This window comes from Leptopilina heterotoma, unplaced genomic scaffold, assembly GCF_015476425.1.
Source record: "Leptopilina heterotoma isolate Lh14 unplaced genomic scaffold, ASM1547642v1 Lhet_113, whole genome shotgun sequence".
Classification (NCBI taxonomy): domain Eukaryota; kingdom Metazoa; phylum Arthropoda; class Insecta; order Hymenoptera; family Figitidae; genus Leptopilina; species Leptopilina heterotoma.
In genome coordinates, this window is record NW_025110832.1 from 873,164 (window position 1) to 945,252 (window position 72,089).

Here is a 72,089-nt window from a genome sequence, read left to right on the forward strand (position 1 = left end):
TAGTTAATGATGTGAAGCGCCATATTGGAATCAAAACAGTATTTATTTTATGAAATATTGTTCTTTTAAGTATTACATTCGTAAATATGGCCTCAAAATTTTTTGTATTACTGCATTGAATGGCTAATTGCAAATAATCCGATTTAGTGTATTTGTAAGTTCTTTCGATGTGCTCAATTGTTAATTATAAATAGGTATGAATACGTTGCGTTAGGAGAATATGTTAATTAATAAATTACGTAGATTGATATAATAAAGTGGAAAATTCTTCTTTCTAAACATTCATTTATCTTATGTGAAATAAATTCAATACGAAATTTTTGTTCACCTTTTATAAATTGTTTCGAAATTGTCATCCTGCACACAAAACCGCCACCACTTTGTATATTTTGATAATTATTAGATTATGTACTCAAATAATACTATATGTAAAATCTGCAAAGTACATAATGGTTTCTTATTGATTGAGATGATGCGCGCTTTGTACGAAATAATATTATAATGATATGCTTGTAAGTTTTGTTGTAAGTTATAAACTATACCAGTGAGATTTTATTAATCTATATAAGTATTTTACCCTCTCGTGACTTAGAACTGTAAATCGGAGGCAATTACAAAAACTGACTAAAAAAAATCATGGCATAAATAACTTGTACGTATATATATTTGTGACGTTCAACTGTCGAGTGTCACATTTATAGTCACCGAAAAGTTGTTTGGTGTTATCTGATGTTCTAATAGTGGGTCTTAACAATTAGATAATCGTCGATATGATTTAGAAAAAGTAGTTACAGTTATGTTGAAGTAATTTTATAATTTTTACTCGAAAGGACAGAATGAATTTATCCAAGCGCGGATAGTATAGACAGTTGTGATAAAGGCACATTATCAATGCAATCTTGCCAGAGTATTTAAATACAATGAATCGACAAAAAATTGATTTTTAAAGTCAAGAAATGCACAATATAAGTAAAAACTATTAACGATCAGTTTGTTTAATAAAATTGTTTACAAAACATATATATTGTTGTTAAAATTCTGATTGCAGTATTGTAGAACAATATATTTTTTATTCTTTTGTATGGACGGATCTGGTGGATCGCGGTGAAAGGAAAAATATCATTTACTATTTTAATGACATCAACGTTACTCACGATCGCTCCAGAGTTCATCCCTCAACAAAAACGAATTATTTCCAAAGGATATAGAATATCATAATTTATAAAATATCAAAGAAAGTTTCAAGATCTTGATACTTTCTATGATATTCCGTTAAATGACATTTGGTAAATATTCATGCACCTCAATAACGATCTAGACCATCGAAAATTCGTCCTTGACTAGATACAACATTTTCGGATTGCAGTGATCACTGACGATCCTCACGATATCCAAATTAGTAAAAGCGAGATTTTACAAAGAATTTATAGTTCGATAGTCAATTTTCCTAACTTGGCATAATTATAATTATATTCTTTACGGCCATTTAGAATGAATGATACTATTCGTACACTTGTTAGTTCGCAGATTATTCCAAGCAGATAACTTTCATTCAAGTTTTGGATTATGATACTTGGATAATAGTACCTAAATGTAGAAATAGTTTTATTTCGTATAGAATACGCATTTTTAGGCAGCATTGACTGATGATGCAAAGTTTAAGAAAAGTCAGTCATTTTCTCTCTACACAAACAAAATATTACCCACCTGCGAACATTATTAACGGGAAAAATAGAAGTAAATAGTAAAATAAAAGACTGCTTTTTAAAAATTTATAAAAAAATAAAACGATTTATTGAAATTATAAAAAACAAAGAATACATAAAAGAGTCGAAATCTATTAAAATTATTTTAAATATTTTGTAAATTATAAAATTGATATATTAACTTTGTAAATCGGGAGGAACTGTTGAAGGTGATTGTAATTGTAAGTGCATAAACTTTCGAATTGGACCACCAATTATGTTTCCTGTTGGACCAGAACCGCCTGCTTCTCTTGATAAGCTCTCCAGTAAGTTTGATTCAATTTTATCAGGACTTTTTGGTGTTTCACATAATTTTTCATTTTGCACAAGTCCTAAATTCTTTTCCATTCTTAGTTCATTGTCTAATTGACGCATATAATCGTCCATTTCACCACATTTATCTTCATCATCTCCACCTAAAGATTCTTCGGAACTGTCTTCAAATTCACCATCACCTCCAGGTACAGCCAAATCCAAAATATCTCGCAAAGCAATATCGAATGCATCAGTGTCGAACTCAATTTTACCAGAGTCATCCACGTCCAACTTAAGGTCATTATCACTGTAAGAAAATTTATTGACTTTTATGTGAGATCCAAAAGACCCAGTATAATCCCGTGAGAAATTATCGATTCACATTTTGTATCATCATGTTAGTGTCAGCTGGACAATGTAATGAGATTGACATATGTTCCCTATTTCATAACTTTAAAAAAATTTAACTTAAAATTAATATTTTTCAGGTTAAATAAATAACAATTTAATATCTAATATATATATATATAGGTACTTTTCAAGTTATTTTAAGAGAAACGAGAGAAATAGTTATATTTATATTTTTATAACCACTGTTTGAAATTTCGCATCACCGTTAACATAAATTTCACATAATATGAACATTCTTTGTCATGAATTTCATTGCTCGTTTAACATATAATATTCACTTGACATAATTTAATTTGATATGAAACTCATTTAACATAAAAGTCATTTAACGTACTTCTCTTTTTTAACATAAATTTTATGTAACGGAAAAGTCATTTATCATGATTCTCATTTGACCTAAAAATTACTTGACATAAAATTCAATTGACATAGACATAGTTTTCATTTGACATGAAAATATAGGCGCAAATTTCAAAATTGGCTGATCACAATGTTCTTGATAATATCTAATTGGTTATTTTTAAAATTCGCGCCGATATTTTTATGTCAAATGTAATTTATGTAAAATGAATTTTATGTCAAATGAGAATTTTGTTGAATGACTTTTATGTCAAATGAAAAGGTCAAATATTATTATCCTTGTTTTTTATTAGATTGGGCAATTATTGAAACTAATTGAATAAAAGTTAATTGAATATGGTTCTTTTAAAATTAAGAAAATGTAACTATTTGTTAAAAACAATAAATGGAATGTACTTACCTAAATAATTGTACTCCTTCTACACCACTTGTCTCTTTCAAAAAATTTTGTATTTTTCGTCTGAGAGTTTGAGAAGTTAGTTTGTCTGTTTTAGAGCTTTTATCTCCCCAACGCTCACCCAAAAGATTCTCAAGCTCTACTGGATTGACGTTGAGCCAGTCATCATTATCTGAAGGACTTAAAGTAGTTTCCTCATGGCCTAAAAATAAAAAAGTAACTAAAATTTAACAAAAACGTATTTAACTTTGAAGACGGCGGAACTGTTTCACTGTAATTTACTACTAATCTAATATTTTTATAAAATATGACTTGGAAGTTTCTTCCTGGAAAATAAAAGAAATATCAAAATAGCATTTTCTACCTGTGAAATCCACATCATTTGTCTGTATGTTTCCCCATACTTTAAGAACTCGTTCCTTATCATGTTCAGGCTCCATATGTAGTAACTTATTAGAATCGGATTTATTGGAAAAATAATCTTTAGCAACTTGCAAAAGTCTTTCTCGTTCTTGGCTGCCTTCCAAGAGATCCTTAAAGTAACCACTAAGTTCCAAACGACTAACGAAGGCATTTAACGTTCTTTCCCGCATTTTCAAGCGATCGTTGGTTGATTCAGCAGAAGCATCATTTGCTTTTTTTCTCTGCTCTTCATACGCACTTGAAATTAACATCTCCAAGCCGCATGCAATTTTAACTCCAAGAAGATGTGCGCTGTATGCTGTGCTATTAACAGGCGGTAAATTCCAGCCTGTCATTGGATCACCCGTGTATCGACAGTGCATTATCATGGCGTACAAACACTTTGTCATTCTAATATTAACCATTGTTCTCTGCTCGGGTGGAAAGAATTTCATTCCTCGACAAACCTGAATGAATATATTGTTAATGTTTAAGAGTAAACAAAAGTTTTCAATGTATGAAAATTATGTACAAAAATTAGGTTCTCTTCCTTATCATGCAACCAAATACAACCTGTATTTTTCAGAATTTTCACTCTAACTTTGTTTTTCTTTATTGATTTTATATACATTTTATTTTAATTTGTGTTGCATTGCAAATTCTGCTTTCAACCATTGATGCAGGACATTAGGTTACATTATAAAAAACTAATTTCTAAATAAGATCGTGATACTTTGAAATATGATAACACCGAAAAGTTGATCAGTAAAATCAATCGACGTAGCAGACTTTGCACTCGATAATTAATTTTAAAAAAGTAGAAAAAAGTAGCTATCGAAAAATTAAACTCGACGACCAAAAAAATTCATTTTAGACACTTGACAAAACTGACAAAAATTCCATTCCATATTTTTTATTTTCTTGATTTTTTCCTAATTTTTATCAAAAATATATACTTCTTTCTCATCCTGCTAATAAATTCAATTCCTGCAACGAATTCATTAAAGAATTTAAATATTTATAAAAATAATTTAATTCCTGCGAAGGATTTTATAATAATTTTTAAATAATTCATTTCTTTAGACTACTTTTAAGCAAATTCTTATTTAAATAATTTAATTCTAAGAAATTTTTATTATTCCTGAAAACAATTCAATTATTACGAAGATTTTTTACAAAAAAATCTTTAAATAGGTAATTGATTTCTGTTTGAAAATTTTATGAAAATAGAAGATATTGAAAATCAGTGAATAGCGAAAAGTTTTTAAAAATAATTAAATTTTACAAAGAATTCTATTAAATTTTTTGGAAAATAATTGAATTTCTAAAAAGCATTTCATTATTTCTGAAAACAATTGAATTCTTGAGAACGATTACATTAGAATTTTTTTAAATAATTGAATTTCCAATAAGAAATTTATTACTTTTAAAAATAATTCAATTCTTGTGATGAATATTGTTATTTATGAAAATAATTGAATTTTTCAAAGAATTTTACTAAAATGCCTCAAAATAATTGAATTTTCGGGAATAATTTTATTATTTATCGACATAATTGAATTCTTTCGAAAATATCTATTTATAAATATTTATTTATGTAAATAATTGAATTCTTGTGAAGAATTATTTTATTAAAATCTAAAAGAATAATATTGAATTAGGTACCTATTTCAAAAATATTTAATTAAAATTGTATTTAAAATAATTGATTTCTTTCAAACAATTTTATTAAAATATTTTTTTAATAATTTTTAAATAATTGATTTTTCCAAGGAAATTGAAATTAAATTTTTAAGAATAATTACATTTTTTGAGCAATTCATGTGAAATTATATTAAAAATAATTAAATTATTGCGCAAAATTTTACTAAAATATGTTTAAAAAGAATTGAATTTCTGTGACAAATTTTGTTATTTTTGAAATTAATTGAATTCTTCATAAGAATTTAATAATTATAAATAAATAATTAATTTATTAATTAAATAAATTAAAAATTAAATAATTAATTAATTATTAATTAATTAATAATAAATTTAATATTATTTTTATAATTTTATTTTTTAATAATTAATTTTTTCGAAATAGAATAAATATTATGAAAATTTTATTTATGAAAATAATTGAATTTAATCAATTTTTTTAAAAATAATTGAATTCTTTTGCGAAATTTTGTGGAAATACGAGATATTGAAAATGGCATGCCATTGAAAATAAATGAATTTCGAATAGTAGTATAACGTAAAAAAAGTAGTAAATAGTAGGTTTTAGTAGATGAGTGCAAAGCCTGACATAGGCATATTAATTAAAGAATAATTAAGATAGTTTTTGTCACATTTTGAAGAATATCAAGAAACTACAAAAGAAGTAACAGTAAATAATTATTGTACAAAAGAAGAATTTGATTAAAAATATTTTCAAATCTACAATTACCTTACGTTCAAATGGATCCGAGTGAAAAAGCCTTCTTATGGCTGGCGCTATCAGTCCAGGATCTTCTTGCAGCATAAAAGCAGCCTTTTCGGGTAAATACGCTCTTGCTTTATGTGTTCGCTCTTTAATTTCATCGGGATAAATACTTATTCTCTTTTGAATTATAGACTGCACCGCCTCGGATAATTTAAACAAATTAGCATTTTTGTTAATACTATTTAAATTGTCCAATAAAGATTTGTCCTTATCGGGAATTACATGAATTGAGCCATTTGAAATAAATACACGTTTTTCACAAACTTCTGGATTTGCCCATGATGGAAGTGCATTCGCTGATTCAATCAGCAAAAATTCACCATCAGAATCTGTAACTCTAGCAATTAATCCATCGAAAACTTTTGTAAGATAATTTATTAAGTACACTGTAAACCACTCGTCTCCAACATCTTCATCAAAATGCAATTTTACATAAATATGAGGAACTAATTCATTATCTGAAACATGAGAAAATTATAATTATGAACGTATTGAAATTAAATTTAATTCACTATTTTTTTATATCTCTTTAAATAAATTTTTTGTACTCAAAACTCTTTAAGAGATTAGTAACATCCCACCTTACCCTACTCATATACAACATAACGAAAATATATACGTAAAAAAATTAGTATTTATAAAATTATTTTTTTTTTTAAACCGGTTTTGTAATCAGCAACCCTAAAAACCACCGAGTAACAAGTCATACGTTGGTCCATTGTAACTTTATGTCAATCGTGGGTCGTATGAAATTTAAATATTTTTTACAGTGTAGTCATGGGTCAGGTCAATAGCGCTACCTTTTTGAGTTAAAATTTATAATAAAGTACATTAAATGATTAAAATGTACAATTATTTCTTGTGAGATTTTTACAAAAAGTAATAAACTAATGAAATATGCATTGTCCATTTCATTATTATACATTTTTAGAAAGACATCAGGACATGCAAGAGTAATGTTCAGAGAGAATCACCCATATCCAAATTAAGAATTATTAAAAACTATAAAACAAAAGCATACAAAAAGCTAATTTCAACTGTGGACATACCGAGAAAGTAAAGAAATGTGAAAATTACCTATTGTGGTAAAATATAAAATACTCTAACTCTATTAATTATAACAATAGTAAATGTTCTATTTCTTTATTATAACAAAATAGTTATTTAACCACGAAAGATATATTTATTTCATCGAGTTTATATTAGAATAAAAATCATTATTCACATTCATAATATAAATAGAAAATCACGTGCTCCAGCGCGCATTTTATTTACTACTCTAGAATAATTACCTTCATATTTGGATCCCTCAATAAGTGTTTCGAGTAGAAGTGATCGTTTTGTTCTTGGAAAAAATGTTAACGACTCTTTGTGCCATATATAATCTTTTGTGATATGTTTCGTTGCCTCGTAATATTTATTAATTTCTTCAATAAGTTTCTCTTCTGTTACTTGCTCGAAATTTTTTGTTAAACAAAATTTTGGATAAAGAAAACACTCAACGGCATCATCACTTTTTATAACAACATTAGCCATTATAAATTATTAACAAATCGCGTTTTCTTAAAATTTTATTTCAATTTTTTAACACATTCCTTTTATTTTTTAACCTATAAAGTGGAAGAACATCTAAAATATCTAAAATATTAAAATTTTAGGAAGACTTATTTGGGTTGGTGTTTACAAATTGATGTTTTCTCAGGGTTGTGAACGAATGGAACGAAATATGTACTTCAGGGAATGCTAGCAAAACATAAGGGTGCCACAGATCTATTCTGCGTTGGCCTTAAAGCTGCGCGCCCGAAATTTTTTCCGTGCATGTGAGCAGAATATTCTGCTCACATGGGTGGAGTCCCATGTTGGCGTAAAACTTCAAAGCGCAAATGCATGAGAGTGAAAGAAACAACCTCATATTACTATCTCGTTCTATCTCTCGTACAGTAGGATTCAGGAATGCCTTCTTAGTTTGAACGTGTCGCACTCATATGTTTCCATGGGAACATAGCATTCTTGAATCCTACTGTACTATCTCGGATAAAGTTTCGAGCACAGTGATGGGAAGTGACGCGTCACTTTAGGTTTTCTACGTAAAATACTTCAAACGAGGTATTTTACGTAATAAACTGTAAAATACTGTAAATTACACGTTCAATATGGCGGACTTATTATTATTTTTAATTTGACCGTTTGACGTCCTATTTTTTTTATGTTTTTAAATAACACTGTAATTATTTAAGATTTAAAAACCTTTTATTACAAAAAAGTGTTTTATTACACAATGTCTAAGGCAAGAAAAAACGATATTTTTGAGAAAAACCGGCTTTCTTCAACTCCATTGAAATTACCTGGTTCAAATGAAATCGTTTATAACCTCACATTTTCTTGTCAACAATGTTGCAGAGACATAAAATTAAACAAAATCACGAATCACCTTACATTAAGGAAGAATCTGATGTACAGTTAAAATAAAAGTTATTCCAATGTCATAATTTCGTAATTTAAAATAAGAAGACAAATTTTTCAGATCTCAATAAGAAACATTTGTTAAATTTTAAGTTATGTTACTTAAATCGTTTATTATTGACAAAAAATTATATTATATCCGATTGTTTGTCGGATTCTTCCTTAATTTGCAAGAAAATATTAAAGAATGTTGGGTATAATGATATATAACGATGCCTGCCACCTTTGCTCATCGGTTTATTTAAATTTTAAATAATTAGTTTGACAGTTTGGAGGTTATGTTCCAGTAATTTACCTCGTGTCAAAAACTAGTGAAGTAATTTACCTTGTATTTTACCGTAAAAAACCACGTAATTTACCTGAGGTATTTTACGCGCCCAACCCTGTTCGAGCATTTTATGGCTGTTTCGGCCCTTCTTGGTTTCGGCACTCGCCCCGAGTTAAATCCATGTTAATGGTGATTGGTTAGACCAACAGAATGTTTTTGATGATTGGATAATATTTAACTCGGGGTTAACCCAGGGTGAGTGCCGAAAACAGCCTTTGCATACAAAATGCACAGTGCTAATAGTGAAAAGTAATTAAAAAATATTATTAGTAAATATTTTATTTTGCTGAATTCTCTCTTTTTTAAAATGAGAAACCGAAATCTACAATATATTACCACATGAGGAGTATTGAGAGAGGATAATAAAGTGTTTCTCTTTATCAGAATCCTCACTTCTTTGCCAACTAAATTCCAAGTACAGCATTGCACTGTCAGTTAAAAAGTGATATTTTAGAAATCTTGTTCTTTTTCCTCACTCGAGGTATTTTTATACCTAATTTTTCTGTATTTGTCTGGAATTAAGAATTCTCTAAAGTTTCTGTAACATTTCAGTACTTTTTTTCTTAATTCAGCAGTTTTTTAGCCACGAAAAACATTTGGGATGATTGGACCTAATTCATCGGATAATTGAGGAACCAGTCCAATTGTCCAAATTCCGTTTGGACAATTGAGCAGACGGCTTGCTCAATCGTCCAAAATGCTATATTAAAAAATCCTTTTTTACTGGGACCCCTGAGTGTCCACTGGTCCTTGAAGTCCTGGGATTCCTGGAAATGTCCTGAAATATCCTTAAATGGGGGGGTCTCTACTAAACGTGACACAATGTATTTTTACATGTGAAATTGCGTGACAGAGGGGAGGGGGGGGTCTAAAATCCCAAAAAATTGCGTGACATCATTTATGAACTCTCCCATGTCCTGGATTTTGAACTTTTGTCCTTGAATTTTCCACATTTTACTTTTAAATATTCAATAATTTAAAAATTTCACTCAAATTTAAAAAAATAATTTTTTTGATCCATCAAAAAATAATTTTAATTTGTTATTTGATTAAAGAAACTGTTTTCTACAATATACCTAGATTTTTAACTCTTTCTATAATAAATAATAAAATGAATATTTTTGTTCAAATAAGTTAATTGAAATTATGTTAATCTTAATATGAAATAATATTACACATATAAATGTCCTGGAAAAATAAGAAATCTGGCCTGGAATGTCCTAAAAATGTCCTAGAATTTTAAGTCATGTTTGCAGTAGACACCCTGAACCCCAAGGTATTAAATTTGTAAAATAAGTATTTTTAACTACTGTCGAAAGAGTACTACCGCATTGGAGTGGCTTTCTTTCAATTATATATTGCGACCCCTCATTTTAACAATAGATCTTTTGTTATGGAGATTTATTTTTTATGACTTGAAAATTTTTTAATTTAAACATTGAAAGTTTAAAATAATAAAATTTAGAATCTAGAATATTTCATGATAATAAATATCTAAAATTTATTGTAGAATAATTATATTTGAAAAAGTTATAAACTATATCTTGAAAAACGTGTCTGTTACGTAAAAATGGATATCAATTTGGAATTTAGATTAACAAATTTATATGGTATATGTGTGATAAAAAATTATTAAGTTAACGAAAAATAAGTATAATGTTTAAATAAATGTATAATATTATTTTAAAAATTTCTAAACTTGTCCCTGAATTTTATGAGAGTTGATCATAAATTATAACTGAAAAAAGATCGGAGATCCTAAAAAAAGAACTTACACCAGTCTTATAGAAATTAAACATTTTGTGCTGAATTTATGTTAAAGAAAAGTAACTCTTTTCCATAAGAGTATATTCAAACTATTTATCTCATTGCTCCTTAGAATAAAAAATTATATTATTCATAGATATAACCTTTTCTCCAGACATTATTTTGATATAAGTTAGAATAATTTAGAGAAAAATATAAAGGAATAAGAAGGTTGAAATGCATGTCATGAAAATTGTAATGAAAGACGATTTGAGTAGAACTTTATATAGAGTTTATTTAACTTATTATTTTTCCAATATTATAAACATATGATTAGATGTTATACTCTTATTTTATGTTAATTTATCTCAATTAAATTACCATAGTTTCTTATTATGTCTAAAATTTCCATTTTTAAATAAAATATACGAAAATATATGTTTACAACTATTTTATAAGAATATAAATCAAAAAATTTAATTCATGGTTGTCATAGAGCCTGGAAAACCTGGAAAAGGTATGGAATTTAGAAAAAGGTATGAAAAACCTGGAAATAATATAAAATTTTTAAAAATTTCTGAAATTTTGACTGATATTAATTAAAGATTTTTAACGTTTTAATTTAAAATTGAGAAATGTTTTTATCTCATCGCCATATTAAGATCTTTATGCTGGAAGAAAAAAATGTTGGCTCGTAAAAAACTTTTAAAAAAATTCATGAGCCAAAGCTGTGTTATCAGGAGAGAATTTTTTTAAAGACAGTATCTTTCTATGTTATTCATCCCCAATAAAAAAAAAAAATAATTAAGAGTCTATGAACAGAAGTATTTTATGATTAAAAAATAACCTTCTTTCAATTCTTTATATTATTTTCTGTTTAATAGCTGAAAAAATTATTTTATTATTTAATTTTATAAAAAAGAATCTTTTGTTAGGTTCACCCATCATAAGCAACACTCATACAGTTAGTTCTTTTGAAGGAACATTTGCAAGATAATAAATAGGATCTTTCTAAGGATCTTATTCTACAAGTGATTACTTAGGAAACTGACGGATATCGAACAAGTTCTTGAAAGGAGGTTCTTAAAAGGGATCCTACAGAGGATCATGAAACAGGATTCATAGTGACATAAAAATTTCGGTCACTGTAATGTTTCTAACATTGTAATGTTACTTACATTACATGTAACATTACAATAACGTTACGTGCATACTTTGGGTATTATTTAAAGAATTTGTTATAAAGATTACTAAACACATTTCCAATCTTGTTAAAAATACTACGCCAAAAACCGACTTCAATTGTCGGCATCGAATCCATCTGACCAGTTAAGTTGGCATTTGCTGAATTCGACGCGATTTCATTTCTTTCCATAGTATTCATATATACGTCAGGAGAAATATTTCCCAAAACTACTTCAACATAGGCAATCGTTGAATTTAATTGATGAATGAATTTGGTTTTGAGATAATTAACCGTAATCTTTAATGCTTTACTTATAATTATGTGTAATACGTTTTCAACAGATTGTATTAGTTCAAGATTTATCATCAATGTCCGCTTATCAAATGTTGACCAAATTGTAGGATGTGTTGAGAAAATGGTTTCCATAGTTTGGTATAAATTAGACTTATTACTCAATGAGGAAAGTCTTTGTTCCATTTCAATTAATTTAAATTTGGTGTTGTTTAATTCAATTTTATCGCTGTTATTCTGCAAAAATTTTATCTTCTCTGTTTCGTTAGATAATGCTTGTGTCAAAACGTCTACTAACATTGGAATCATTTCCTCCAACTCTTTTATCTCTTTTGCTTGTGACAGTCGTAACATAGAAGAAGCTGAAATACTAGGATGTACATCCTGCAGAAGATTACTTTGTATGCGTTCAGAGTTTTTAAGAACTGAAATAATATCAGCATCGATATCAGCAGTAACATTACTTATAAATGATATGCCTTTGAAGAGGGCAAACCTATCATTATTACTTAATAGAAACACTGTAAAGTTTTTAAAAACTTCGGACCATTCCAATCCAGCGTCAAGTAATAAGTAAGTTTTCAAATGATGATTTACATATTCTTTATCAATTAATACACCATTATTAGTAGTTGCAGGTACTTTTGTGAAAATTACTGATATACTTTTAAAACTGTCTTTAAATTGATTTCCAAAAAGATTTTTAATTGTTGTTAAAAGTGATAAAAACTGTTGTGTATTATCTTGTGTAATGTCTTTAATGAAGACAACTAAAATTATTTTTAAAGATTTAACACTTTTCACCAATCGATATAAATAAAAAGAATTAGTGACATCTTGTACTGTTCCTCTATTGTCGTCAAACCCAGGAACATCCCAAAGAGTCAAATTAGGGAATGTTTTCGAAGTCCACCCTTTGGGGGTTGCTGTTGTTGATAATGATCCAATACTGATTTCTGGTCCTATGGATTCATTATCTGCTTTCATTATTACTTTTGGGCCAAATTTAGAATAGCTTTTAACTTCTAATTTATTGCCCATTAAGTAATTAATTAGGGTACTTCTTCCAGATCTTGTGTTACCGAAGAAAATTGCCGAATCTTCATTCATTGATTGGTTCTCCATATATTCTTCCGCTTTGGAAAGAGAAGAATTCAATTCCTTTAAACTCACTTTACCATCTATACTGTTTTCACCTTTGACTAGTAAATTTAGTAGGCAGATTATTGCAAGTCGAATCATGATTGATCAGTGATTATCTTTTTCTAAAGAAAGATTTTCTACTGTTGTTGGAAATTATTACTGAAAAATATAATTAATTATTTAAACTTAAAAAACTTTTTAATGTTATTTACGTTGTCATTATAAGTAGTTAATCACTCTTCATTTTAAATTACTGGATTTTTTATTTAATAATGTAAAGGAGCAACACTTTCTTTGTTATTTATTGTCGGGCAGAAAAAGCTTGGAAAAATATATAGAGTAGAAGGGGGTAATGTAGTGCACTTTTCTTTCGAAGACTCCTGTGCTGTGGTCGCAATTTTCAACCAATTTTAATCAATAAGGACTCGTTGGAAAGACAATGCTTCTAGCTACATTTATGGTGTACATTATTTTTTTGTAGATGTAGATGGAGCTTTTCTATATCCAAAAAACTAAAGGCACTTTTTTTCGACATTCTAAAACCCCCACAGCACCGAAACTTTCCTAAAAATTTATTAAATATTTACTTGCAATATTCGGAATATTTAATTGCAATGTTTATTGAAAGTTGTGTACAGATTTAAATGTCTCGATTAAATAAATGTTCAGCGCGAAGCTTTCCTGAATATTTCAATGAAATCTTCGCATAATTATAATTATAATTATGCGAAGATGTAATTTCATGTTCAGGAAATGTTTAGGAAAGCTTCGCGCTAAACATTTATTTAATCGGGACATTTAAATCTTTACACAATTTTCACTAAACTTTGCAGTTAAATATGACGAATATTGCAAGTAAATATTTAATAAATTTTTAGGAAAGTTTCGGTGCTGTGGGGGAATTTGTGGGGCAATGTAGTGGACCACTTTATTAGTGAAATAAAAAGCAGAGAATATATTATAAACGATTTTATTTTATTAGGTATAATATTAGGAACATAAGAAACTTAAAAAACTATAAATTAGTAGTGATGCCCACGAGACGAGACTTTGCATGTAAAAACCGAGACGAGATCGAGACTTTGCATGGTATCATCTCGTCTCATAGACAGCTCTATAAACTAGAGATTTCTTTGGTCCTGTGTTAGATAAAACTGAAAGAAAACTGCAAAAATTTGCAAAAAGCAAACATGGTTAAATAATATATATTTACGGTACTCTGTATAATTGCACTACATTGCCCCCAAGCACTTTCTTCACGTTGACTTCAATATTTCAATAAAAACAAAATTAAACGTCAAAACAATACTAAATTTGTGTTCAGAAGTAAATTTTACATGGAAAAAGCACTTACCTGATACTTTTTTAACGATGAGCCTTACATTTTCTTCAAGTAACTAAAAAACGGAAATATGGTTTCGAAATCTAGTGTTTTTGAAGTGACGCCACAACTTCTTTTAGAAGAAGCACAATAAAGCCAAAATGATATACATTATATTAATATGCTTTTTAAACCTCCCAGTAAGAAACGAAAAATTGAAAAGTATTAAAAAGATTCTATTCTTTTGAATGCCATTTCTGTCCAATACTTTTCTATCCGGTGAGAGCAATATAAATAGTAACGATATCAATCCTCTTGAATACCCAGTAAGAAAGCAAAGATTAAGAAGCATTAAAAAAATTCTATCCTTTTGAATGACATTTCTGCCCTATGCTTCTGAATTCCGCGACAGTAGTATAATAATATAATACTAATATTGTTGACATATAGAATGTTCAATTACTTTCAAATAACTGCACTCATGACTTTATTTGCTATTTTAAAAAGGAATAATTATTAAATTATCAGTTAAGAGGGTTAAAAGTGTTTAAAAGTCTCTGAAATTTTTAGGTTATGATTTATTGTCTAACAGAATAACGGCCCTGACTCGTTTAAATGACGTAAAATTGGTAAACAATCAATTTTTCAGCAAGTTTTTCTTTGAACACAAACACTTTTTACAAAATCTGCCAATGTATGTATCTTATAAATTACAAAAATCCAGAAGATTATGCTTGAATGCATGCAGAAACGCGGTTCCAATGAAAAATTGAAAAGTGATATAATGACAGGCTGTAATAATTTCGGATGAGATTGGAAAGCATTCAGAAAAAAATTTTGTCTTTGTTAAAAATTACAAAAAGAATTGAATAGCATTCATTTTTAGACGAAACGTGGTCCTATCATGGTATAGAAAAGTATTGGACAGAAATGGCATTCAAAAGTATTGGATAATTTCTACTACACCATACAGAGTTTGAATTATTTCAATCCTTTTCAATTTTTCGTTTCTTAAGACGCTCTCACAGCTCTGCATGCATGCCAATGCATGCATAGTTGTCATGGTAACACATGAGAGTAAGTAAGTCAGAAAATTCAAATTTCATGTTTTTTCTCTCTTACTCTCATGCTGGCAGTAGAGCTGTGCGAGCGCCTTTATTCAATTCATTCGTTTAGTCGGTAAAGCCAGTGCACTACATTACCCTCCTCTACTCTACCCATGTTGGGCGCAATATTAGGGAAGAACCGGGTAACCTCGGACACACTTATTAAAGCCAACGCACAACTGCTTCGCGAACCACGTTCGCGAATATAAAGCATGAGTTAGAAAAGGACACAAATATATATCTCTGTCCTTTTCTAAAACATGCATTGCGTTCGCGAACGACATTCGCGAACCTATTGTGCGTTGGCCTTTAGAGATATCATATTAGCTAGGTATATAATTTAGTGATGCATTTGAGCAAGATATACGAGAAATGAGCAGGAATGAGTTTTATTATCCATTGTTTTGCTTTAAATATCCTCTCATACAAACGACATTCTCAAAAGATCGTAATTTGCGATCATCTTTTTAATATTATGTCAGTGTCAAAATTTACGAATTGACAAAAAATGTTGCAGTTAACCACCACATAACAACAGAAATGATAAAAACTAAGTTATATATAAGATTGACTAAATAATCATAATAATGCTACAGTATTAGTATTGCTAGCCACAATAATATTTTGCTTGAAATATAATAAATACTAGAACTGTGCAAAATTCGAACCGAACCGAGTTTAGTTCGGTTTTGGGGCGCTGAAATGTCGAATTTTAGAATTTGACATTTGAGCGTACTAAAACCGAACACAACTCGGTTCGGTTCGAATTTTGTAGTAAATCGAATGTCGAATATTCGACATCCGAACTGGGCTAGTTCGAATGTCGGTTTTTCGACATCCGAACTGGGCTTAGTTCGAATGTCGGTTTTTCGACATTCGAACTAGGCTAACTCGAATGTCGGTTTTTCGACATTCGAACTAGGCGAAAAAATTCGAACAGTTCGGTTCGAATTATTTTGCACAGCTCTAATAAATACTGTAATTTCTATCTAAATTAAAATATATCTTTTTAATTATCTGTCAGTTGTATCAAATTTTTTTAACGCGATTGGTCATAGGTGACCAAATTCCTCACCATCATAAATTAGTCTAAAATTGTTGTAAAATAGCAAATTTTTTATTTTAAATGTTAAACATAATTTATAAACAGCCCTGGTTAAAGAACCGGACAGATTTATATCGCCCAAAAATTAATAAAATTTCCATAAAATTTTTAAAAATTCTTAACCCGTCAGCAGTCGCGCCTTTTTTAGTGTCTCACTTGCACTCTAAAGGCGCTCTCTCACCTCTACTGCCTGCCTGCCTGCGCAGGCAGGCGCAATGAGAGTAAGGGAGAAAAAACATTTAATTTGAATTTTCTGACTCTCTTACTCTTATGTGTTACCATGACGACCTGCAGGCAGGCAGGCAGGCAGTAGAGCTGTGCGAGCGCCTTAAAGAGCACCCTATAGGTCGAGTAGTGTTGCGTGAGACTTTTTCTCACGGCGCGACCGCTGACGGGTTAATTTAGGCCGCAGTCCCATGGCAGCGTTTTGCGTTGCGTTGTAATGAGAGAGAATGCAGCAAACGTATATTTGCGTCTTTTTCTCTCCCATTACGACGCAACGCAAAACGCTGTCATGGGACTCCACCCTTACTTGATATGATATTTAATTAATTTGATATTATTGCTATTGAAACAAAATTGCTTGCTTGTTTCAGAAGTATTGCTATAAAGTTAACTACAGTAATAATTTCCTAATACCTAAGTAGTAAATAAATTTTTTTTATAAAGAATATTTAGAATATACATTCCGAATTCTGTTGAAAATATTTCTAATTGTTTTAGAAAATCATTATTTCCAAAAAGATTGGAATTTATTTTGTAAACTTGGATAAATTTCTTAATATAATGGTTTTTTTATCAAAATGTTAGAAAATAAATCCCAAATTTTGTTGAAAAAATTTTCGAATTTTTGAAGAAAATCATTATTTCTACTCTAAAACGACTGTAAAATAAATATACAAGAGATATATGTAATTATATAATAATATAGAGAATAAATTTACCTGTAAATTCGGACTAGACAATTCTATAATTCAATTTTTTTCTTATGTTTACTATGATTATGACTGAATTATTTCTACTTAAACTGCGCTACAACTTTAAAACCTGTGTCATATTTCTTTTATTTCAAAAATTTATCGTGAAAAAATTTTTGCTTTTATAAAGAGTTTAGAAAATGATAAAGTTTAATATTATCATCGGGACACGTGGAATATATTACAGTTTTTCGTGAAAATGACATAAAAGTAAAGTTTGTAATATTTAGAATATAGCTATCACGTTTCTACGGATAGACATAAAATAAAAAAATATTACAAATTGAAATAGTTTGTTACTTCGTTGGCCTTGAAATTTTTTCACATTTTAATAATCCGGTTTTTGTTAAATATTTTTCACTAGATTTAATAATTAATCTATCTTCAAATTTTGAATATTTTTACTTTCTTTTGAGCTAAATGGTGTTCCGCAGTGATCGCCTTTTAAAAATGGCTGCTCAAATGTATACTTGATTTGAAAATGATTTTTCTCCCAATTTCGGGCAGTTATTGCAAAATCGGAGAAAATACAAGATATCCTGAATATTCTATTTTTCATTTGCGCGCAAGAAGTAAAAGATTTATTTAGATTTACAACGACAGGAAGTAAAATAGGAAAAAGTTAAACAAATGCGCGATACATAAAATTGACACCAGAGGGCACCACCTAATGGGCCCATCTAATTTTCTCATTTTACTTCCTGACGTCGTGTATTATATTGGATTTTCAATTTCTTGTGCACAAATGAAAGAACAGAATTTCAGGATAACTGGTATTTTTCCCTATTTTGCAATAATTGTCCAAATTGGTAGCAAAATCCTTTTGAAATTATGTTTACGTTCAAGCAGCCATTTTTAAAAGGCGACCACTGTTTGAAATTGCGCAACACCTACTACCGCTACTACCTTTATGTTCCCAGTTTGCTGTGTACTAGCCTTAACTTAAGCATGAAATGAATTCATATTGTGGGTCCACCCTAACTTTGTTCTGTTTATAGATGTGCTCTTTTATGTTCATTTATGTTTTGAAGTGCAGAAATTCGTCTCCATCATCTTTCATATCTGATATTATTATTAGTATATAAAAGTTTTTACTTAAAATACAGTGCAATGTCGGACATTGACGCAAAAGTCAATATGTCTCTTGGTAAGTGACAAAATTTTAATCCCTTAAAGTGTTGAAAATTAAACACAGAATAATAGAACTCCAAAGTATATTGAATGCATACCAATATGGCGATAATATGGCATTTTTTATTTTTCAAACAAAAATATTATTCTTCGCATAACAAAATTTTCTCCAAAATAACGCTGTTCCAGCAATTAAAACTGAATTCAGTATATTAATAATATAGATTAATAATATTATAATTGGAAAAGAAAATCATTTAGAAATTAGTTTTAAAAAACTACATTTATTATGATTTTTTTGAGAAAATGTAGCTCTGTGAAAATCTACATTTACATGAATAGAATGAAGTTTACAGTTTAAATTGAAGTAAATTCTTTTATTCGTCAACCTGATCACATCTTCGTCACTAACGCCTGACTTTATAAATCAAGGACATTCTCATCTCGGGTTTAGAAAACTCCTCTTTTTCATTACAGTGTAATTTTTAAATGGCATGCACGTCAATTACTGATACAGTTGAGGTTATAAGACTATTGTCTTTATAATTGTTACAATCGTGTTTATTATCAATAAAATGCAGCCAAACGGAATTCTCGACATTTGCTGCACTAATAATGATAAATAATATTATGAGTGCAAGTACTGAGACGCATGGCTTATACAATTTTATTTCAATGAACTAACATTTAATCAAAACAAGGGCAAAAAATATTTCTTTCTCGCCGTCTTGTTGGATGAAATCTTTTGCGGTTCTAACGGGTAAAAATTCCCTTTATTAAAGAGGTATCAAAACATCTTTAAAACTGGAATTATATGTTCATCTCAAGGACATTTTTTGCTTTTCTTATCTAATACACATCGTAACTGTCCAAGTTTTTATATACAAATTAGATTTTTGACACAGTTCACACTATTTTATCTTTTTTAACACATTTTTTAAAAAAGGAAAAAAACTTCTTTCATCTTCAAAAATAAATTTCTCAGAAAAAGAGTTTTTTTTAAATTTAAACGATTTATAATTTTTTATAATTTTAAACATAACGATTAATTAATTTTAAAAAATTCAAGTAAATTGTGACTTTTATATAAGATATAAAATGTTTTATTTTAATAAAAAAAAGTAGAAATTAAAATTTGTTTAAATTTAGAAACAGATTTTATATATAGATTTAGGGTACGATTTAAGCTTTCTACAGATTTATTAATAGGTTTCAATGCAAGGAATACAGGCCTCGGATATTACAACTTTTTTTACTTATTTTAAAAAATTGTGACTTTTTTTACTTTTCTTCCAAATATTGCAACAAAATATTTTTAGTATAAAATGCAACTTACTTTTATTTTTACAAACTAAAAAGTAACTTGAATCTTTCAAAAGTTATTTTTGAAAAATTTTTTTACGGTAATTGAATTTTTTAAATACACCTCTAATTACAAAATTTTTAAATAATTCAATTTTGTAAAATTTAATAGAAAATAATTTATTTTTTTATTCCAGTACTTTATTAACATTTTTGAAAATCAACTTTGAATATTAATTGCAAATTTTGAAAATAATTAACTTCTCAAAAATTTTAATAAAAAATCTTCAAATGCAAAATTTAATAATTGAAAATTAGTTTCTAAAAATTATATAAGAAATATTTTTGAAAAAAGTAATTCTTCGAATTTTTTCATTCAAATTTTCGTAAACTCAATTATTTTCAATATTTTCAATTAGGCACATTTCCGAAAATTCAAATACCTATATACAAAAAATAATATTAAAATTTTTTAGAATAATTATTTACATTTTTGAGAAAACGATCATGTTGGAAATTTTTAATTAAGATTCTCTAAAGGGTCAATTTTTCTTAAAAATATTATACCTTAATAACTTTAAAGAAAAACATAGACGGTAACAATTATTATAAAAAATTGTAATTGAATTTTGAAAGGGTTATAGTTGTAATTTTATTAGAAGTTATTAAATTTCAGAAGGTTTTAAGTTAAAATTTCTTAAATTTTATTTGCCGTTGAAAAGTAAATAAAAAGTATTTAAATATTTAATATATAGTTATTTATTTAATATATATAGCCGAAACGTTGTACATCTAATGAAATAGTGTTTCATTTATTACTCTTCTGATAATCGATTAAAAGAATATCAACAATATTTAAATATTTATTTAACAAAATTATTCAAGTTTTGAATAATTGAAGTACACCGATATTTTGAATTATATCAAAAAAATAATTTAAATATTCTACAAAATTATTTTTAAGGTACTTTTTGTGGGGAATTCAATAGTCATAAAATAAAATCGGTCAGAAAATATTTTGACCCTTTTTGAATTTTTATTTTTCTTAAAAATTGGTAGATTTTAAAGTCCATGCGTAATTTTGTAGAAAAGATGTTTTTGAATCTATAAAAAAATTGCCAAATGAAAACATTGATTTTTACAACTTTGGAAGGATTTTTAAAAAAAAATTATTTTTTAACTGAAAATGCTAGAAAATACAATTATTATCCAATTTTTTTATTTGAAAATTTATTTCTTTATTTTTCTTGAACTAATTTCAGATCATAATTTTTATAATATATAAAAAAAATACAAAAAAATGTTAATAAAATTATGATCAGAAATTAGAAAAATAAACAAATGAATTTCCAAATAAAAAAATTATATATAATAATAATCGAGATAATCTATAAGTGAAGTAAGAAAATTTAACCCAAATTTCAAAAACTCAATAAAGAGGTATACAGTTGCAATTTTTAAAAATAATTAATTATTTTTGTATTTAAATAATTGAATTCTCGTAGTTTAATTCTGATAATTGATTTAAAAAAGAATTGTATAGTTAAAACGTTAGAAAATAAATAGAAATGTTAAAGTAGGTAGGATTTTTTAGAAATAATTAAATTTCAAAAAGTTTTTAAATTGAAATCTTTGAAATTCTAATTGCTGTAAAAGTATAATAATATTTAAATATAAAAATTATTAATTTGTTGGCTTTCTTAAAAATTTTGAATAATTTTGTTAAAAAATTCCAAAATATAAATAAATTTTGGAAGACTTGCAATTTAAACTTTCATAAAAAATTTTTTAAATAGTTTTACATTGAAAGTATTTTGAAATTTTAAGAAAATAAAGAAAAATAAGTATTTAAATATTTATTTTACAAAAATGAATGAAATTTGAAAGATTTAATTTAATTTGGAAATTCTGAATAGAATTAAGTTTTTGAAAAATAGTAATTAAAATTTTGTGAAGATATACTTGAATTGCCGAAAATAATTTTACAAAAATTGAAACAATTGGAAATTTTGTAAACTTTTAAAATCAGTTTTAAATTTTAAAGAATTTTATTTTTTTTATCTTTAAAAATTATCTATAAATGTAATTGTATTTTTGAAAATACAATTAAAAAAAATAACGGTCAATTATTTTTTAAAATTTTGACTGAAATTTTTTTAAAATCAATTCCTCTCAGAATTCAACTATGAAAATTGAATTATTTAAATAGAATAATTAAATTCTGATAGGAATTGATATAAAAACATTTCAGTTAAAATTTTAGAAAATAATGGGCCGTTATTTTTTTTTTTTTTTGCTTGTGTATAAAAACCTCACTTGTACCTTAAAAATGATATGCAACTATGTTCAAGTTGTATTGTAATAGTTGATGAAATTGAAATTCTAGATTATTTGTTTGCTATAAAAATTCACGTTTCTTCTTTTCAGATGAGATCATAAAGTTGGACAAGAAGAAAAAAAAGAGTGGCGTAGCCAGTGTAAAAGGAGGAGTGAAGAAATCTCGCGGTTTGAAACCAGGAATCCAGGGCGGCAATCAAAGACCGAAAAAACAAAATCAATCTCAATTTAAAAAAATCATGTCGTGGAGACAGGGAACCACGAAGCTTCGTGGAGGTTTTGTGAGAAAAAGATACAACAAAAAAGGTGGAATCGTTAGAAGTCGCAGTAGCTTAAATTTGAATCGGAATTTCAAAACATATACCAGAGAAGCATTTTCTGTGAACCGAGGATTTGGGCCCAAGAGAAGAGCTGTAGGCAACAGACTTGCATTGAATCGCAACAAGAGTCAAATAAATCCATCTTTTGGACACGGCGGATTTTTCATCAATCGAAGTACTCTTAAAGGCAATTCCAATAGTATGTCTAATTTAAGAGATCCTAATTCGGTTTACAATAGATTGGGATATCAAAGTCCAGCACAAATTGCTTATCGCAACAGAGTCAAAAGGGCTAAACAACTTCTACTGCAGCGACAAAATCAGAGAATGAATTTACAAAACGCAATCGGGGTATGTTTACTAAAATTTTCAGTATCATTTTTTCATATTTATGATATGATACTGAGAGGCAACGAAAAGTAAAGAGAACAGTTTTTCTAAAACGTATTTTCTAATTTTTCATTTTTCAAAATTTTTTTTTTCTAATGAAGATGATTTTCTTATTTTCTTTCTTCTAATAAAGGTAGTTTTCAAAAAAAAAATTTCCTAACAATATTCAGTTTCTGTAATGACGATCACAATAAGTATATGATTAAAAAATAAAATTTACGAAAATTTAATTCTTTAAAAAAAATACTTGAGATTTCATTAAAAATTATAATAAGAAATAGAATTTATGCAAATTTTTTAACAAAATTTAAAAATAATTTAGTTAAAAATCGTAATTAATAAATGGAAATTATAGAGATTTTACAAATTAGAACAAAAGTGATACGAAATTTCTAAAAATTAATTTTTAAATTCTAAATAGAACGTGACATTAAAATAAGTAAAATTCTGTTTCTCATAGAAAATAAATTTAAAAAAACCGTATTTTACATTAATATCAATTCGTTGAATTTAAAAAAATTTCAATTAAAAATTCTGAATGAGTTAGTTTTTTGAAACATTTTTATTCACATTTTTTTGAAAATCCTTTTTTTTATGAAGGTATATTTTAATGAACAATTTTCAAATTATTCGAAATTTCATGAAATTGTCTTGCAAACTTTCTAAAAACTAATTGAATTTAAAATAGTTTAGGACAACTGATAAATTATTTAATGAATAATTTTACTTAAATATTTAAAAATTAATTGAAATTTAAAAGAGTTGCGTTTACAATTTTCATAAATAGATGAACTTCAAAATGTTTAAATTTTAAATTTTAGAAAATTTCAATTTTTAATGAATTTAATTAGAAATTTTAAAGAACTCAGTTTTTTGAAAAATTTTAATAATTCAAATTCTTGTGAAATTAGTTACATTTTTTAATATATACATATATTTAATTAATTATTAACAATAATTAAGTTATAGAAGAATTTTAATTAAAAACTCTAAATTTCAATTATTTAAAGAACATTTTGATAAAATTCTACGCAAACATTCAATTGAGGACTCGGATCGAAGAACCGACGCTTCGCAATGTTCTGTGCGTTTACAAGCGTCGGTTCTTCGATCCGAGCCCTCAATTATTTTCATGAATAATACAATTTTTGACAGGGATTCAATTATTTTCATAAATAATAAAAATTTCACAAGAATTCAATATTATTTAAAAAAGAATTGGCATAAACTTTTTCGAAGAAATTCAATTATTTAAAATTTTTTAATAAAATTCTTCGCAACAATTCAATTACTTTCATAAATAATAAAACTCATCGCAGAATTCCAATTATTTTTTATATACAAATTTAATTGAATTTCTCGTAAAATGTCATTATTCTTAAAGATTTTATTACAATTCGTCGAAAGAATTCAATTATTTAAAAATCTGTTGCTAAAATTCTTTATAAGAATTCAATTTCTAAAAATATTAAATTTTTCAATAAATTATTTATTTTTGTATTTAAATAATTTAATTCTCGTAGAATTTTCTAATAAACATTGATTTAAAAATGAACTTTAGTAAAAATATTGTAGATAATAATTAAATATTAAAAGCTTTATAGTGTAGATTTTTAGAAATAATTGAATTTTGAAATGGTTTCAAATTCAAATCTTTAAAAATTTGAATTTTTTATACTTTTAACTAACAATTCTGTAGAATTAATTTGTTTTGAAAAAGTTGAATTTGATTTTTTTTTTGAAATTATTTAAAGTTTTTATTTTCTAATATTAAATTGATGAATTTCGGAATAATTGAAATTTTGTAAAATTGAATTCTTATGAAATATGGATTTGATAATTCTCATAGTACTTTTTAAAAAATTATGAACAATAATTGATGTAAAGAAAAATTTTAGTTAAAAATTCTAGAAATTAATAATTGAATTGAAACGATGAAAATAATTTTGAAAATATACTATTCTTACGACAAAATTAATTCTCAAGACATAAAATTTTAGAAATTACAAATGTTCTGATTAAAATTCTTGTTTAATATTTGAAATTGAATTAAACTACATAAGCAACTGTATGTTCTAGATGGCAGGAGGTGTGAAATCTTTGAGATCTCTTCAACAAAGAGCGTTAGAGCGCCGACAACAAATTTTAACGTCCCAAAATCGATTTAACATTGGTGGACTAAGATCAGATCAGATAGTACGAGCACAAAGGCGACAGCAGTATGAACAAAAACTGTTAAGACTTAAGTATGCTAAGTATTCATTTCTTCGTTCATTTTTATTTAAGGGGACTTTCTGGTCAAGGATTTAAAAAAAATCGATTTTGTTGTCCTTTATATTTGTTATTTTTTCGAAAGTACAAATTTTTTTAAGAAGATTTTGTAATTTTCCAGTTCTACTCAGATGAACGCCAATTCAAACGTGAATTTCACTTGTACGTTGGGTTCTCCATTTTCTCATGAAATCGGACAGCAACCTTTAAGTCTATCTCAAAGACAAAACAGTGAAAATATTGGTAACCCTCATCAATTATCAAGAGGAAGATCAACTTTTCGGCAGAGTATGCAAAATCTGAATGTGGTGAGTTGAAAATATTTGCAAATTTTTGAAACATTATCAGGGTTGCCACAGGTCAAGCAAGCAAGGAAATTTAGGAAAAAGTCAGGAATTTTTATTAAAAGTACTGAAAAAAATTAAATTTTCAGAATTCATAAGAAAATTCTGAATTTTGGTGTTTTTTTTGTTTGCCTATTTTCTAATAAACTAGGTATTTTCAAATAAGTAATAAAATTTTTCCTAGAAATTCAATTATGTTAAAAAATGTTTAAGAATTCTCGTCAAAATTTAAATTATCTTCATAAATAATAAAATTCTTTACCAAAATCCAATTATTTTCAAAAACTTTAATGAAATTCTTTGCAAAATTTCAATTATTTCTAAAATTTTCCTCAATTTAATGATTTTTCATATCTACTATTTTAAGGGTTCATACCACTTTACACGCTTGAAAATGAAGCTATTTTCTAGAATTTTTTTTACGATTCCTATGGATTATATTAATCTGCATTTTTTTAGTTCAATAAATACACTCTTTAACTTTATAAAAAACCTTATTTTATGTAAAAAATATTATTTGTTTATTTAAAATTTAACAATAATTTTAGACCTGCTAAAAATACCGATGCCAGCTGCGGGATTGATTTCTTAGGTTAGAAAAATCTAAAACACAAAATTCAAATTGATTTATCTTCAGTAGAACTGTGCCTATCGCCCGAACTAGAGTTTTTAATTTTTATGCAAAAATAACAAAATGTCGGCAATTAAAAATTTTTTTTTCGAAAATTAAGGTTTTTTTGGCAGTTTTTCGGTTTAAAAAAATAGTAAAAATTAATATTTTTAAATAATTCTAGTTCCGGCGATACCCACCCATGTGACGAAGATTTTCGTAAAAAAATTTTGAGAATCGGTTCAGTAGTTTCCGAGAAAAACATCACGCAGCATGAAAAAATGTGGTTTTGAGAAAAACGCATTTAAAGTTGGTGTTGTATACTTACATAGCCGTGTACGCGCTCAAATAGTATTGAAAAAAATATATTTTGACTGCTGGGATCTTTCTAAAAATTTTACACCACATTTTTGACATATTTTACTTTCGAAATCCATAATAAAAAAATTTTTGCTTTTTTGAAGATGACAAAGTGGTATGAACCCTTAATCAAATTTTCCAAAAGAATTCAATTATTTAAACGAAAATTTTGATAAAATTCTAGGCAAACATTTAACTATTTTCATAAATAATAAAATTTTTTACAGGGATTCAATTATTTTCATAAATTATAAAACTCATCGCAGAATTTTAATTATTTTTAATACAATTTTTAAATCGAATTCCTCGTGAAATGGAATTATTCTTAAAAATTTTATTCAGGGTTGACACAAAAATTTGATTTTGTTTTCCCTGACTTTTCCCTGATTTCTAGACAGAACTTTGATTTTTTCCCTGACCCTAAAAAATATTTTAATCGAATCTAAAAATAATCAGATACACAAAAAAATGTTTGTAATACATTTATTTTTTAATATTTTTAATTGTAAAATTATTCGGAGCATTAAAAGTTTTTTTTAATAAATATTTAATCATTAATATTATTTTTCCACATAAATTAAGATTTTAAAAAATTTCAATTTTCAAATTCTTTGTAATTTAATAATTTATAAGAATTGTTACTGTAATTTCCCCAAAATTATTTTCAAAATTTCAATTCAATTTTTTTCTAGAACTTCTAATAAAAATTCTACTCCAATTCAATTATTTTTAATAATTTTTCAGAAAGTTCCTAAATTATTTATTAAACAAAAAATGTTCACCTAAAAATTTTTTAAATCCACCTAGTTTAAAATTAAATTTTATGAAGTTTCAATAATTTGAAAATTTTTCTTAAATATAAATATTCAAAACTTCAACTAATTTAAAAAAACGTATAATAAAAATGTTTCAAAAAACTATAATATAACTTCTGGAGATTTTATAATTCAAATTTTGCGTTAATTTTATGAAGTTTTTTCTATTTTAAAAGATAACATTTTTGATAACTTTTTATATTAATTTTTATATTACTTGTATTTTTTGTAACTTTTTATAATTCTGAACTTTAAACAATTTAATTTTTGGATAGAATTTTATTTAAATTTTGAAAATAATTAAATTATTTAATTTCTTTCGAGAAACTTGATTGAAATTGCACTGAGAATTGAAAATAATAATTGAATTGTCTTGAAGAATTTTTTTAAAGTTAAATTTTTAAAAATTTTATATCTGTAAAGTTCATAATTCAGAAATTGAATATTTTTCCAGTACTTTTAATAATATTCCCTGACTTTTCTCTTAATTTCCTGATTCTTAATTCCTGACCTGTGGCAATCCTGTTATTAAAATTCGTCGAAAAAATTCAATTTATTTAAAAATTTGTTGATAAAATTTGTTGATAAAATTCTTTGTGAGAATTAAATTTGAAGAAGCATTCAATTATTTAATAAATTGTTTATTTTTTTATTTAAATAATTGAATTTTCTAATAAACATTGAATTAAAACTGAATTTTAGTAAAAAAAATATTGTAGATAATAATGAAATATTAAAAGCTTCATTGTGTAAATTTTTAGAAATAATTGAATTTTGAAATGGTTTCAAATTAAAATCTTTGAAAATTTGAATTTTTCATACTTTTAACTAACAGTTCTGTTGAATTAATTCTTTTGAAAAAGTTTAATTGAATTTTTTTTAATTATTTAAAGATTTTATTTTCTGATGTGGGTGATTCTCCGCGTAGCGCACAATTTGGATTTTACTCTTTTTGAAATTTTTTTTTCAAATTAAGTAAAAGTCGATATAGAATTTTAAAGTTCAATATTCGAGAACGAAATATTTGTGGTGGGCCAGACAAAATAATTATAATTTTCTTTTTTACAATAAACACCCATGTTAAATTGATTACACCATGACGCTCTGATTCGACCATGACGCACAAGAAAAACTAAATTTTTAAGCAAATTATTATCGATTTCAGAAATTCTTTTTTTCCACGTCTTTTGCTTTCACTTACTTTATACTATACTAAACTTGTTTTGAGGTAAAATTTAAATAATTATTCATTTTATTGCAAATATATTATGATTCGACCATGACGATTCTGTGATTCCCTATGCAACTTTCATGCTTGTAACACATATAAAACAGAAAAATAAATTTTTTTTTAATTTCTTTTTTAGTACTTTACTTAGGAGAGTTTATTAATGTTAAGTAATTTTTCGATTTGATTTTTTATGTAAATTAGGCAATTTTACAAAGTAATTAGACCATGACGCGAAAACGGGGGACAAGAAATATCTACAAAAATATTAAAAAATAAATTTTTTTTCCACAAGTGTTTTGTTTTTTTCAATTCTACTAATTTAGACAATAAGAAAATGTCAATATTCATTATATTTATTATTATATTTTACTAAAAAAATAACATTTTATATATGAAATGGTAGTGGGGACTGATTACACCATGACGTTTTGGCACCTTAAAACAGATTTTTAAGTAAAATTATAAACTTTTAAATGAAAACGACTATAGACTTTTATTTGTTATCATGGAAATAAGTTATCCACGTTGAATTTATTAGAATATATGAAACTGATTTCTTAAAAAACATGAGGGACATTAAATTGTGCGCTACGCGGAGAATCACCCAGACACCCATGTATATTTAATTGAAGAATTTGCGAATAATCGAAATTTCGTAAAGTTGAATTGTAAACAAATTGATTTGAAGATTTTTAAAGGACTTGGTAAAAAATGATTAAAAATAATAGATTTAAAGAAGAATTTTAGTAGAGAGCATCGAAGACTTTTAACCTGATAAAGTGTGTAATATTCATCATGTTTACAGCTTGGTCGAAATCAATCCTTCACTCAACAAAGGCGATCCAGATCCCGCTCAAGATCCCGCAATCGCAGCATACTGAGTTTGGAGTCGTCTCTAAACATGGATGACAGAAGTTTTAGTGAAGTCATGTACAGCCTATCTGGAAATCTTGGCGTAACTGGCAGAACCCTCAATGATCGATTCAGTTTTTAAGTTATTATTTTTTTTACAGAATTTTGAATTAATATTTTTAGAGACTGTTAAAGTTACGAAAATATTTTTAAAAAAGTGAATTAATTTTCAGTTTTGTCTTTGTAGTATTTAAAACTAAATATATATACAATGGCAGTTTTTCCTGTTACTATTTCTCACACTAATTTTATAAAACATTTCAGTTCAGAAATTTAGAGCTTTAGACAGTAACTTAGAATTCATACTTTGGTTTGTGGCAAACCAAAAACTCTATTGAATGTTAGGCGTAAAGAAGTACAATTCTCAGAAGAATTTTGTCTCTAATCTAATGTAAAGTAGAAGGTTAAATCTTAAATTAAGCTGCACTACTACGAAAATGTCGATTTTTCATCGATTCAACGCTAAATGTGTTTTTTCACTCACATGCAAATCTCTCAAGGTTGCGAAAATTCTTTCTTTAAATGTAAAAAAATAGAAAAGTAAATATTTCACGTATATTACAACCAAACAACCTACATTTGTATACTAGGAATACTTTGTATAATATTTATATATTATAATTCTTTTATTAATATAAAGCTAACACTCAATAAATCGGAATTTATTCAATTCCACAAAAAGCTATTGAAACATTGAAGAACAGACGTTTTAATATTTTTTAACATTTTATGAATTAAAGTCAGGCCTACAGAATTTTTGAATTACAGAAAATTCGATATTCTTCAGTTTTAAATTATACAGGAAATTTTTTTTAAATATATGTTATTATTTTTTTAAACAAAAAATATTTACCTTCATGTTTTGTTTTTTAGTTAAATAGTAAATATTTTCTTAAGTTTATCTTTTAATTAATGAAACATGTAAGACTATTTAGCAACAACTTTTTCCATTTTCGAATTAAAATTTTTTTAAATAGAACGTATAGCTTTCTAGAGATTCAATTTGTTGAGATTTAACAAAATCGTTGTTAACGAAACTTGGAAGTAATAAGATTAAGAAATAAACAATTTATTACAAATCTTTTTTTACAGTGCAGCATAACAATGTAAAAGTACAATTCTTTTCTTACATTATTTCTAAGAACTTTAAAACTTTAAGTTATGTGTAATATATTATACGCTTGTCACTTATAAATATATAATAAATATTTTTGTGGACATTATATGATTTTCAAATTTCAAACATTAACATAAGAACGTTTAAACGATAAAAAAAAGTCAGCTTTCTAGTTTTGAGAAATTATATGTTTAATAAAAAAATGCGTTTTTCTAAATTGAGTTTTTACTATATTAACATTATAACAGATTAGTCTGTCAACTAGTCGGAACTGAGACTATGAAAGCGTCTAATGACTGAATAGTAGTAAGGTTGATGTACCAGTGGTTTACTAATTAAAATTCTTTTTTTTCTAATTTTTTTTTAAAGATGAACTTTAGGTGTTTTTTACATAAAAAAATAAAGAAGTCTTCATTGTCGCATATTTTCTAATTTTATTTCGTGATACTTATCCGAACACCTCCCTTTAAACGTAACGTTAAACATGCGGTCCAAGTTGTGAAATGTAAACAAACCATACACTAAAATCGTAATTTTTTGGCATGTCTCATTTCCGTAAAAATTAACATTTTTACACTTTCTTTAAGAAAATTGTAAAATAAAGTGTCAAAGTTGGTAACTACACCTTATTTGACTAAAAAGTAATAAGAAGCAAGTATTTAAATATTAAAATAAAAAGACCACTAAAAAAGCACTTTTGACAAGAGCAAAAATTAAACTGTTTGAGTATAACAGACGCACGAACCATGAGAAAGATCCAGAGAGCGATTGGACAATCACAAGAGGGAAAGGGTCACTTGGGAAGGTCCCAAGTGCGACCGTCCTATCGGTGACTAGGACATTCTCACGGACCGTGTCTTTAACCCATTAATGCCCATGAGCACAGAAACGCAGATATAAACAAAGTAACTATTGGAACCCCTGGCATGAGATCTAAGAATAATTTTTGACATTAAAAATTTTGATAGAAATTTTTTTTAAACAATTTGTTATAAACAAATGAAGAAAAACTGATTTTTAGTAGAATGTTTTGCGTAGAATCGAATGGAGATATTAGTTTCTTATGAACATGAATTTTTCTTCATTTGTTTATAACAAATTGACCGCATCTGGCTTGTTTGGAAATTTCAAAAGTCCAAATTACGAAAACAATATCGATGAGTCGATATTGACAGACGTCCCTGTGCCCAATGGGTAAGCAATATTGGTACTAACAAATTTTAGTAAACAGAAGATAAAGTTCGCTCAAAAAAATTTTTTCATCTTCTGCTAGATTATCGGCTGTGGTTCTACTTTTTATGAATTGTGAGATAAATTAATTTTGATGATTCAGATAATTATTGGAATTGTTCTAGCAAAAGTTTGGAACCAGTAAACAATTTTAGTACTAGCAACTGTTAGTAAGCAGAAGATAAAGTTTGCTCAAAGAATAATTTTTCATCTTCTGTTGACCTGGAAAATCCTGGAAAAAGCCTGGAACTTTATATTTATCATTTTGTGGCAACCATGTATTGAAATATACTCAAAATACACCAAAGAAGAATAAATTAAATTTTGTAACTTTAGATTCATTTTATTATTTACAGTGTAAATTTACAAAAGTAAAATGATGAAAATTTTCTTTTTTTTGAGTTTCCTTAATCTTTAGTGAAAATACGGTTTTTTAACAAGTGACTGCTTTTTAAATAGTCCCCTGGTAAAATTATTTTTTTTTATTTTGTTCTGTCATTGAAGAATAAATCTTTATTATAAAAACCGAGAATGAGAATATCGTTCGGAGTCGATCGATATTTCAGTACGATCTATATATAAAACAAAACGTCGAGATTTCATGAAATTAGCGAAAGTCAATTTTCGACCAAAACTAATACTTTCTCATATGATGAGAATGTAAAAACAAATGAATGAACGATATTTATTTTTTTAACATTTTTTGAAAACGATCAGTATATGAAGTGAAATAATTGAAAATCTCGTATCGTTATGCATCACTATAAAAATTATCAAAATTTTCATGTTTAATCTACTGTAACTCTCTCAATTTTCATTGAATTTTATTCTATGACCGATGGATCGACCCAGGCAGAAAAGTTGAAGGTGTTCAGCACTGACGATCGGCATGATACCGGCGGGACGCATGATTATTCCCCAAATGTCATTTTTCCGAACTGTACTTTTGCGAATAGTCATTTTTGCGAAAGGAGGCATTTCACGTCAGAAATATCACGATTTGCAAAGGGTCTGCCGATTTTCACAAAACTTCGTGGGATTATAGTTCTGTATAAGAGACTTCTTTCCCCCAAATTTTTTCAAAAAAAATTCAAAATTGTTGAAGATACGCCATTTTGAATTTTAATATTAATTTTGTAAAATTTTTAATATCTTGGAATATTGTTTATGGATTTTTATGAAATTTACACATTTTTCAGGTAAAAGTATGTACTTTAAAATGCAAATAAAGTTAATAAAGAAAAATTAATTTTTAAATAAAAAAATTGAAAACTAATACTTTCTCATGTGATGAGAATGTAAAAATTTTTTAAAACAATTTTTTGTTTACTTACTCCTCTCTGAGAAAAATTTTATTAACATATTTAGATTCCTTATGAATTCATCTTTAATTTCATAAAAAAAAATTGATGGAGACTCAACTGGTTCCGGAGATATTAAAGTTTTTGTAAAAAAAAGCGTCGCTGCGCCATAGCACCATACTGCACAAGTACCGTAGTACGTTACCATAGCCGTGCATTGCCGCTGCAACTAGACCTATTTTTTACAAAAACTTCAATATCTCCCGAACCAGTTGAGTCTCCATCAATTTTTTTTATGAAATTAAAGGTGAATTCATGAGGAATCCAAATATGTTAATAACATTTTTCTCAGAGAGGAGTAAATAAACAAAAAATTGTTTAAAAAAGTTTTTTTTATTTTTTTATTTAAAAATTAATTTTTCTTTATTAACTTTATTTGCATTTTAAAGTAAATACTTTTACCTGAAAAATGTGTAAATTTCATAAAAATCCATAAACAATATTCCGAGATATTAAAAATTTTACAAAATTAATATTAAAATTCAAAATGGCGTATCTTCAACAATTTTGAATTTTTTTTGAAAAAATTTGTGGGAAAGAAGTCTCTTATACATATAGAACTATAATCCCACGAAGTTTTGCGAAAATCGGCAGACCCTTTGCAAATCGTGATATTTCTGACGTGAAATAACTCAAAAGCCATTTTTGTGAAATGTCATTTTTACGAATAGTCATTTTTGCGATTAATAATTTTTGCGAAAAGTCATTTTTACGAATTTTAATTTTTGTGAATTGTCATTTTTGCGAATCGCCATTTTTACGAATTGTGACTTTTGCGAATCGACATTTTTACGAAATGTCATTTTTGCGAATAGCCATTTTTGCGAAAAGTAATTTTTACGAATTGTCGTTTTTGCGAATTGTCATTTTTGCGAAAAGCTATTTTTGCGAATCGCCATTTTTACGAATTGTCGCACTTTTGCGAATCGATATTTTTGCGAAAAATACAATAGTGAATCTATATATACCTAGAAATTTACAATTGTATTTTTCGCAAAAATGACTTTTCGCAAAAATGACAATTTATAAAAATGTCGATTCGCAAAAGTGACAATTCGTAAAAATGGCGATTCGTAAAAATGTCGATTCGCAAAAGTGACAATTCGTAAAAATGGCGATTCGTAAAAATGTCGATTCGCAAAAATGAAAATTCGTAAAAATGACTTTTCGCAAAAATTACTATATTGTAAAAATGGCTTTTCGCAAAAATGACTATTCGTAAAAATGACATTTCGCAAAAATGGCTTTTCGCAAAAATGACTATTCGCAAAAATGGCTTTTCGCAAAAATGACATTTCGGAAAAATGACATTTGGGGAATAATCATGCGTCCAGGTACCGGCCAGGTGGTAAATATGGATATGTATCGGTACTGGCAACTATAGTACCGAGCCGGTTGATGAAAAAGGCCAAAAATAATTAAGCTATAAATCCGTTAAAAAGAACAATAAAAATGTTAAGTTTTAAGCATTTTATTTTTTTAGTACATGTAATAAGGGTAGTTTCTTACCAAAGGGTGGGGACCGATTAAAAAGTATAAAGTAGTTTTTGAAAAGCCCAATAATAATTAATCTAAATCCCTTAAATAGGAAAATAAAAATGTAAAATTTTAAGAATTTTCGTTCTTTAGTAGATTTGATAAGGGTTGTTTTTATTCATAAAAAGGTGGAGCCCAAAGTCTATTTTGGAATAGAAAGGAACTAATATCTTTTGCATAAATTCTGCGTTCAATTTAAGGATATAGAAATGCAGAAGTAATTTTCGGGAATAAATTATTAGAATAAAATAAAGCTGTGCAAAATAATTCGAACCGAACTGTTCGAATTTTTTCGCCCACCGACATTCGAACTAGCCCAGTTCGGATGTCGAACATTCGACATTCGAGTTACTACAAAATTCGAACCGAACCGAGTTGTGTTCGGTTTTAGTACGCTAAAATGTCGAATTCTAAAATTCGACATTTCAGTCGCTCAGTTCGAATGTCGAATATTCGACATTCGACATTTCGGCGCCCCAAAACCGAACTAAACTCGGTTCGGTTCGAATTTTGCACAGCTCTAGAATAAAATAATTTTAAATTTTGAAGAATATATGAAAAAATTTTAATTTTTTTCTATATTAGGAATGCTTTCTAAATCTAAGTATAAGTTTTTTTTAATAATGAAAGAGTGCGAATTCATTTACTATATACCTGAATTATTAACAGTTCCAGCTAATTTTTAATTTAAAAAAACTACTAATTAATGTATTTTTTAACTATTTCAAATTAGTAAGGTGACCATCCACCCCATCCACCTTATTCTATATACAATAAGAATTCTGACAGTAATTCATTATTAGAATTAAATGCTTGAAACATAAATTTCTATTTAAGAATTAGTGGATTTCATTAAATATATGTGCTTATTAATAAGGTGATTAATAAGTGATTTTGAAAATTTTTTTCTTGAAAAAATTCCACATTTTTTTCCACTTACAACTTTTTTGTCGGGTCATCTAAAAAAATTTGTGGTTTTGCAAATATTTTCCTAAGAACATAATGATTCTATTGAAATTTGGCAAAAATGTTTTTCTTCGTTTTCGAAATAGTAATTATAAAAATTTTTAAATAAGACTTGAGTTATAATATTGACAACTCCGATTTTTTTGAAACTTATGGTATATATTATGACATATATATACCAAGTTTCAATATTCGATGCGCTGATTACGAAAATCATATATAAGGGTAGTGGCACCAGTGAAAGAACATTTAAGGAAATGTATACTTTCGATATTTTTTATTTTTAAATGACATTCTTGAATTTCTTTTTAAACATATATGCAATGCAGAGCAAAATTTCTAAAGAATTTGAAGCCTGTGATACAAATTTTGTAAATATAACATAAAATATCAAATTTTAATCAAATATTGAATAATGTCCATTTTACCAGTGAAAGAATGTTGACCATCAGTAAAAGAACAGTTGTATTTTCCAGTGAAAGAACAAATCAAATTTATATTAATACAGTGTCTAAAAATAACAAAAATTATATGAAAAACGCTACAAATATTCTGAAACAATTTTGCAACTTACTATTATTAATATTTTCCTAATTACGCAACCAAAAATATAAATACTTCGTTCATTTGTCATGTTCATAACCCACCAAAACATTAAAAAATTATTTTCAGAAATAACTTGCATATTCAATCTATTTTTTGTATCATAAACTATATATTTTGAAGAAATAAGGAACTAAAAAATATTTTTTTTATAGTGCTAAAAGTTATAATTTGTGAAATATCGTGATAAATAGTCAATTTGTTCTTTTACTGGTGTCAATTCTTTCACTGATGGTGCAACTTCCCTAGTGAGGTAAAAACCATAATAAAAAAACACAATAAAATTGTAGTTTAATTCCTGCATTTATCTAAAAAGGCAAAATTTCAAAAAATGTTTTAATCGAATGTGCGAATAGTTGTTGAGAAAATCGTAAAATACCATAAAATTGTCCAAACATGAATTCTAATAAAACAGATGAGTTAGTATTGAATAAAATTTATGTAATTTAGGGGGTTGATTAGGAAAATCATACTAGTGTTGCCGCGATAATGGCGAGAGGCGAGGCGAGAGGAGAGAATTTTTACTCGAGACGAGACGAGACAGTAATTTTTTAATTAATATACAAGGCGAGAGAGGTGTCACGAGAGAAGAGAATTATATTGACGAGAATTTTTTTTAAATGGCAAAGTTTTATTCTGAAAATATATATAATATATAGCACTGGAACCAAGAATCGAAGACACAGGAGCATTTCAGCATTTGATAATAAACAAAACAAGTAATTATTTATTTGAGACAAAAATATTTTTTTTAATGCAAAAAATAAAAAAATTTGCATTTTTGATTATTTGAAAATAAATTGTAACTATTGTTCAGCTTAACATTTTTTATTCCAATATGGCTAAAATTTTAAACCAGACTAATACCTGAAAGACTCCCAAGTCTCACCTTAATCGTCAAGTAATTTTTTCATAATGTGCAAACAAAACTTTACAAACATGTATATCTGAGATAAATATTAACATTAATAAAAATAAACACGTCAAATTTTTTACAATACTTCTATAAAAAAAGCTGAAAAAGACAGAAAAAAGACGAGAGAAAACGAGAATGTGTAGCATTCTCGACACTCGAGACGAGGCGATAATGCGTGTAATATTTTCGAAACACGAGACGAGACGATAATTTGCCCTATAATTTTAAGAGACATCGAGACAGTTGAAATTATCGCCTTGTCTCGAATCGCTTAAACACTAAATCATACAATGTCAAAAATTTTTGTCCCAAATTTTATACAATTTAATACAAATTTTCTTATTGAAATTTTAAACACATTTCTTTAAAACTTCCAACATGTTATTTTTTTGAAAATTAATGAATGAAATTTCAAACAAAATTGTATCAAATTTCAGACAAAACTGTTTGAAATTTTAAACAAAACTTTTAAATTACAAACATTTCTGCGTTTGAAATATCAAACATCAGTTATATATATATTTGAAATTTCAAACAGTTCTGTTTAAATTTTCAAATAGTTTTGCGTTTGAAATTTCAAACAGAGTTATGTTGAAAATGTCAAATATATATAGTTTTGTATGAAATTTCTATCGGGTTCTATAATACATTATTAATTAATACTTAAATGTTTTTGTTTATAATTTTATACTTTTTTTTAAAACTTTATATTTTATTATTTTTATGTAAATCATTTTATTACAAATTTTCATAGTAAAACCCCCTTAGTTTAAAAGTTAAACTTTGAAAAATCTCAAAACGCACGTTATACTTCCGATTTTAATAAAATTTATATCAAACGAAAGTTTGAATATTCTATACTTTTTATTTATCAAACAATATGAAAGGACATTTCAGTGATTTTAATAAATGAATTAAATTTTACAGACATTTCGAAAGATTATATTATATATATGTATAAATTGAGAAATGCAAATGCCGCCGTATATACTTAATAAATGCGGTTTTTTTATAACCTTCGAAATGTCTCTAAAATTTAATTAATTTCTTAAAATACACTGAAATTTTCATTATTATCGTTTGATAAATAAATTTTATTAAAATCGGAGGTAACGTGTGCGTTTTAAGATTTTTCAAAGTTTAACTTTTAAACTCAACTTTCTATTTTAATTAAATAATTAAAGTACACTGTAAAAAATTTTTTTGTTAAAATTCCCCAAAATTCTGTTGACGCAACTTTGAAGGCATTTTTGTGAAAAGTTTACCCAGAAAATTTTGTGGAAATTTCACAAATATTTATGAATATTCTGCAATTTTGTTGGTGAATTTTCATTAGAATTTAGTGAAATATTTATAAATATTTGTAAATATTACCTAAAATTTTTTGGTGAATTTTTACCAAATTTTAGAAAATTTTACAAACAAATTTTGGTATTTTATTTTCTACAAATTTTGTTAGTGAATTGTCAATTAAATTTTGGTGAAATTTCACAAATGTCGGTGATCATATTTCTTAATATTTTTTGGTGAATTTTCAATAAAATTATGTGAAACTTTCGCAAATAATAGTTAATGTTAATAAAAAATATATTCTCAAAATTGTGTTGCATATATATACTTTTTCCAAAAAATTTGGTGATAATTTTCTAAATTTCTATTAAATATGTTTTTCCTCAAAAAGTTATTGAATATTCCTAAATTTTATGAAAGAATTCCTTAAAAGCTGCGCTGGGGAATATAGTCATTATCAACTTTTTGGGGAAAATTATATATTTATTAGAATTTTGTAGAATTTTCACCAAATTATATAAGAGATAATATAAATTTGTTGGGGAAAAGTATACTTTCCCCATAAAAATATGTGTAATATTCAATAAGAAAAGTTGGTCAATATTCCCCAAATTTTTTACAGTGTATTTTGGTTTCTCCCAGGAGCACTTTAAAAAGAGCTTTTTGTGGGACAAATTGGAGGGGGGATTTGCGTTTTTTGAGAGTTAAACGCAGTAAACCACAATTTTATGGTGTTTTTTTCATGGTTTTTACCATGAAGACGACCTAGTCGCCAATTTTCACTAATATGATTATCGTAAAATCAACACATCAAATTACGCATATATAAGTTATACCAATAAGTTTAAATAAACGGAGTTGTGTTGCTTTCGGAAGTGCTCCTAAAGATATATAACTAACAAAATTTCTACTAGTATAAAGTAAAAGTTTATAAAAATATATTCTTCAATATCGATTCGACAGTTTTTCAGAGGAAGAGTTTTTCCATGATACCATATAGCTCACAGCTCTGCGATGTGCAGAGGACATTTTTTTGCATTCTAGTTGTGCCAAATATCAGGCTATACTATTCTGTTTGAGGGAGAAATTGATTGCGTGAAGAAGAATAATTGTTCCCTAATGATAAATATAGAAGGCCTGGAGCAAGTATCATTAAATATATAAAGTTTTTTAAAATTACGCATTATAACTTATAAAACGAAAGACCCTGGCAGGATCAAACTTGTAGTTGCACTCAGAAAGTGTTGAACGATATAGAATGTGCATTGAAGGTCGGATCGTTTGGCGAGTATTCCAGTGGGGTGAGAGTAGAGTTGAGTAGAGTAGAAAGACCCGCCTCGCAGACTTTCCAGCGGCCAATGGGAAATCGAGTGGTCGGCCATTTTGGTCCATTCGGAGGCTGTGCTTGCGGATGGAAAGCTCCAGAGAGAGGGAAGAGAAGTGTAGGGAAAGAGATATGATCAGCCCCATTGACGCCTTCGTTTCTCTTGCGGAAACTAACACTTGAACTCGTATGGATGTAACTCATGTAGAGAGTATAAACCCTATTGTGGGTTTCTTCGTGTTCGCATGAAACGCATTGTGTTTGTATGTACTTGCCGAATGCAGCGCTTCCTGCGGAAGTACCATGAACCATTCAGTAACTTATCAATTTTGTTTCAAGATAGTGTTTCACCAAATTTACAGGTTTCAGTTCGTTTTTAAAAATTAAAATTTTCTTCATTATTTTTCTTCCGTGACACATTTTCGGTAGAATTCATGGTAAATTTACTTAATTTACTTCTTCAAACCTTTTCTCGAAAGAAATCCTTGTCAAAATTTGATAACTCAGGTGGATTTCAGTGCGGCGTAAATTTTATATTTCAATTTTCAAAACTGAATGTGTTTAGTGCTTGTGAAAGTGAAAATGTGATAGTGTTTGTGTGAAAGAGGATGACAAAGGTTGAAAAGTTCTTCATATTTCTTGACACAGGATTTACCAACACATTCTGTAAGAAAACTGGCCCAGAAAAGGTTCGTAAATTTTCTACTTCGACATTGTGATAATTCTTTCAAGGTTTTTAGATCCCCAAATAACAAAAAATGCTTAAAGTAGAATTTTAATAAATTCAATGAAAATGTTAGAAACAAAATGTATAAGTGCCCATTTCAAAATAAAAAGATATGGTTATTTAGAAATGCCCATCACAGTTTGCAATAAAAAGTCTGCAAGTGTTACAACGGTTGTAATGAAATGTAATGCGCAAAATCTCAGCATCAAATCCATATTTCCCAGACAATTGTTTGTGTGTGGAAACTGAATCTGAGCGTTAGCCGCATGACGAGGTTGGGCGCTGGTCGTGCTGCAATAAGTTGGGCATTGTTCGGACTGCTCGCTAGGTCCCAGCCAGAATTCTGAAACTACACGGTAGATGCGCGCACCAATGGTAGATCATTACTTTCTGAAGAATCAATTCACTATATAGGTTTTCATCAGATAATATTATAAATCCTGTACTGCTTTCTCAGCGAATTCTAATCGACATAGTCCAGTTAATAATCACTGGTAAATCAGGTGTATTTATATATATAGTAAACTGGGATTTAGTGCAGTTTCCATGTATTAGCCAAAAATTTCAAATACTGCACTGAATCCAATCTTCAATCAATGTCGCCTCATTTGTAACTTCCCCCTCAATACAAATAGATATCTCCATCTCTGGTGTCAAAAATCAATTATTTATTTGTTATCAGAAATTTTTAATTTGTTTTTCTTTAATATTTTTTCACCATCCAAAATTAATATAAAAAAATTTAAATAAAAGTCATTAATGGCTATCTCACCCATAATAATACATCACAAAAGTAAACATCAAAATATTAAATAAATAAAATAATTTTCCTTTTATTTTTTGTTTATATCATAGCGTGGGTTATGAATTACTCTCATTAAAACATAAAATTAAAAATTATATTAAAAATAGTAATAACAATAAGAAATCTGAATGATGATTTTTATGGTTTTAACCATGAAAAGTCCGGTAAACAATTAATATTTTTTTATTTTTATTTTATACAGTACAAAAAACAATGTTCGTCTAACTTTGTTCGCCTCAATATTTTGAATGATTAGGGTCAATCACCCCTTACATGATGAGGCTTTTGCTCGTCAGTCACAATTTCGTCGCACACTTATTTGGTAGAAATATTTATTTTCACGAATAAAAAGTGAATTTGATTGAAGTTATATGCATAGTGTTGTCCTTTTACTTCATTTATAATAATGTTTTATGTGGTTATTAATTCCTAACTTTTTTGTGATTTTTGTGCTATGAAAAATATCCAGTGTGTGGAAATAATGAAACTGTAACGAGAGATATCAAGAGCAGAAGAATATAAATTATGTGTAATAACACAGGTCTACAAATTTCAGACCCAGAAACGGGATAAGTCATTTCCGATGTAATTTGTCACCCTGAATCCAAAACTGGCAGCGAAATTGCTCTATCACGTCAGGATTCTGAGATATATATTCTAACCTAAAAGAGTAAAAAAGGCCATTTTTGGCAACATTCGACTCTCAATAAAATCTACAAAAAAATTTTTTTTATCATTGGAACAAATTTTAAAAGAAAGTACAATTATCAACCTTTCAAAATATTCTACACCAGATCCGATCCGACTTTTTTTCACTAAGATACAACAATTTAAAGTTTAGGTTACACGACCTAAAAACTGAAAAAAGGAAGAAAAGAATAATTGGAAAGTACTTTAACTTAAGTATCTGATTCTTAATATTTTGGGATCGTTGATTAGAAAACTAATGTCGGATTTTCAAAATTCAAAATGTCGGATCCAATATGGCGGCTGTCAAAATAAAAAATTGATTGGATTCGCTTTAAACTTTTTACTCGGGGGTTTTTGAGGTCGCTAATTACGAATCCGATGTCAGATTTTCGAAATTCAAAATGGCGGACGTAATATGGCAACATATTTTTAAAAAATTTAACGGATTCACTTGAAACTGTTTACCGGGTGTTTTTGAGGTCGCTTATTAAGAATCTGGTGTCAAATTTTTGAAATTTAAAATTATTGTGGATCTAATATGGTATTATATGTTAGTAAAATCGAAAAACGTGAAATTCGAAGTCTTTTGAGTACTTAAAAAAAGATTTCCACACCTATAGATATCTAAATTGAGAAAAGATGTATTTACAGGTCCAGATATAAGAAGAGGAGTGAAAAAAATGTGTAAAGGTTTATAAAGAAAAATAAAACTTTTAATTTTCTTTACTAAAAGAGTGTATAAATTATGCCCTAAATGTTCGAATTTTACGTTTTTCGATTTTACTAACATATAATATACCATATTAGATCCACAATAATTTTAAATTTCAAAAATGTGACACCAAATTCTTAATAAGCGACCTCAAAAACACCCGAGTAAAAAGTTTCAAGCGAATCCGATTAATTTTTTATTTTGCCAATTTAAATATTTCACCGAATTTGTAAAAAAATATTACTTATTATGGGTTATTCTTCAACCTTTTGTGACTAAAAATAAATGTATAAACAATAAATTCCTGAAAGATAATGAAAATTTATAAGTGTAATCCCTTCTTCATTTTTTTTGCATGGTTCTAAAAAAATTTGTGAAATTCAAATTTCTTATTGTTATATATTGATGTTTTTAAGATAATATTTAATTTCATGTTTTTATTGAGTAGTATACATATAACCCACGCTTTGATATAGCCAAAAAAATTATTTTATTCATTTTAATATCTTAATGTTGAACTGAGACCAGAGGTGGAGATCTATTTGTTAAGTTTTGACGAAAGTTATACAATCAAACGACATTGATGGAAGATATGTGATTGAGTACAGTGTTTAACATTTTTGTCTAATATACATGAAAACTGCACTGGATTCCAAGATAAATGTCAGATTTATTTTCATTACTATACCAATTCAAAACTTATTTACATAAATATATTTACTTCAGTTTCAGATAATTTTTGTTTCGGTTTCGGTTTTTTTTAAATTTGTTTTTTCGGTTATCGGTTTCGGTTGCCATCCCTGATGAATACCGTCGACAGTGCGGTAATTTTATAGAACAACAGAGGGAAATATGAAAAAAAACAATTTTTTTATGTATAGAATTTTTGTAGTAAATTATTTTAAGGAGACTTTTTGGTTCTAAATTGGTAAAAAAGACACGCTTTTTTAAATTCTAAAAAATGTATTATAGTTATTGCAAAAATTCCTTTTGGATATTGTTACACATTATAAGAAGAGAATTAAAAAAAAAAATTTTGAATATTTTTAGTTCATTTTCGTAACATTAGGTAGCGACTTCCAAAAAGTGCCTTTTATTCGGGATGACAGTTTCCGTTCAACTTATTTTACATAAATTAAAAAATAAAAAATATTTTTGGAAAATTTCTGTATCCATTATAATATATACATAATAAATGGAATAGAATAAAAATTATATAATATTTTATAATTTTTAATTAATTAGTTGAATTATTATATAAAAATAATGTAAATAGTAAATTATTACATGTAATTTTCTATATTAGGGGCCGTACACATAATACGTCACGCGGCTAGGGGGAGGGAGGGGGTCTGAGAATTGTGATTAAGTGTGACATGGGGGATGGGGGGGGGGTGAACTCATGTGTTACGTCACAATCTTTTAAATTCAAAGATTATAAGAAATTATATGTGACAATGTCACTTTTTCTAAATAAAACAAGTTAAAAATGCTTTAAACTATTTAATATCTATTATGTACCTGTTTAACATCTATTGGCATATTATCTATATTATGATGATAAATAATATATTCTCTTAATTTGAATCAGTTAAAAATCATGGTTTTAACTGACAATCAGCAGTGACTGACTTTTTGCTTCTGAATCAGTTAAAAATAACTGAAAAATTATCCACAAAACACCGACATTTTTCTAAATATTGTATATTAACGATTGGCTTGCATAATTCGAAAAATTTACTTGCAAAGTTTATTTTAAAATTGTGTAAAGATTTAAATTTCTCACTCCAATAAATGTCTATCGTCAAATTTTCTTAAAAATATAGCATAAAACTTTCCTGAACATTTGAATTGCATTTTCGACTATACTTTCGTGAAAATTTTCCTGAAAATTTAACTTAAATTTTCAGGAAAGTTTCGCGCTAAATATTTATTGAAGTGGGATATTTATATCTTTCCACAATTTTCACTAAACTTTGCATTTAAATATTTCGAAGCTTGCGAGTAAATCTTTAGTAACTTTTTAGGAAAGTTTCGGTGCTATGTAGGTAGTTAAACGTGACTAATTGAATCAATTAAAAACAATTGTATTGAAACATCAGTTATTTTCAACTAATTGTAAAAAAAAAAAAATTACTATTTGAATTAGTGACTGACTTTTTACTTCTAAATCAGGTATTTTTAACTGATTCAATAATTTAGAGTGTAAGATATAATATATATTGTCCAATGTATAAAATTTACAGTGAAATTTACGTGTGTGACGTGACGTAGGGGGGAGGGGGGGTTCAAGATTTGTGACGAAGTGTGACATAGGGGGAGGGAGGGGTTTAAAATGGTCAAAAATCGCGTGACGTATTATGTGTACGGCCCCTTAAAAAAAAAATTTTAAATTCGAATATCCTAAATATTTACTGTTTTCAAACAACTACCATTTTTTTAATGCACTATTATTAACAATAACACTGAAACAAATATTTTTTATTAGTATAAACAATTATAATCTATATAAACCTTAAAACGATAACGCAATTTCACCGAAAAAATCTTGGGGGGTAACGGGGAGCGAACCCGGGTCCCGCTGGACTAATGTCGCACCGCTTAACGCACTCGGCAGTTCAACGCAATGGATACTGAGAATTAATAACCACTGCACATGTTTCAGTTCAGTGCCGTAACTAGAGATTTTAAGCATTGGTATATACTTTTAATATTTTTTATGTAATAAAACATTTTAGATGATTTTTTAATTATTATAACTTTTTAGTAATTTAATTTGCAACGTTAACAATTAATAAATAAATTGATTACTATAATTAAATTTTTAATTATTTTTATTAATTTATTAGAAATTATTATAAATATTTATTAATTAATTTTATTATTTAATATGATTAATTGATTATTAATTAATAATAATAAATTCATTAAATTTTTTATTAATAGAAAATTATAATTAAACTAAAATGGAATTTAAAAAAATTAATTTTTGACTAATTTTATTACTTTTATATTTATTAATAAACCAGCGCTGTCTGGGTCATTATTTAATTTAAAGAATAAGCGTAATTAAGAAAAAGATATTTGTCTTTAATATTTACTCCTTTACTGTTATAATTCTGAACTTATGAAAAGAAAAAGAACACTTCTAAGAATAAAACTTGTAAGATAACAGATTTAAGTTATAAGAAAACCACTTGATCGATGTTTCCTAAAGCATAGAATAGAACATTGTATATATTGTATAATTTATATTTATTTCAGTTTTAAACAGTTAGAAAAACAACTAAATTTAAAAACTTGGGGAATTGACATTACGTTAAAGGCAAAACTGCGTAAGTTCATGTAAGATGAGATTTTTTTGTATAATTTGTTTAACAATTGAATATCATTTACTCCGTCATTTATGTTTTTGTACGACCATAAATAACAACCCACACTTTTAACGTTCAGAACCTTGCATCGGTAGCACAATCGTTAATTAAGGGATGAGAACTCGGTGGCTCTCAAGTCACAAACAACCTTCATAAATTTTTCGACCAAACGTACAAAAAAAAGTGGTTTCAAGGAAGTGAAAAAAAAGAAAATTGATGGCGGTAAAAGGATATAGAATCTACCGCGGCTAAAGATGATGCTTCTTGATCCTAACCAATTTCATATATTAAATTTTTTAAAAATTAACGTTTCATTTTATATATTATTAATAATATATAACATAATTTATATATTTATATGATTATAAATATATATATAATATGGGTAATTTTCACGACACTGCGTCAAAGTTTGCACGTTGCCAGCTAGGAAAGGTATAATTAAGAAGAAAAAAATTTTTTTTTAAAAAGGACGTATCTATATTATACCGAAAATTGACTAATCAATTATATGTATATGGCACTCTTCATATATTCATATACACAGCTGTCGAACCCGTCTACGACAAGTTTTTAATTTTATACATAAGATTCCAGTTTTTAAAGTAAAGCAATTTATATAACTATATATAAATGAAATACAATTATTCAGCGTTCTTATAACGATAAAAGGAATCAGTTATCTATTTTTTATAAACTGCGAAAGATAAAAATAACTCAAAGATCGCCTTTGTGATTTCCTCACTAAAAAGAAAGTCTTACTTTTAAGCATGAAAAATACCTTAATTTAAGAGCTTAATTTCAAATCATATTTTTTTGCTAAGTTTGAAAAACAAAGCATGCTGATTATCAGCACATTGAATGTTTTTTAAAAATTAATCAGCAGTTTTATACTTATATAATATAAAAAAGTTTGAAAACCCCCAACAATACTTTTTACATCTTTATTAAAAATTCTATAATATATATAGTTACTTATTTTTTAAAATTTATTTACACCATTAAATATATAAATTGTAAATTCAGATTGCCTAGAACCTTATTATTATCATGCAAGCCCAGTTTAAATTAAGACTGACCTTACTTTCAAGACTTGTTTAATTTCAGATATAGTTCTTAAAATAAGATTTACTTTTTACTATATCTTATGTGCGGGTTAACACACACTTGTAGTTTCTTACGCAGATTCTTATATCAGCAACCCTATTATAAGAAACCTTCTTGAATCCTAAGATCTTATACATGAGTACCTTCACAGGTTCTCATATAAACATCACAGTAAACCTGTTTTGTAATTGTTACATTACAAACAGGGCATTGTAAGGTCATACTCTAACAATAATCTATCCTTATAATATAAAATCATTTCACCGCCGAAGATTTAGAAAAGTTCTCAAGGTCATTCAAGCTAACGGCCCCCTAGGGGCCGTTACGTTTGGTCATGCAATTGAGAAACTGGATGTTATAAGGTGTTACGCGTCATGTTAAGTAAATGGCGCTTAACACCTTATAGCATCTAGGTCCTCAATTTTTATTAAGATTCTGAAACAGAAAAACCATATTAGACAAAAAAAAAAAAAAAAAAAAAAACCATATTATTAACTCGCGTACCCGAGGATAGAAGTCCGGCGTGTTTCTCCTGAGCTGAACAGGCGCGTTACAGCAGTCAAGAATCTAAACCATTTCAATTTTATCTTGGATATCCGTTTTAATTACATAAATAAGATTTCTATGTTAGAACCAGTAGAATTTCTAAGCCAGAAAGTTTTTCAGTTTGGAAAGCAAGTAAACACCAGTAGATCCATCTCCAATTTTCATTAGCCTCAACTGATTCTTAAATGTAACGAAGTTGAAGTCCACAACTGATCAACGAAAAAAATTTGTTTCATCTATTCGAATATTATTTTTAATTTAATATTTAATTGTGTAACAATTATTACCAGAACATAAACATCAATCTATTTTTTCTAAACATTTTTGTGTCAATATTGCTGCGATATATTTTATTAATTTACTAAGTAAACAATTTTTTTCGTTGATAAACGTTGTGGACTTCAACATGGTTAAATATAGGGTTTTTTTATACCTTTACGGTTTTTTGACAGATCGCCTCCCTGTTCTTTGTTCTCGTAATGAAGCAGAATTTTTCTTTAGTCGATAAAACATCAGAACACAACTGAAATTTCTTTCTATAAAATTACATACTGTCATATGTTAAAGTTAAATTTTTAACATAAAGAAGTGGTACATTTGCCCCTTGTAATACTACATATTTTATTTTATTTTATTACAGGTGTGTCTTCATCAAGTCAACATGTTTTGTAACTGCTCTGTAAACAATGGGTAAGTGTTATGTAACTGCTGTTTCTAAAACGTTTAGAGTAGTTTCATAATTCGAAGATATATAAGTAGCTCAGGTGGTGAAACACCCTGGCTTGCGGTCATCAAGATTAAACCCAGTTTAGCTCGGTTAGCACTTACATTTCATGGGTGACCGTCTTAGTGACTGCTGTAGGAGTGGTGTTTTCACTGTGATCGAGACTCATCAAGCGAAATGTTTAACGTCGAGGTACTGTCGATAATTTACCGGTGTACAGCATTAGAACTCGACTGTCAATAAACCGGTTGTACTCAGGAAAGGTTTCCTCCAGTTTCCTTCTCCGTAGTCGACAAAACCCATTATACGGGTAGTTCAGGCAAATCCGGACGCAACTTAATTTCAAGTCGTTTTGCTGACGCAATATTAAATAAGTATAGATTTTAAGGTATTATTTGAAATATATAAGTGCAAGTTTTTAGCTCTCTAGGTAAAAAACTGTGAGTGGAAGAGGCAGATCTTTTTTCTTTTGGGAAGTGGCTCTAAATAGTAGCTTCTCGATAACTATACAAGATTCCTCTATGAGGTTGAGCTTCAGTCTTCCGCGGGCAGAGAAGCTCCACAAGCTAGGAATATCGGAATCATCATCAGGATGATGATTAGGTCGTAGGGACAAAAACGGCAATTATTTAAATTTTGTCCTCATTTCAACCACTGCTGATCGAAAGATCATTAAAAAATAAGTGTTAGGCTTTTAATTATTTTTTAATTGGCATTGGTTAAAATGAGGACAAGTTTTCCGCTTTCTCTAGGTTGGTAACTCCGAGCTTCATCCATCGCTTCTTTTATGTCAAAGGACTATTACCTTAGTTCTTTTTTTCAATAATGTCACTGTTTTTTTGAAGTAAGAAGATTTATGGTGAAAGAAGTTAATAACAAAAAAACGCGCTTGTTCTAAGTTGGTGCAAACTGTTGGGCTTTATTTCTAGACCACTAATTTATCAAATGGCGTTATTCCCAATTGAATAGGATTTATGTCACATAATATACTTTCGACAGTATGCCAGGACTACTATAGCCATAGAGATATTATAAATAAAGTGGGGAAGGCATGGACCTAAGTATCCGCTTAATAGAAAGAGAACCGAGTTCGTATGGGTGTCCTCTTTTATTATACACAGTACCACTGAAGAACAGAGCTACGGTTTCGATTTACTTTCTTTCTCTTCCAGCGTCTCATCATCACTTTCGGGCGGTCCTATACCTTCCCCACTCTATTTATAATATCTATAAGATTACAGCATTCACCCAGTGGGCACACTTGTTCAAAAGACGTCCTAAAAATGTTCTGTCTTGGCCATTAGATGTCTTTAAGATGTCTAAAAGATCTGTGGATGTGGAAAGGACGTCCAAAATACGTCTTTAGGACGTACTTTAGACGTCTTTTTTTACATCTTTTAGATATCTTTTGAACCAGACATATAATGTCTCTTAGTTGTTTTTAGATAACTCTGAGACATTACCATCATTGTCCCCGAATATCCGCGGACAAAAAGGGACGTCTTTTAGACGTCTCTAAGCTCACTGGGAAATGTCATAAATGACATTGCACACTGTCTGCCTTATGAAGGCCGATAATGTATTGGAACATTAATATTTTTCTATCTTTCGTAGGGGTGCTACAGACGTAGGACACTTAAGAGGACCTGATAAGTGATTAGTGAGCTCGCTTCCTACAACTCTACATGGTGAGTACTTTGGCAAACGCATAAATATTTGATTTACACTGTAAAATTTAAAGATTGTAAACATAAATTTTCCTCATTATAAAAAAGAATTATTTAAAAGACAATATTTCCATACTTTAGTGCATTAATATAAAAAGTACTTTCATTCTCTATTCACGGTAACAATTAGTAAACAATATGTTCACTTGCACGCGTCAGTATTATTTATTCAGCAAATATAAAATTAAATACTCAAATTTAACATGTCTAACACGCTCTGAAGAAAGGTAGCTAAGAAGCAAAGAATTTTAAGTTATGTTTGTAATTTTTGGGAATGAAAATACACGAAAGAAATCAACTTTTAATACAAATCACTGATGCCTAAGAATGTTCGAAGGTCTTTAAAATTTCTATGTTATGTCAGATTTTCAATTATCGCCCAACGGAAACGGCACTGACTCATGGTTAAAGGACGTGAAACTGGTAAACAATCTTTACATAACACTAACGTATGTAAAGTTTGAATTTCACTAAACATGTGTGGGGATTGACAAAAGATCTCGCATCTGTGGTCAATTCTCATGTAGATCTCTCACAAGCACAATGTGGCCTCGACTTGTAGCATATATACAAATTTCGAATTAGCTTACCCCCGTCAAGGGCAGTTCTCCGATTACGTAGCCTTACTGATGTGTCCAGTAATGAGGACAGTAGTGGAATGATGTACTTTTTTCTCCATAGATTCACCTTGTAGATGAATGCGTTTGAGTGGTCCACGAATAATTACTGAAACCGTGTCCTATCGCGTGTCGTAGAAAACGTCTAAATAGCGAATTACTAAATGCATTATTAGGCAATTTAGACTTCGGTTTGAAAGCAGAACTTTTGCGTGATTCCCGCTGGAAGCACAAGACTCCTGTGACTGTTGTATTCAGGACGAAAGCGACTTACTGCTTCTCCAATTTTTTGGGCACATGTCTTTTTGCGTGGAAGTCTTCCTTCCGGAATTTTTTTTGCTGTTAGAAGCGTTTTTTAATTCACACTTTGTCGGTGGTTAAAAGCTCATATTCTGAGTAGATGACGCGGAGCAAACTCTCTTTCTTTGCGGGCAATGGAACCATGATAGACTGGCCATGTTTGCGGTAGTTGGCTTTAAAATCAACGTCGATAACATGGTGTCTACCATGGCTCAAAACGTGGACTCCTGGAGGCATATCGAATCCAAAATTATTAAAATACCGGAGAAAAAAGATTAAGAGGGAAGACGAGGTTGATCAGAGCAAATCCAGAGCATAACTTGAGCGGATTCCTAGCAAGTTAAAGAGCAGGACAAGGGGACCACTACTTGAAAAGTTCAAGGAAGACGGTAGAATGAGTGTAGTCAATTTGCTCTCCAAATGGAATGTGCTAATCTAATTTCTTGTTATCCTAAGTCTGATTTAAAATGAAACCTAGTGTTTCACAACGTTACCACTGGACTTTACAATTTCTATACACTATATTACGACGATGTCAGTAATTGCAGAGCGCTGATTATATTAGACTTACATTCTTTCCTTACAAATCATTCAAATAAGTTAACTAAATCTTGACCAAAAATATCATACTATAAAGATTAGATATTTTTTACAAAATAAAAACTGTAAATCACATTTGATGGTGCAGTAAATATTATGTAAGATAATTTATCTTGATCCGGCAAGGATCCTGGTGGCATGTGGAGTAACTAGAAAATCCCATTAGTAAATAAAGGATAGATGTATCTTCGTCGTTTTCTTACTAATGAGATTTTCTAGTTAGTTCACGTGCCACCAGGATCCTAACAAAATTAATTAATAAATTATTACTTATAAATTAAAATCTTTACAAATTTATAAATTTTTTGTTTTTCAGATTGGAAGAAATGGAAGAAGAAAGTAAGTACGTTTCAAATTTACATTCTTTTTCAAATTACAATTATTAGTTTCTTATCACATGGTTTGACCCACAATTCATAACTACATTCTAGAAAACATATAAATTTATTATTTCTTTGTTTATACACCCGTTTTAAGCCTTACAAATTCAGTTATACAAGTGTTTTACACCAAGGACTTTTTACAATGTTCTGCTCTAAACTGAATACTAGAAGCTATAGTAGCGTTTACAGCAGGACTTTGAATTAGAAGTGCTCATATTTGCCTTGTCCACTTGTCTAATGGGTTTTCTTGCCAGAGGAGAGGGAAACTGAGCCTTCCAATTCTATAACTCGCCCGACGCTCGGGCTGGTTTCTCTTATGCATGAAGGAGTATAAGGAGAAGTATGTATATGTATCCCTATTGACTGTACTTGACTGCGTAAAATCGCCGTGCACGAAAATTGGCATACCGGAAATTTGTTCACTGATATTAGCGCCCCTACAGGAGAAAATATATACCCTCCATGCACGGAGAGAACTTTGAACCATAAAAGACAGTGTCTAATTCAGAAGGTTAAAAGAGGGGGAAGATCACGGTAAATCTGAGTGATCTCACAGAGTTTTTCCATTCACAAATCGCAAGTGGCGGTGACAGTCACCGTCAGAGAGCGCTACATCTTGTCGAAAACTAGGTTAAGTTTCAAATCATCGTCAAAAACTCTGATCACACCGTGATTTTAGGTTACAACACAAACAAACAAGGTTCAAACTTCTCTCCGTGTGCTGTCCATGATAAAAGTTTTGTTTACGTAGTTTTTTTAACAATAAAATAATAGTAATATGAATTGTTTTATAAAAAATTGCATGTCTAGTTATAAAGCAAATAAAAATGCTTCTGAAAAAAGTGTTTTTTCAAAGCACCGAGAATGATAAGTTTATTTAATATACTATTTTGTAAGGGTAAAAGTTTTTATACTTTTACCAACAGACATTTATGAATTTAATGCAAAGAATTTTTGGTTGTTTATTTGAAGTCCTTTCTATTTATATAACGTATAAAACAATTTAATTCTGTTCATCTATTTTACAATACAACACTCAGAGGATCCTCTAACTTTAAATATCAATCAGCTGTCAAAGATAAAAATACTTAAAATGTAAAATTGCACTTATTTCTCCCGTTTGGCGGCGCTGTTATCAGTGAACATGAGGCTATTACTTTTCGCGTACCTGTCGATTTTACTGCAGAGAAGTACAGTCAATATCAGGAAATTTTCCCATTGGAGATATGTCTCCTTATACTCCTTCATGCTCTTATGACAGTCAGGGCTGTAAAAAAAATAAAAAAATGAAAGTTGAAATTTTTAACTTTTAAATACACTACCATACAAAGCATAAAAATGCGCAACTTTTTTTCCTTTGACATTTTTTTCTAGGAATTATATTGTCAATAATAATGGACAAAAACTAAAAAATTGTGATTTTTCAATTTAATTAAATTTCGAAACATAAATCGTCATATTTTGAACAAATCTGCATGAAATTAATTGATATTTGGTACACTTACTCATTCAGGTCTATAGATGACGACAAAATGATAAAAAATTTAAAAAAAGCTATTGTTTTTTTATTTTGTAATAAAAATAGTGGTGTGTCGGTAAAAACGGTTTCTCAACTTCAATGAAAAAAAGTATGCGGTGAAGTTTTAAGTTAAAGGAACTTTCAGTGAGAAAGTTGTTTATTAATATGTAATGAAGTTTTCTGGAAGTTTTTAGACTGATTCATTCAAAATTAAGCGAAATATGGACCATTTACCAAAATGCGCCACGCCGCGTATTGACAAATTTCGCCGCTGTGTGAGCCGCTGTGGCAATGGCGTAGTGAACACGGCGTATTTGTCAACAAAAAACATGTGTTTTTTGTTAACTTTACTTAATAAATATATATTCTTTAATATAATGTAATAAACAAATAAATATAAATAAAATTTAAAATTCTTAAAATGAACAATAATTTTTTTATTAATTTATGATTTAGTAATAATAATACTGAATAATAATTTAATACAATATATTTTACAGTAAAACATTATTTTTTTAAATTGATTTCAGGTTTTATTGTTTAATTTTATATATTTATTTTATTTTTGTGTTTTTTTATGTGATTTTTTAATAATTATGAATTAATAAAAAAATTAATGATTAAAATTAAATTAAAATTTTATTTATTTATTTATTACATTAAAATAAAAAATTATGTATTTATTAAGTTTTTTTACTAGTTTTCGATTTGGACATGATGCAAAACGTAGACGTAAAAATACGTTGAGCTTATTTCGTTGTAAATTCTTTGCCACGAAAATAAAACACTAAAGAAACATAAAAACTAAAAACTTTTGTTGTCAATCTATAAAATAAGCACAATTTAAAAACCCTTTAGCATTTTATCTAAAACAATTTTTGACTCACATGTTTTTTGTTTACAAATACGCCGTGTACACTACGCCATTGACACAGCGGCTCACACAGCGGCGAAATTTGTCAATACGCGGCGTAGAGCATTTTGGTAAAAAGTCCATATTTCGCTTAATTTTGAATGAATCAGTCTAAAAACTTCTACAAAACTTCATTACATATTAATAAGCAACTTTCTCACTGAAAGTTCCTTTAACTTGAAACTTCACCGCATAATTTTTTTCATTGAAGTTGAGAAACCGTTTTTACCGACACACCACTATTTTTATTACAAAATAAAAAAACAATAGCTTTTTTTAAATTTTTTATCATTTTGTCGTCATCTATAGACCTGAATGAGTAAGTGTACCAAATATCAATTAATTTCATGCAGATTTGTTCAAAATATGACGATTTATATTTCAAAATTTAATTAAATTGAAAAATCACAATTTTTTAGTTTTTGTCCATTATTATTGACAATATAATTCCTAGAAAAAAATGTCAAAGGAAAAAAAGTTGCGCATTTTTATGCTTTGTATGGTAGTGTATTTAAAAATTAAAAATTTCAACTTTCATTTTTTTATTTTTTTTACAGCCCCGACTGTCGTTAGAGAAACCAGCCCGAGCGTCGGGCGAGTTATAGAATTGGAAGGCTCTGTAGAGAACCTCCCTTGAGTACAACCATCTTTACCGACAGTACACATATACGTCAAACCTCCCGCTCGATATATCTCGATAGTGTTCTTAAATTCTCGAGAATTTAAGTTGGGGTAATATTCTCAAAGAAATTACGGTAATTTAATTTTTCTAAGAGAATATAAGAGAATTTAAGAGAATATTGAGAATTTAACTTTATTTCTTTAAATAATGTATATTTATTATTTTTATTAGTATAAATACATATATTTTAGCACAAAAAGGAATCATATTATTCATTTATTTCAAGTTCCGAACTTCGTTCGGTGGCTGCTGAAGTCGAAGGCATTCCTAGAATATCAATTGCAATAGAGCTTAATGGCGTTCCCATAAAATTCACTTTCCACCAAGTGATAGGATCTAATGTCTCAATAGTCTTGCGAATGTATGGTTTACTATAAAGATTCTCGTTGTTTCGATATAAAGCGAGGTCTGTCATGATGTCTGTGACTGTTTGAGATTCTTCTGTATATAAGTAGCATGCTCGATCGTGAATAAATTCCACTGCAATAACGAATTCTTCTGTTCTTAAGTATTTGCTGTTACATTTTGGGTCCAACAGATTTACAGCAAAATGAATTGGTTTAAGTGTAAATTGTCTCTGATTTTCAAAAATCTCTACAATTAGTTTGTCTTCGTTGATATAGGGACAATCTAAGTGCGGTCACCACTACGGTTTTGGTGACGCCATGTTTGCTTAGTAGCTGTTAAACTTTTGGAACAATCACGCGCCAAAAATTGAACCGCAGCAGTCTCAAGGTATTGTCTTATAGGCCATCAATAGGATGGTCAGAAGAAACTTAACGAAAGTCATACCCTCATCTGTTATTTGATGTCAAACATTTTATGTTAGATAATATAAACATTGACACCTAGAAGATATGATATATGCAAGCTTATGATTGCAAACACTGTCTTGCAATAGAGTTTGAACTCCGCTGTAAACAATCCACTAACCCAGTGGGCACAGGGACGTCTTAAAGACGTCCTTTTTTGTCCGCGGACAATTCGGAGACAATGATGGTAATGTCTCTGAGTCATCAAAAAGACAACTAAAAGACGTTCTATGTCTGGTCCAAAAGACGTCCAAAAGTCGTCTAAAAGACTTAAGAAAGGACGTCTAAAGTACGTCTTAAAGACGTCTTTTGGACGTCTAAAAGACATAAACTAAAAGACATAAACCTTTTTACATTCCTTCAGATTTTAAATAAACATCTCTTTTATAACATTTTCTAAGTTGAAACTCAGTAATATTGTATTAAATTTATTTTAAGTTTAATTTTATTTTTTCTAAAATGTGGAGAAATAATGAAAAAATTCCTACGAAGCTGGGATCGAATTTGGATACCTTGGGCTTGAAGCACTGCGCCTTAAGCACCTCAGCCGTTGAAGACAGATATGAACCTCTACAAAGTTAACGATCACACGTCAATGAAATGAATTTAACTTAGAAAAATTCCAATGAATTTTACATTCCTGAATTTCTAAGTCCAAGTTGAACTTAGAAAATAATATTTTCTATTTATGGAAATTTTTCTGTTTTCAAATGTTGAATGGAAAAGACGTCTTTTAGACACCTTAAAGACATCTAATGGCCAAGACATAGAACATGTATAGGACGTCTTTTTGTACAAGTCCAAAAAACGTCCGCAAAAAGACATCCTTAGGACGTCTTTTGAACAAGTGTGCCCACTGGGAAGGCTTAACACACTCGAGGAACCTTAGGAAGTATGCATCATACTTGCCTTGTTGTCGCCTAGTTCGAATGGGGCCCGCAAAGTTACGCTAGCAGTGTTTGACCAGTCTTTGAATAATTAGTTAAGCAGTATTCGTATTCCATCGCTTGAAGTAAGAGCCTGCTAAAGAGGATACTCTTTAAAGAGACTAATCACTCCATCTCATCAAGCACCAGTCTTCTAGTATTTACGAGCATCGTTTATCTTGCAAAGGTAAAGAATTCAATGCTTTCGAAAGCGTTTTTCCATTTCCCCTTTATCAGTGGTTGAGAGTGAGTTACGGTCCTCAACTAGGGCGGTGGTCTGCAGGAACACAAGGGATTTGGATTGAGATTTCCCGCCCTCTACCAAGGGGCTCACTTAAGTTATGTTAACGCTCATTCTTGGAACTTAACACCTAAAATCCAGACAATCCGTTAGAGATGTAAACCAACTTTTTCTAGGTCAACTTAATATCGGGTAGGAAATAGAGAAGCCTTTTTTTCATTACAAAATTGATGAAATACCTGAATAGAGTACATTTATAACGGTTGTTCATTCGTTAATATCAGGCAACATCATAGTTGTGCTGAAGAAAAAGTAGGCAACATATGGGCAATTCCACGTGAGATTTCAGTCGACCTCTTAAAATCGGCCAAAAATATTTTTTTTCTATTCTGTATTGAAAAAAAACAGATACGTATTTTTTTATTATTTTTTTGGAGGCCAAATTTTTGAGTTATGAATTTTCAAAATTTTCGCTTTTTAAATGTAGGTATATTTTTAATGTCAGATAACTCAAAAAATATTGCTTCTTTTTATTTTTTGACAAGAGAAAAAAAGTTTTGTTTTTCTCTCTACTTTTGAATAATCATAACAACAAATTTTTTTTTTTATTTTTTATTAAAAAAATAAAAAAATTTTATAAACAAATTAATTTTTTTTAACTTTGGGTATGATAAATTTTTAATTTTCTTTTTTTAAAACATACCTGGAAATGATAAGAAGGTTTTGCAAAAAGTTTCAGAGTGGGCCTGACAAGTTTGATGGGTCCAAAAAAATAATTATGCTGTCCATGCAGGTCGCACGCACGTGGCACAATGGGATTTTTTTACAATTTATTATTAAAAATTGTCTAGAGCCTACAAATTTTATCGGATTTTGATTATTATTGAATTTTTAGGCTCTAAACAATTTTTAATAATAAATTGTAAAAAAATCAAATTGTGCCACGTGCGTGCGACCTGCACGGAGAGCTTAATTATTTTTTTGGACCCATCAAACTTGTCAGGCCCACTCTGAAACTTTTTGCAAAACCTTCTTATCATTTCCAGGTATGTTTTAAAAAAAGAAAATTAAAAATTTATCATACCCAAAGTTAAAAAAATTAATTTGTTTATAAAATTTTTTTATTTTTCTAATAAAAAATGAAAAAAAAATTTGTTGTTATGATTATTCAAAAGTAGAGAGAAAAACAAAACTTTTTTTCTCTTGTCAAAAAATGAAAAGAAGCAATATTTTTTGAGTTATCTGACATTAAAAATATACCTACATTTAAAAAGCGAAAATTTTGAAAATTCATAACTCAAAAATTTGGCCTCCAAAAAAATAATAAAAAAATACGTATCTGTTTTTTTTCAATACAGAATAGAAAAAAAATATTTTTGGCTGATTTTAAGAGGTCGACTGAAATCTCACGTGGAATTGCCCATATGTTTTTTTAATTCTTTGTATCATGTTCCTTCAGGTAATGTTCTATTTTAATGAATAATAATTGGATGAAGATAATCGTAAAAAATTCATTAAAATAAATATTATTTAATATTTCCAGACCGCAATTAAACTAGACAACCCATTTGCAGTGAATCAGTGTATATATTATCTAACATATGATTGTCATAACAGGATGAAGGTTTTTTTTTAATACCGGATCTTATACTATAAAAGCACCTAGCTCTCTTATAAAGTCGGTACCAGTTTTAGCCATTGTCGAGAGAGGCTTCAAACGAATTCCGCCTTGTTGTCGATAACCAACACGGTCTTCATGTTTGTATCACGTACACTTCTGCGTGGAGAAACACTTGATCTACTCCACATCCCAGAGTTTGACTCAAATACGAATGCTACTTTTGACTTCAGCTAATATAATGGAAAAAGGTACTGCTCACTTTTCAAGAAACCACAAAACAGAGAGTGTAGGGCCAGTCCCATAGTAGCCTCAAAGCAGATAACGTTTAGTCAATAGAAACTTTTGATTCATTGAAAATCTTTCTAATAGAGAATTATTATTGGCGAATACGGTGTATAGGGTAAGCCAGGTTGGTTGTAAATCCACGATGGACCAAAACCATCAAACAGCAAGAATAGAATAAAAAATTCAGATTCAGTACCACATATAAGCAGACCGGAAACGGAAAATAATCAGTCCTACGACTGGTGCTCAATTGCGCACGGATTGTGGGGACGTACACCTTCTTGCAGTGCCACGGATAATTGTTGAAAGATTAGACGTCAAGCAATTACAGCGATGTGGAAGCACTTCTAGTCTGCTAAGTAGCAATAGTGCGAAAAGTTCATACAGCTCGAAACCCTCGGAGGTAAATAACGAGTCTGGTGTTTGCGTTTCATTAAGGAAAGAAGAAGCAGAATGTCTGCAAAGAATTTAGAAGGAAGTCGTAAAGAGGATCAAATCTTGTGAAACCCAAGATAACGTCAATATGATGATAAAAGATAAGGTCTTAAAATTCTGGAGAATCTTATTAAGGAAGCAAAGTCAAAGCATACACAGACTGACAAGAGTGATGTGCGCTTGGACAACACTATCTAGTTTACAGACGGGAACCGAGAAGTTTGAAAAAATGGAAGAGAGCGAATCCGCCAACGTAGCTTTGGCGTGCTTGAGATCCGCGTCTTGGATTGCCTTACCCAGGTAGACGAGGTCCAACAAGTATTGACAGAAACCATCAAGGTGCTTATATACCTCTGGTATTTTGGTCAAGCAATTCGACTCGACGAATTTTCATGGTTGTATCACTACATTTCATTGGCAGTGATAAATATTCCATTTTTACTAACTCTTAAGTGAAAATGGAATATTTGCCAATCAAATTTAGTGATACGACCATGAAAATTCATCAAATCGAATTGCTTGACCAAAGTACCGGAGGTATATAAGCACCTTTAGAAAATCAAGATGCAGATAGGTGAGGGTCCGAGGACCTAACCACCATGGAATGAAGCTCGCAGTTGTAGTTACTGTCCAAGAGGAAATGGAAAGGCCGGAGGAGTAAGGCACATTAAAATTGGTTTTATGTGCTGCCTACTTCGAAAAATAGTCTAGGTGGCACGTTGTTACCGAAGTCTCAGATTCGGCTACATGGGCAAAACTTGTAAAATTGCGGAACCGTTCGACTGCGTGCTTCAAGTGCGGAGAAGTCGATTATAAATTCGCAGTTTGTAAGTAGAGTGCAAGCTGCTTTTTATGCAAAGAAAAGTTCTGTTACAAGGTGAAGACAAACCATATCGACGGAATTAGAGCATGCAGAGTTTTCAGATTAGCCCTCGAAGAGGCAAAGGATTCTCTTGCAAGAACCAAGAAAAAATAGATTAAGGGAATACATTTAACGATATAGGTCGTGTAAGCGAAATCCCAGGGAGTTTTTCCTATACGAAGTTTAAAGCCAGACCATAGTTTAGTAGGAAGAGAATAGTCTCTTCCACAGAAATTCGTCATAATCCACCGTTTTATTTAATTGCTCTGAAACTTAAATCTATTGGGTGGGATTTACTTTGAATTGGTTCTACTAATTATTAAAAGAATACAATTGATTACACTGGTTTACAGTGAAATTGTCAATTGAACAAAACAATTTTTTTTCGAATAGTAGGTGTTTTTTGAGTAAGAAAATCATAGTTTTAATTTTTTTCCCTCGTGCAGTTTTTCTGTAGCTTCAAATTTTGCATTTTCGAGGTGCGACGCCACTTAAACTTACCTGTAGGAAAATCAGCTTGTCAAAATATAATAAATGAGGTATCATTGGAAAGGTTATTAAATTACCTTTCGATCCATAGGTCACAGAATAAAATTCAACAAAAGTTGAGAGAGTTACAGTCGATTAAAGATGAAATTTCATGACAATTTTGATGATTTTTAGACATTTGAGTAAATTCTACTATTTTTTTCTACATCAAACAGGAAAGAATGTTTAGGTTTTAATTTTTTTATTGATAGACTATATCATTACACAAATTTTGAGCCCTTGTGGACCTCGATTGGATTAAAAATGACAATTCTACACTAAATTTAGTGAACGAAACTACATTCTTCATTTTTAGTATCCCTTAAACATTTGCAGCAAAAATTGAAGTAATAAAATTTAGTTAAGCTCTAAAGTTACTAAAATCACTAATAAAGGATTTCTGAAATCGTAGATTTCGAATCCAATGTTAGTTTTCTAAATTTCAAAATGGCGGATCCAATATGGCGGACAAGTTTTTAAAAATCGATTAAATTCGTCTTAAATTCGTTACTCGGGGGTTTTCAGGGTCGCTGATTACGAATCTGATGTCAGATTTCAAAAATTAAAAATGGCGGATCCAATAGGTGCGAATTCGATGGATTTTAAAAAACTCGTTCACCATTATGAATCCATCCTTTTCAATTTTCGAAATCCGTAATCAGATTCGTAATCAGCGACCCCGAAAACCCCCGAGTAACGAATTTAAGACGAATTTAATCGATTTTTAAAAACTTGTCCGCCATATTGGATCCGCTATTTTGAAATTTAGAAAACTAACACTGGATTCGAAATCTACGATTTCAGAAATCCTTTATTAGTGATTTTAGTAACTTTAGAGCTTAACTAAATTTTATTACTTCAATTTTTGCTGCAAATGTTTAAGGGTTACTAAAAATGAAGAATGTAGTTTCGTTCACTAAATTTAGTGTAGAATTGTCATTTTTAATCCAATCAAGGTCCACAAGGGCTCAAAATTTGTGTAATGATATAGTCTATCAATAAAAAAATTAAAACCTAAACATTCTTTCCTGTTTGATGTAGAAAAAAATAGTAGAAGTTACTCAAATGTCTAAAAATCATCAAAATTGTCATGAAATTTCATCTTTAATCGACTGTAACTCTCTCAATTTTTGTTGAATTTTATTCTGTGACCTATGGATCGAAAGGTAATTTAATAACCTTTCCAATGATACCTCATTTATTATATTTTGACAAGCTAATTTTCCTACAGGTAAGTTTAAGTGGCGTCGCACCTCGAAAATGCAAAATTTGAAGCTACAGAAAAACTGCACGAGGGAAAAAAATTAAAACTATGATTTTCTTACTCAAAAAACACCTACTATTCGAAAAAAAATTGTTTTGTTCGATTGGCAAAAAAAAGTTTTTAATTTGTAAACCTGTGTTACTCTAATAACGTTTTCTTTGTCATTACACTGAAATAAATAGATGGTTAAATTTTGATTTTGATGTTATTCAGTACCATCCTTATGTTACCCAGTAGCATATTTTTCTTTCAGTATACACAATACATAGTTCTTTTCGTGTCAAGGGATACTAACTCCTTGGAAAGTATGAAATTGAGGGTACGAGGATAAAATTTTTTTAATGGTGAAAGAAGTTGTTCTTTAATTATAAGTAAAAACTGATTTTTACGTAATCGAGATGCATTTTTACATTTTTAAGCGAGAGCGGTAGGGTGATCGGGCGGAAATGTGTTACTTTGCGCCCGCTCTAAGTACCCGAAATGACATACTTTTCGTGCTGGTAGAACAAAAATAATTATAATGTGTAAGAAACTGTATAAAGAGAGAAATTTTCCACTTGGTGACGTCATTATTAGACATTTAATTTTAATTAAAATACGATAACGATAGTAATGTATGCTTGAGGCTCTCACTAAGATAAATTTATACATTACTGGCACATACTGCTGGATATAAAATTGAATGAACTTCGAAGTAAAAAAAGACGGTTTGCCTTTATTCAAAACTAGCTTTCGAACCCGTCTTCGGTGAATACGAAATCTATAGTGGAACGCGGCGGAAATTATTTTCGTATAGACACCATTCTCAGATTGACCTTCTGTATTTTGCATTGGGTGTCTGCTATGTAAAAGGCCATATAACTAACAAAAAACGTCCTTCTGTATTTCTTCAGGCATTTGAGACTTTTGTCCAGTTATTGCTTATAACTTGTTTGATTTCTTTATGGACTACATCACTTTAAATACAATAAAAGCACTAGAAACTTCATTCAAATTACAAAGAAAAAAAATAATATTGTAATGTTAACAAAATCGTTTTGTTGAACATTTTTTGTTGAGAGTACTAAAATTTTGTTGTCATAAAAAAAGGGTAGTGTTCAATCATAGAGTTTAGTTGGCTCTATCAAAAAATATTGTTGAATCTTTTGTTTCTGTGAACCAAAAAGTTTGGCTGCTTTACTGACTGTTTTATTTCAAAAGTTATTTAAAATAAAAAAATTTTATATTTTTACAAATAATAATTATTTAATTATTCTTTATAAGTATGACAATAAATGTTTTTTTTAAATTTATAGAATTTATTCTAAACAATTTATTGTAGCTTAGATTTATTTAGAAATTTTAGCATGTCAGAAAATTTTGAAAATAAATTTGGTTGGACGGGGATTTGAACCTGAGATAGTGAGATCGACGAAGGCACGCATATTACTAGCCAACTACCTTACCAACAAACTATAGGTCATCCTATTATATTTCTAAAGTGAATCCCAATATAGGAATCTATAATGAATCCTATAGGACAACATACTTGTTTTTGCAGTGTGGCTAGAAATTTCTTTGAAATTTTTATATCTTCTATTAAAAAATAAAGATTTGTTGTTATTTGGTACTTTTTGAGGAAACATGAACGCCGACTTTTTTCTGATGATTTGAAGGCAATTAAATAAACAAATTATTTTAAATAACTAGTGAACGGAAAAAGATTTAGATTATAATATTCGCGATAGGGACGGAACGAAAATTGCAGAAAGCACCTAATCTTTTTGGAGGCGAAAGGTGGTATGATATAAGTTGAACAACTCTATTTTGCACTGTTTTGTCTTGAAAAACTCGAGCAATTTTTAAAAAAATATGGCTTGCGAAATAGACGGGCAGGCAGGCAGGTTCATTGAATTGTGGCGAATGTATATGTGCGTATGAATATATATGAAGAAACATACATTCATAGAATTGGTCACTAAGGTTTCAATGTATAGCATATGAAGAATGTAGATGTAAGGAGCCCGATACCTAAAATATCCAGTAAGGTCAAACAGGGCGGCATATTTCATCCATTGTCGCCCCTCAGCTCCGACGGCGGCACTTTTTAACTTTTTATAGAGATTTTTATATCGCTATATCTATATAAAGCATGCGTTCAGTCGAACTACGTTATCTTTTTTGCTTTCATCTACATGGTTAGGTTGGTTTGGTTTTCTCGCGTCTGCATACGAATATAAACATAATAATGAGAACAAGTTTCATCGTCGTCCTACAACTTCCCTCCCCCTTCTCATACCTTCTCATACTATTCATTCTCGGCAGACAGATAGTTAAGTTTGTTCTGCGTTACGTGGGACAACAAAACATGCAGGCGTGTCACTGTACCTGTAAATATGCAATCTCACCCAGGCATTCGAATATTATTACATTATTATTATTATTATTATTATTATTATTATTATTATTATTATTATCATCGTCGTCGTCGTAGTCATATTCAGATGCAAACTCGATCATACTTTTCGATCACCAATCAACGTCAATGAAGGTATAATAGTACTTAATAAATACGCTATTTGCGCGTGCACTCTTGGACATTCTAGATGAACCATTCTTAAAATTTGCAAGAAAGAGCTGCTCGATATCAAAACTTTGAGAGTCAGTAGAATTTTCAGTATCAATCTGTCCTCAGATTGTAAAAACTCAGTAGCACGTAATATATTTCTTCAATATCATGAAAAATCTCCTATAATATTACAGGAGATGAAGTTTTACCTCCTACTGAAGCTGTATTACATAGGTTTCATTTAGAGGTTTTAGCAGTCGCAAAAACTATAGGTCATGCGACTGTAATATCTCAATGGAAAATTGACAATGATTATCATGGGCTAAATAATAGTCCCATATATATTATCTCCCAACTCTTCATGGGCAAACATTGGCAATCAACAGTGAAATACTATTGCTAGAGTCTTGTGATAATCACGACATTGCCAAGCATTGACATGGTCAATATTGGATCACTTCTGGCTGCCAAAGCAAATGCAGGATTGTCCAAGCATTATTTATTTATTCAGATTTAGAGAGCAACATTATAATGATCATGGTCAATAATTACCCAATGGGAAATGCCAGTGTAGTGCCGATGTTCACCACTGGCTTAGTACTCAGACGATTGTTCGGCGTAGTCTAGCCGAGCCTCGACAATTAGTGCTGGCTCAGTACAGAATTTTTGTTTCGCCAAAGCTTGGACAAGCCACGGCGGCAAGTGCTGGCTGAGTATAGAAAAATTGTTCACAACGCTCTTTGCCAACATTGCTTTTTTGACATAAACTTGAAAAAAATTATAAAAAAAGTTTATGAATGTTTATAAATATAAATTTATTGAAAAAAATTAATATTTTACTTTTCAGTTGTTCATTTTTTATTCTTATTAAATTTAATAATAACAATTTAACACAATTTTCTAATTTTGTAAATAATAAATTATTTAAACAAATTAAAATTATAAACAAAATTTAAACTTTAATCTCAATAATAATTTGGTTCCTATTAAAATACTATTATACTTCTTACTATGAATAAAAAATTATTAAAAAATTACCACGTAATTTAAGAATTACGTAAAATGTTAAATGCAATAAGTAAAGTAATTTAATTTAATTTTTAAAAATTTAGTTTAATTTATTTCAATTTATTATTTCTAACGTGTCCCAATTTTTTTCTCATCTTTGACTCAATAATTGTATGTCTGAATGATACTGAGATATTAATAATTTACTGTACACATGTGTCGTTAGCATAGTGGTTAGAGCGTTAGTCTGTTAGTCCGTAGGTCGTAGGTTCGATTCCCCTCGTAAGCAATTTTGTTTATTTTCATAGGTTTGCGATATTTCTAGATTCCAATCGTTAGGTACTAAAATATGAAAATCTAATGCACACTTACTGTAATTGTTTATTATTTAATTTTTAAATGTTATAAACAATTTTTTCTACTTCATTTACTATATCCATTGTTAGTCTCCATCTTTAATACAATTTCTTTAAGAAGAGAAATATTTTATGAATAATAACTATTTATTAATATTATTTACCATTTTGTTGTTAAATTATTTATAATTATGAATTTACGACTAATTAATAACAATACGGCATTTATTGCGGCAATATTCTCAGCCAGCACTGGTCCAGTGCTGCGCCAGCGCTGTCTGGCAGCACTGACAGACAGTACTTCGGCAGCGCCAGACGGCGTTATCATCCCAGAGTTATGCCAGTGCTGGCTCTCAGCCTTGCCGCCAGTGCTGCCAGTGCTGGCGCAGTACTACGCCAGTTGTAAATTTCCCATTGGGTTGTAATTATTTACTGATACTTTAATTAATGTTTAGTTATTCCTTAGTTATAAATGTTGGGCCAACGTTTAAAACCATACTGCTTAATAAATACCAACACATAGCAAAAATTTATCAGAAAATAAATTAAATTTACAATAAAAAAAGGACAAGTAATTACATTATTTCTAACATTCTATTAGAAACAGAATGTGATAAAAATAAGAAAAAAACGATATTTCTCTTTAAGTATAAAGATGCAAGAGTTTCCTCATACAGAAAGAAGCAGGAGCTTCTTTCACTCACTAACAAGTTGTTTCATCAGTTCTATATAAGAAGAGACTCCTATATATGTATCTCTAAACTATAACAAGTAACACTATAATATAGGCAACTGTCAGATGCCGATTTTTTTGAAACTTTGATTTGCATACATGATAGTTTATTGGAAAATATTTTATACACTGTAAAAAATTTAGGGAGTTAACGGACTCGGGAGTTGGAAGTGAAATTTTTCGAGTTAAAAATCAACTCCAAAAGAGAGTTAATTTCTAACTCCCTTCATTCAACACCCGCGCGAGTTTTTTTTTACATGGGGAGTTAGCATATTTGGGTGTTAAATTTTAACTCTCTTTATTTAACTCCCCTGGCATTAACTCCCCAATGGGTGCGACTTTTATAGACCCCCCGGGGGAGTTAAAATTTAACTCCCTTTTTTTACAGTGTACCTGTTTTTTCATATTCATCCAAAATCATTTTTAGAGGTAGAAACCAGCCTTAATAATTTTTGGGAGTGAATTTGATTAATCCAGGAATAGTTTCAACGATTTTTCTAAAACCGGGTAAAGAGAGGGTTTATAGGAGGCGCTGATTTCAAATCTGTGATTGCAGTTTTTGAAAATTAAAAAAAAAATTTAATTTGATAAATCTTTGTATCAAATCAAAGTTTTTTGAGGTCGCTAATTGCGAACCTGAAGTATGTTTTTAAAAATTTCAAAATGGCGGATCCAATATGGCGATCTAATTTTAAAAAATTTTAGTTTTTTGATAATTTGTTTGCGTATACTGATGAAATCTGATTTACTTTGATAAAATTTGTTTTCTTTTAATATTAATGGAATTTTTAAATCTTATTGCATCAAAGAATTTCTGGGGTTGTTGTTTAAGAATCTTAAGTCTGCTTTTAAAAATTTTAAATTGAATTCAATTTTGAATTTCGCAAATCTAACCTCAAATTCGTCATCAGCGACCTCAAAAATTCTTTTGTACCAAATGTTTAAAAATTATATCATTTTCTTTACCGACAACAAAAAATACGTTTCTTCTTTTTTCCCAATTCTAAAATCTATTCTTTAGTAATAAATATGTGACGCGACACGAGAAAAGGGACCTATCGTTAAAAAAATCGATTTTGAGATTATGGTGCTATTCGACAGATTATTCTTTGCTCTTTCACGTGAAAAAATCAAAAGTTGAAAAACTTAAATAGTGTTAATAATATAAAGCCCGAAAGTTAAGCATGTACGCGTAAATACACGGGTTTTCCGCGCATGGCGTCGCTTTAAACGCTCTCCCTGTAAAATTCTCTTTTGCGGCGATAGGTCCCTTTTCTCGTGTCGCGTCACATATGTTCATACAGAGCAATAATTTTGAAATCTCTCAATTTTGGAGAGAATGGTGGCCCGATTGGCGCGAAATGTGTCCCAGGTGTGAAATATTTTCTGATGAACTAATACATGTATGCAAATTTTCAAAAAATCGGCGACTGACAAATATATCATCATTACCCAATTTTTATCACATTCTGTATTTTAATATAGTAGTGTTAGAAATAATTTAATTACACTTGTCCATTCTTTGCCTTGTAATTTAACGTATTTCTTGACAAACTTTACCAATATTGGCTGTCTATACTTATAGCAATGTCGTGATCATCCCAAGACTCTAGAAATGGTTGTCAATATTTGACCAATATTGGAACTGTTGGTTCCCAATATTGGTCCATTAATTTACCAATGGTTAATTTCCCATCGGGATTGTTAAATAATTTGTAACACTTTTTGGAGTCAAAGTAGAGTCATAGAGAGAGAGAGGAGTAAGAATTTTTGAAGAATTTTTCGCCAAACTGTTGTTTTTTCTACAGTCTTTTATATATGTAAAAAGAACACTATATCAAAGGATTTGCCAAAAAAAATTTTTTTGTTATTATTATAAACAATTAAAGTTCTTAAACACTTTTTTTTAAAAATTAATTAAAAAGAAACTTGTTAACCGATTTTAATGATCCAAGAGGCATTCTTTTTTATTTGAGTCAAAGTTTTGAATAACATTTTTTTCGTAAAAAAATATTGAAATTTAATAAATAAAAAAATTATTTATTTATAACAAATTAGCAAAAAACCATGTTCGCAATCGAATTTTAAAATGAAAAAAATAGTCCTTATTCTTTGATTACCACTGAGTAATATTCCATTGAGAAAAAAAATGGCACGGCTTGGACAACTGCCTTATTTAAACATTGTTTATCCCGAGCAGGACGTCATTTGCATGTGACGTCACGCGCAGCGGTCCTTTGACGCGGGAATATAAAAGAATATCAGAGGAATATCAAAAAACCTATTAAAATAATGTTTAAGTGTTTCTTATGTACAAAAAAACTATAACAATTTATTTAATTGTTTAAACAATTAATTTTTGTTATTTTTTCATAAACAGTAGTTAGAGCTAGAAATTTCTAGTCTTCTCTCAATTGCTCAATTTTTTAATGAGTAAAACATCTACAAATAATAAAAAAATTAATTAATTAAACATTGTAGATTTTATCTCGTCTCCTTTTAGGCGATGTTTTTTCATCAATATATAATAATGAAAATAATCATCTAGGCATCTAGGTAATTGTGACAACCATCGGGCCAAACATGGCCCAGAGTTTAGCCAACCAAGAAATTTAAATATTTTCAACTACGTTTCTTATAGTTTGACCATGTCTCGAAGTTTGACCGACCAAAAATCATAAGTTTTTTAAACTATGTTTTCCAAAGTATTGCTAACCATCAGGCCAGCCATGGCCCAGAATTTGGCCAACCTTGGTACAACCTTCAAACTCTGGCGGCCAACCTAAATTCGCACCTGGGTATTTAACTTATTTCCGGTTAGAAAGTTTATATATCTACAAAACGACTTTAGTGGTTGAGACCAAAGTGACAAAAACCCCTGAATCACGGCAACTCGAAGTGAGCCCTGAACTTTTGATGAGCGGTTGCATAACGATTTATCGAAGGGACCGATACACATTGGTTCGAAATAGTACTAAAATGAAAATCTTGACACATTAATATTTTTAATATTTAAAAAAAATTTGTGCTTTTCAAACTGTTTGTTAATAAAATTTGTTTAGTTTTTGAAGAGGAAAACTGGTCTGTCGAAACGTTATAAGTGTTTTTTATATTTCATTTTTATTTATAATTTTCATAATTTATCGATAAAAAATTAGTTTTCTGAATAACAAAATGTTGGATAATTTTATTTAAATATAGAAATTCAACTAAAGATAATACACCTTTTAAAAAATTATTAAGGTAAATAATAACATTTCTAATGCGAGAGAAAATTTAATTTTTGAAGACGTTAGAATTTTGATTTTTTCACCCATCGCATATTTTTGTTAACGCATGCGAGAGGTTGTTCAAAATTGTAAAATAAGCTTAGAAAAAAAAATTGAATTAAGGGCATCCGGGAAATAATACTGGTTTCGTGATAGACGTCTCATTTAAAAAGAAAAGAATATTTTGAGTCGGGATTTTTTGGTAAATATAGAGAAATGCTCTGGGACCAGCGGTCCTCTCGGATTTTAGAGAAATTTTGATAAATAATTATTGAAAAAAATTGTTTAAATATACGGAAAAAGGGGTTTTTTTACGGTTCAGTATAGACGTCTCATTTTGAGAGGATAAAATATTTCGGGTTCATATTTGGAGGGGTGATAGAGGAAGACTCTCCGAGGAGCGGCCCTCTCCGTTTTTGCAATAATTTTGCGAGGAAATTATTTTATTAACGATTGAAAGTGGAGTAATTTGAGATTAATACATTTCCTCAGTTCGAGTCGCGACCACTTCCGAGAATTGGCGCCACCTCCTTGACCACTGACACATAGATCCACTTGTCTGTGTCTCGCCGCCATATTGTCTCTCTCTTTCGCCCAAAATCCAACTTTTGTAATTTCGTTTTTCAATATTTATTTTAAAAATTACTTGCAAATTTCGAGAATATTCTTTATCATCACGAATTCCCCTAATTATCATGATAAATCGGAACTAAATATCTCTAATTATTTAGGAGTGAGACGACACGCGGGAAAACACTTTTTGGGCTCGATTTTTCCCGGATGCCCTTAAATATAATATTAAAATTTATCTTCTCTTTACAATTTTCAAAATTTTTTTAACATCAGTTTTTATTTAAGCTAATTTTACATTTTTGAACAACCTCTTACATGCTCTCTAAATCTGAATATGTGAAATTTCACTTATTGTACGTTATAAGTCGTCCTCTCGATCAATAAGTGCATATACACTTATAAATAAGTGAATTTTTCACTTATTCTGAGTGAAATTTCACTTATTATAAGTGTATATGCACTTATTGATCGAGAAGACGACTTATAACGTACAAATATGTGAATTTTCACATATTCAGATTTAGAGAGTGGATTTGCAAAACTATATGCAACGGGTAAAAAATAAAAATTCTAACCTCCCCAAAAATGAAATTCTTACATTTTTGTCAAAAAATGTTTTCGAAGTTTCTGATTACGAAACTATAATGCCAAATTTCCAATATGACAGACCGAAATTTTTAAATTTGATAGATTTTTATGAAACTTTGTATCAAGGGGTTTTGAGGTTGCTGCTGACAGTGTAATGTTAGGTATTAATCTATCTATATGCCTTCATTACTATAAGGTTTTAATTTACGAATCGCCCCCTTCAAAATTTGCTTCTTTAATAATTAAAATTTTTGAAGGTTCAAATTGTAGAAGTAATGAAAAGTTTGTTTTATTTATACATTTTTTAACACTTATCGAATTTCAATTTATAGGTTTTGGATGCACATTTCAGGCAGAAATAAGGGTAGCAAAGGAGAGGGGATTTGCTAGAATTGGTAAGTAAATAAATAAACAATATTTAATAAAATTAGACAATAAAAATAAAATAATTTCCACATATGTGGACGTCCACATGAAAAGGGCCCATATTGTCGGTTCTAGTTTTCGAGATAATCGCAATTTAGTAATTTTGAAGCAAAATCTTA

The 72,089-nt window shown here is 28.8% G+C and overlaps 3 protein-coding genes and 1 long non-coding RNA gene across 5 annotated transcripts; 2 read left to right on the forward strand and 2 right to left on the reverse strand.

The window, feature by feature from the left end:
- Nucleotides 1-1,771: 1,771 nt before the first annotated feature.
- On the reverse strand, nucleotides 1,772-7,754 carry LOC122506193 (protein ecdysoneless). The gene is made up of 5 exons (XM_043618247.1): nucleotides 7,330-7,754; nucleotides 6,002-6,495; nucleotides 3,533-4,037; nucleotides 3,172-3,370; nucleotides 1,772-2,307 (listed from the first exon to the last, which is right to left on the reverse strand). The coding sequence occupies exons 1-5, from the start codon at nucleotides 7,571-7,573 to the stop codon at nucleotides 1,884-1,886; spliced, it is 1,866 nt and encodes a 621-aa protein (XP_043474182.1). The 5' UTR covers nucleotides 7,574-7,754; the 3' UTR covers nucleotides 1,772-1,883.
- Nucleotides 7,755-10,849: 3,095 nt separating this feature from the next.
- LOC122506202 lies at nucleotides 10,850-17,819 on the reverse strand. 2 transcript variants are annotated; one of them, XM_043618268.1, is made up of 3 exons: nucleotides 17,671-17,788; nucleotides 14,549-14,591; nucleotides 10,850-13,353 (listed from the first exon to the last, which is right to left on the reverse strand). In XM_043618268.1, the coding sequence occupies exon 3, from the start codon at nucleotides 13,291-13,293 to the stop codon at nucleotides 11,797-11,799; it is 1,497 nt and encodes a 498-aa protein (XP_043474203.1). In that variant the 5' UTR covers nucleotides 13,294-13,353; nucleotides 14,549-14,591; nucleotides 17,671-17,788; the 3' UTR covers nucleotides 10,850-11,796. The 2 variants fall into 2 exon arrangements, with proteins under 2 accessions (XP_043474203.1, XP_043474195.1); XM_043618260.1 differs by lacking the exon at nucleotides 14,549-14,591 and having other exon boundaries at nucleotides 17,671-17,819.
- Nucleotides 17,820-18,693: 874 nt separating this feature from the next.
- LOC122506214 lies at nucleotides 18,694-31,265 on the forward strand. The gene is made up of 5 exons (XM_043618280.1): nucleotides 18,694-18,850; nucleotides 22,564-23,144; nucleotides 25,263-25,429; nucleotides 25,576-25,762; nucleotides 29,620-31,265. The coding sequence occupies exons 1-5, from the start codon at nucleotides 18,814-18,816 to the stop codon at nucleotides 29,806-29,808; spliced, it is 1,161 nt and encodes a 386-aa protein (XP_043474215.1). The 5' UTR covers nucleotides 18,694-18,813; the 3' UTR covers nucleotides 29,809-31,265.
- Nucleotides 31,266-50,052: 18,787 nt separating this feature from the next.
- On the forward strand, nucleotides 50,053-71,941 carry LOC122506222. The gene is made up of 3 exons (XR_006301987.1): nucleotides 50,053-50,442; nucleotides 52,315-52,337; nucleotides 71,877-71,941. It is a non-coding gene; the product is annotated as an uncharacterized LOC122506222 (long non-coding RNA).
- Nucleotides 71,942-72,089: the final 148 nt, after the last annotated feature.

Bases quoted from the DNA above. Each gene is read 5' to 3' on its own strand.
- LOC122506193 (XM_043618247.1), bottom strand. From the start codon at position 7,573: ATGGCTAATGTTGTTATAAAAAGTGATGATGCCGTTGAGTGTTTTCTT. The intron at 6,496-7,329 runs GTAATTATTCTA...CTCATGTTTCAG, and splicing joins TGAGGGATCCAAATATGAAG to ATAATGAATTAGTTCCTCAT. The intron at 4,038-6,001 runs GTAATTGTAGAT...ATATTCATTCAG, and splicing joins CGGATCCATTTGAACGTAAG to GTTTGTCGAGGAATGAAATT.
- LOC122506202 (XM_043618260.1), bottom strand. From the start codon at position 13,293: ATGATTCGACTTGCAATAATCTGCCTACTAAATTTACTAGTCAAAGGT.
- LOC122506214 (XM_043618280.1), top strand. From the start codon at position 18,814: ATGTCGGACATTGACGCAAAAGTCAATATGTCTCTTG. The intron at 18,851-22,563 runs GTAAGTGACAAA...TCTTCTTTTCAG, and splicing joins AAAAGTCAATATGTCTCTTG to ATGAGATCATAAAGTTGGAC. The intron at 25,763-29,619 runs GTGAGTTGAAAA...TCATGTTTACAG, and splicing joins GTATGCAAAATCTGAATGTG to CTTGGTCGAAATCAATCCTT.